This window comes from Solanum verrucosum, unplaced genomic scaffold (genome assembly GCF_900185275.1).
Source record: "Solanum verrucosum unplaced genomic scaffold, falcon-dt-bn FXZP01000307.1, whole genome shotgun sequence".
Classification (NCBI taxonomy): Eukaryota; Viridiplantae; Streptophyta; class Magnoliopsida; order Solanales; family Solanaceae; genus Solanum; species Solanum verrucosum.
The window spans coordinates 2,117,016-2,177,963 of record NW_026020264.1 but is presented as its reverse complement, the minus strand read 5'-3'; the positions used below and the strand labels follow the sequence as shown (position 1 = coordinate 2,177,963).

Below are 60,948 nucleotides of genomic sequence, written 5' to 3'. Positions count from 1 at the left end.
AAGTCAAGATTCTAAATAATATGTGAAAATAACCTTATATGACTTTTTATTCTTTAATAACAATAAAAACGTTCATTTTATTCAAACCAATGGGAAAATGATTGTTGATTTGGAACCTTGGAGGGTTGTAGTTTTGGGAAGTGGGATAAACATGACACAAAAATGTGAATACATATCCACTGCATGCAATCCTCAACGTGTCAACAGAATATAGATTTACCAAAACATCATCATATACTCATCAAACATATAAAATGTTGTAACGTGTCAAGTGCCAGTTGCTCTTCTTATATCCTGCCATGTATTAGTTTACCACCTAAAATCCATTATAAATATCCCTCTGCCTCTGACCCCGGCAATTATATTATTATTATTATTATTATCATCAACACAACACACTGAAGAAAGAAAGAAAAAGGATATAATTAAGGAAAAGAAGAAAATGGCAGCAGTAGAAGAACCAATACTCTCTAGGCTTGATAGACTTGACAATATTGTGAGTACTTCTCTAATTACTCTTTATTTATTTATTTATTTATTTATTTTCTTGATATAATGATTCTAGATAGTATGTTTGACGTTTTTCTTTTTTTTGCATCAGTTGTTTTCTTCATTTTCTACCTTTAATAACGTGGTTCTTCTTATTATTTGATTCAAGCAAAAAATAAGTGCCAAGTACTAAGTCATAGCAATAAGCATACGCTTCAAATATATATAAACAATCAGTGAATTTTAATTTCTTAATAATAATAGTAAGATTATCAGTGTATCTTAATTTATTAATAGTAAAATTGGTAACATGTTTATCAATTAATGTTGGAAATAGAGGTTAGTCATGACAAGATGATATAAAATTACCTTTTTTTTATTGAACTCTACGAGTTATCGAACTCAGAATTAAATCAAATCAAATCAACGTACGACCAATTGTAAACTTGGTACTTGGTGGCCTCACCCTTGGAGTTTAGATGTCTTAATTCATGATTTTCCATTTTCGAAGGATAGGCAAGCACGCGGATTGTATCGGTCAATTGGCCAAGATGATTTTCATCATGTAGATGGGGTACAAATAAGTCAGTTAAAGACGAGTAGGCGGGGCATTAGGCTAGTGCCAATGGGATACGTAAATGAGGATAGATCACATGATTTTGTACTAGTCAGTTTTGAGTAATTGAGTGAAGATTGTTTTATCTCTCAAGAAATAAGAAAGGATGTGGGGCCTGTCTTATTTTATAATAATAAAGGGGGCAATCTCCATAAGAAAGGACGTGTTACATGGGAATATATACATCAAATAGGAAGTTTTTTGACGTTTGATATAAATTCATATTTGTGTGTTTAGATAAAAAAATTGGAGGAAGTTAGAGGAGGTGATCATTCCCCGAAGACATCAACAGCATCAAGCGAGACATTAACGAGCGACGGGCAAGTTTCGTCGCTCGATTTCTCTCCAAGAAGCATGGAGAAGCATTGCCGCCCTATAGAAGACGTGATTTCGGAGACTGAGCATAAGGGGACACTCATTGAGAGGCTGGTAAATGTTGAGAACAGAGTGTTGAATGTGTGTTTGCAATTGGAGGCAGAGTTGGAGATGATGAAGAAGAAAAAAGAGGAGGAGAATTTTAATTTGAAGAATAAATTAGCTCATAACAAGGCTAGTTTCAAGAGCTTTGTTAAGTCTTGTGTTAAAGGGACAGGAGTAGGGAAACATAAACAAAGAGACTGAAATTTTGTGGGATTCCAATGAATGTAAGTATGTAAAATTTCTAGTTTTTTTTTTTAGTCTTTGGAAGTTTATTTGGTTTGATGTAAGGTGTTTTTTGGCACCAATGTGACAATTTTGGCAGTTTCAAAGAGGATGTTTTTATTAATAAGTAGATGTGAATCATATTTTGGATACAATAATTATATTAAAAATAACGTGTGTATCCAAATTCGATACATCCAACAATCGGAATAGTAATTAATTATATTTTACTATACATATTACACACATCAAAATAAATAGATGGTATAATTTTGAAAGAAAACTACTACTAGTATTTTAGCTTTGTTAAGAATGTGCTCTGTGTTGTTTCTCCTTTTCATATGTCAAGCCCAGCAAGCTCGCATCCGATCTGCAGGCCCATGGGCTGTGTACTTGGGTTCTTGCTGCATGGCAATGTCAGTTGATAAAGTAATTATATACATACATATATACTTGATATACAAAACTTTTAATTATTTATTTAATTTTATAATATGAAATAATGAAGCTAATAATACGTCCACACATCAAAGAAACATTTCCTAATTTAACATGCAGTGCTACTTTTGCCTTGATTGTTCATTTGGTATAAAAAGTAGAGAAAACCAAGCATGATGTTGAGACTGATATTGATTGCTCCAATAATTAAATATTTGGTAGACAATCAATTCTTCTATATATATATATATAAAGCATAACATCAAATTTCAATCCATTTAATTAACCCTTTGGGAAGTACCATGCTACACTATATAATATTATGATGTCTTAAGGTTTTGGAACACCTTCAATGTCTTAATGATTCTTGATTTATGCTAAATTATTGTTTTTTAATAAGGCGAAATGGTCTGATGGACCCTTATACTTGTATGAGTTTATATTCTGAACCCTTTTACTTTATACTTTGTCAACTGAATCCTTAAACTTATTAAAATATAATATTTGAAACCCCTCTGACCATTGACCAAACCTATATGACATAAATATTGCTAAGTTAGAAAAATGTGTAAATGCACTCACTTCCAAACACGTCATTACACTATTTTCTATTTAAAAACATTTTTTTCGATTTTTTTTTTTTAATTAAAAAAACATATTTCTTCATTAACCCTCTCCCACCCCACCCCACCCCAATTTCTCTTCTTCTCCACCACTCTTCCCACCCATAACTCTAAACTTTCTTCTCTTCTTCTTAAACAAAATCACCCACCACATCCATTTCCTTTTTTTCTTCTTAAACAAAATCACCCACCGCATCCATTTCCTTTTTTAATTTTTTTTTATTTAAAAGTTGAAATCATTATTTGTATTGGTTTTAAAGAGAATGTATGATATGGATTAATATAAAAAGTGATGATGGGTATTGAAAAAGTTGAAAACTCCATTGATAAGTTTGAGAAAAATTGAAGAACAACAAATGGATCTTATGAATTTGTAAAAATAATTTAAATTTGTGATTGTGGCTAATAGGTTTTGTGTTTATGGACTTCTAGTTGAAATTTCAAGTCAAATAAAGTAGAATTTCATCAATTTTACATGAATTTGGTGCTCAAATTGTGAGCATACATAGAGGTTGAAGAACATGGCAATTCAAAAATTTTCAAAAGTTAAATATTTGTTTTTCTTTATTTTCTTAATATTTAATTTCTTACGTGTCATTGTAAAATGACATGAAATTACACATGTAAGAGGTTGGATTGCACACACAGTGATCTGATGAGAAAAGGATTTAAAGTATTGTGTTTTAATGAGTTTAAGAGTTAGTTGACAAACTGTTAAGTATGAGGATTTGGAATACAAACACATACAAGTATAAGGGTCAAGCAGACCATTTCGCCGTTTAATAAACTTATGTTATGAGCTTAAATATTACTAGTACCCTTTAGTATACTATTTTAGTTTTGACAAATGCTGAAGTTCGTTATATATTTGTTTTGTTACAAAGATAACATATCAACGAATATTTTAATATATGATTTTTTTGGTGTGAATCTGGATTAATAGTTGAGACTCAAAGCAAAAGTATTCAAATACCTGACGGGCTGACATCAAATGAAAACTTAATAAACGTATTTCAAATGAATTAAACATTAAAATGGTAATTACCACCAACAATTTAGGGTCGTTTAGGCTACATATTATTTTAATATTTGCAAATATTAGTTTGGTGATAAACATTTTCCCAAGTATTGAATTTCATTAAAATGAAAAATTGATGTGATTTTCTGTCACTTATCGTCCATTAAAATTTACCAACTTTTCTTATTTAAAATAAAGTTTAAAAACAGGAGCTGAGTTCAACTTTCGCATTTTTTCCTATGGGTGCGTTTGATATGATGTCAAATGTTTTTCGTGAAAAATATATTTTTTTTAAATACATCTCTTAAGATAATTAATAAGTGAGTTTTTTTTAATTTAATTTTTTGTGTTTGACAAGCAAGTAAAAATATTATTTTAAATGTATTTGAATATAATCTAGACAAATACTATGAGAGGTGACGAGACGACAGAAGACAAGAGGTGTGGAGGTGAAGTTGAGGTCATGTGGTGAAAGGTATGGAGGACAATATCAATGTGAAATATTGTTTGTATAACTTGTTTTTTCATATTTCCATAATAGAAACAAATGTTTTTTTCAGGAGAAAAGTTTTTCTCTATACCAAATAGGCAAACACACCTTAATTTCGACTTCAATTCTATTTTTTTAAAATTTCATCTCAAAAATTGTTTAAACCTTTTTCAATTTCAAAATTAAATACTCTATTTTCCAACCTCCACTCAAATATTGTACAAATGCATGCCTACTCCATTTTCACTTTAGTTAGGTAGGTAAAAACGTAACAAAGAAATATATTTGTCAAATATATTTATGATGAGAATTCTTGAGATAATTCATACTCCACCCAAAAAATATACTCTTTTAATTTGGTCCCCAAGAAGTAGATACTGGCATTTAATTTAATTTTCTTTGAATATTCTCATAAAATTCTTACCCAAAAAAAGGTGTCTAAAGATTGAAAATGACAAACTGTTTTGATTGACTTTAAAGATAGGTACAAAAATCCTTTCATCTTCTTTTTTTAGCATCACTTTGTGCCATTTTCAAAGAACAACATTATTTTCAGGTGTGGAATTTAATGTGTGGTGGAGGTTAATTTTGTTTAAAGCAATCTTATATCAAAATCACCAAATCTTTTAATTAGACTTTTGTATTAATTGAATTATTATTATATATAGTCTTGCATGATTAAAAAGATTATGTTACAAAATTAAGCATGACAAAATTCATTTTTGAGTCCTTACCAAATTAAATTACTAATCTGTTTTCTTAAAATTGGGCACTATAGTTTTCTGATTATAAGAAGTTTTGGGGAAAAAAAGTAGTAGTAATTTCTCCCACAAGTTATGGATCATGACAATTTTTAAAAATTATGTTTTGCCTGGTATGTGGGTAGCATTATTAAATTAGAAGAAAAAGAAGAAGTTGTGGATGTAGTTGACAATTAAGAATCTCTATAAAATAATTTCTTTAAGAAAATTTTTATTCCATGTTTAGTATTTGTATCAGAGTTGAACTAATTAAATTGACTTTCCATAAAAGAAAGTACCATATTGGAGGTAATTCCTAGCAAGAACAACTACGTAGTCAAAATCACTCGAATTTCAAACTTCTGATTAAGAATGAAAAAAAAATACTTATTGCTCGATTATAACTCTTATTTCTTTTTTTATTTTAAAAAGTCCTTTTGCTGCAATTCAAGGACCCATTTTTTTTTATATTCCTTGAAGTGCTTTTTGAAATTCAAGGACCCATTTTGAGATACTTTATTTTTTCTATTTTAGTTAAATTCAAAGAAATAGTCATCTCGTTTTAAATTTAAAATGAAAACTAAATATATTCCAGTTGTTAATATAAGAACCAACATCGTAAAGAATAAAGATACTAAGGAGTAAGGAATATATTTTTCGTTTACTCTATAATATGAACAAAATAAAATCCAACATGTTACATCATTGGTTACTTTTTTAGTTAATAACCAAAAAAGTTTCTCAATTATAATATGGATCAAAAACGTAATTAAATTTGCTATAAAGACTTCTATTTAACCAGCCAATATTTGATATTTAGTGTCATATCTTATAGTTCTTCCTTCCTAAAATTTGATCTCAAAACGAAATTTCAATCATCTCAACCATCTATTAATTAGTGATTATTTTATTTTTATTATGCCATGAATATCACCAAGTACACGTCACCTCTTTTTTTAATTAATAAATAAAAGATCCTTAATTTCCTTTTTCTTTTGTATAATAATAATATAAAGTCGCACTAGCTCCACAGCATCACGTCAATATTGGCCGGCTTAAAAAGCAGGAATAATGCTCTTATCTTTTCATAATTCATCACCGTCCATAAAATAATATTTGTCCTCTTTTCATCTTCTTCTTTTTTATGTTAAACTACTTTTTTTCTATATTAATAGATTAGTGTTTAGTTAGTGGGTTAAGAATAATACAAAAACATATTTAATGAAATTTCAAGTGAAGTTTGAGGAGAATAAAGTGTATGCAGACTTTCACTATCTAGAGAAGGTAGAATAGATTAAGAATAATAATTACATAATATCTTACCATATGATTATTTTCATTTTATATTTGATAATAATATGTTTTACTCTCAAAACTATTATATATATATATATTGTTTTCTGCTTTTTTTTCTTTCCAATTTGCCCCTTATTGGCCGTGCTAATGCGTAGGGGTGTGAATAAATGAACCGATCAATCAATCGAATAAAAAAAAATGTTATTGGGTTATTGAGTTAATGGGTTTTATAAAAAAAGTATTATTGTGTTATCGATTTTTAGTATTGAGTTATTGGGTAAATCGATAACTCATTAAGACAATAGTAAGTTACTACTATACCCTTCATAAATATTAAATATTGATAATTTAACATAACTTTACACTATATCAGTTCTCTACCATCTACACTACGGTCTACACACTTCACACATTATAGTACGCATCAGAAATTCCATATTATGTTTTGGTTGTAACATGTTATTGTAGCCTTCGTACGACATCTACTCTTATTGATGCAATTTCTCATTATATTTCTTGTTTCACTATATCAAAGCATTTACAATTGATTTGTTTGTCTCATCGTATCGTGTCAAATTGTTAGAGAAGTGAGAAATCATATATTTATTTTATGAGCATTTTTCTTATTGGATAAACCTAAAACCAAACCGTTAATTACCAAAAATCGATAAAGAATATCTTATTGATTTGTCATTGATTTAGCGTATTTGAAAACATATAAACCGAACTGAACCAACCGATGCACACCCGTACTAATGTGAGCATAGACTTCATTGTAAAAATATACTACAAATATTAATAAATAATTATAATAAGTTTGAATCCATAATTTTGAAAATATATCAATGATAAGAATGTTAAAGATAAAACGCTCAAAGTTTTAAATTTTAAATTTGCCTTTAATTTTGACCTAATTTGTAGTTGTATCGATAAAAAAATGATAAAGTACTTTCTCTAATCGAATTTAAGTGTCTTAGTTTGATTGAACATGAAATTTAAGAAATAAAAAGAGACTTATAAATTTTGTGATTTTAAATTAAAAATATATATAATCTCTTAAATCTTGTGATCTTAAACTCATCATATCAATGTTAAAATTAAAAAAATTACTGAACACACAAAAAAAAAATCTTTTTTAAAACAAATAGAAAAAACAAAAAAAAACAATTAAATTAAAACGGGGAGAACAATAGAAATATATTATTTTCTATATTTCCATGCCTAGACACAATCACTATCACGATAGTAAAGAAAAACGGTGTATTTTAGCAACCCAAACATGAGTCAAACATTCAACAAGACAAATCACAGCAGTAATTAGTTAACAAATTAAATTTTAAATATTTTTGAATAATGATTTATTTTAATTGAGTATCCAAGCACAATACATCTTTCTATTGAACACTTCCGGTTCAAATATAAAAAATTATATTTATTTTTAAGCATTATTTATATAGATAAATTAACCATATAAAATATATAATATGTCCTCTATTATAATAACGAAGAAACTTAAACTGCTTTCAATTTGATATTAATTATACATATTAAAATACAAGCGTCCCCTTTAAGCGCTAATTGATTGATTGGATGTCTATGATTAAGGATAATTTAATTATTAGCTATTGAATAACCAATGACTAAATCATCATTTGACATTTTGGCTTAATATTGTAATAACAAATAAATCACTCATTCATTGAAAGAAAAAAAAAACACAGACAAGGACATTTATAAAAGTGAATGGTAGCCATTAGACAAGGTCCTTGAGTAATTTCTATCGATACAATATAATAATTATTAATTAAATAACAAATGATCATATAGATTGTATTAAGTCCTTTCAAATTAAGTTCAATGCTTGAAACTCACATTCATTTTTATCAATTATTTGGTGGACTAATTCCTAAAAAGTTGTTTCTATTTCAACTTATAATAAAAGTAATTATAGAATCGTTGGATATAAGTTAAATTCATAGTAAAATACTCTATTTAAAAAAAAAAAAAATCTATAATCTCAAATAGGGGTATATGATCAGCTTTAATTATCGAACGGAAATTGCATTTGTTTAATAGAGCTTGATAAATGATAGTATGTCGATTATATTTATTGAAGTTAGAAGAGTTTAATTTAACCATAATAATACTTTAATTAGCCTATCAAATGAGTGAAAGATTAATTAAATTGTGAAATGTTACTTATGACATGCTTATTAAGCTCTATTCTTTTTGTCAAATTCATTAATATCTGGAGGAAAGAATATCTCAAATGGTCAGAGCTACTACAATCAACAGGGTATGATATCTTTTAATCACCTAGAATAACGATGCATATTTATTTAAATATAATTGCGCAATAAATAATACATCAGACCACCTAACTACTTCCTCTGTCCCTAATTACTTGTTCATATTTCCTTTTTTGGTTGTCCCTAATTACTTGTCAATTTTGACAAAACAAGAAAGGACAATTTTTTTACCTATTATACCCTCAATTAATTATTTTGAAAAAGGTAGAACTTTTTGAAAATATTAAATTTTTAATTCATCCATTTTTTAATTAATAGAGGTAAAAATTTAGAGCTGTCAATTTGGGCTAGCCCACCCCTTTCAGGCTAACCCATACAAGCTTTGAAATTTTACGGGTGAGGACGGGCTAGCCCATTTTTGGTGTGGGACAAAAAATGGTCAACCCAGCCCACAAGTACGGGCTTTGCCATGTCAACCCTCTTTTCTTAAAAGTATATTTTATATAATTTTTTAAATTAAATTATAATTTAAAAATATTATCATAAATATTGACAAGACAATATTACATGGTATTAGTGTTACTACTTGTTAATCAAATCCACAAATAAAATTATCTTTATAATATTTATTAAGTTTGATTTCAAGTAAAAACATAAATAGATAAACATAAATATTAACCTAATTGTTTTCCAATGATCATAATAAAACACAATATTCCATAGGCTACGACCTATGTAGTGATTCCCTATAAATTTTAGGGAATTTTTATTTTATGTAGTGCATATTTTATAAACATAATTTGTATTTAAATTGTAATATTTCAAACTTTAGACAGATTTTGAGTTTAAACTCTTATTATTTTTAATACTCTATTTTATTTTTATTTGGCCCACATGCCGGGCTAAAAAACCCTTTTTTTAAATGGGTTCCAAAAATCGTAACCCAGCCCTATCAAATCATGGGTTAGGCCAGGCCGGCCCAACGGGCCTAGCGCATATTGACGACTCTAGATAAAATGATAAACTCACTATGTCAATTATTAATTTCTTAATAGGTGTGTCAATTCAAAAGTGAACAAGTAATTAGAAATAAATAGAGTAGTTTTTGTAGTTGACTGAAGGTATTTAATTAGAAAATGGACGTGAATATTTCACTGGTCATGACCATTAACTGATATGGCATGATGGATGAATTACCTTCACTTTTAATCAAATTTAGAATTTGATTCTTGAAAATAAATTAAAAAATCTTTCATACAGATCATCTGCTCCTTTATAGCCCCCCAGTACAAATAGTGAATTTCAAGTTTCAGATGATTATTAAAAATAAAAATAATTTTTTATTGGAATAACATCTTTAGAACCTTTTTTTCTTTGTGTTCTCTAATTACATATAATTACATACATCTGACTCCTAAATTATATTCCAAAAAATATTATTCATCTTGGAATTATATTTTTTTAATATCCATTATTTACCATTGTTTGTATATTCGGATAAGCATCCCTAGAATAATAATTAACATTATTTCAGGTGGTATTTGGTTATAAAGGACACCTTAATATGCATATATTGAAAGAGACCATTCCCAATTTTGACATAGCTACATAAGGAACTTGGTCTTTAATTTGGCTACGAAAAGGTCTTAGATTTCAAGTGATATTTCATTGGATATTTTAATAACTATAGACCATTAAGATATTTTAAAATGAAATTAGACATGAAGAATGGATTAGGGTTAGTAGACTCACATGATAAAACAAATAGGAGGAGCATGAATTGAGTGTTTTTTGTATTTTAAAAAACAAAACAAAACGAATAATGGGTCAATTTAGAGGCGTATCCAAGATTTTGAGATGATGGGTGCATTGTTATAAAAAAGTTGATCTATGATATAAATTTGATCGGTTCGACATTTAGGTTTTTACTATTGAAAACCGTTAAAATTTTAAAATTATAGGTCTAAACTTAATTCTTATATATATATATATATATACACACACATACCAATTACCACTTAGAGAAGTGTTATCTAATTTTAGAAAGAAAAATAAAACAAGATAAATATAAAATTTAAATTTCTAGCCTTACAGAGAGAAGTGCACCCAATCATAATCACATTATGTAATACTTCAAGTGTGAGTTCACACATCTATAATTCAATATTTAAAAAAAAATATAATACTACTATATATGATCTCGGGAGGGGACCATGAGTTCACGTGAACCCGGTGACCCCCCTTAGATATACCTCTCAATTAGTGTAGTGGTTATAGTTTAATTTTTTTGCTTTTACATAATAATAATAATAATAATAATAATAATAATAATAATTTAACATATAAAAATACTAATACGGACTTTTTATTTGATTAATTATTAAAATAAAAATTAATGTGACATGTCAATTTTCAATTAGAAGAACATGAGACTTTATGGTGTTAACTATCTTAAGAAAAAAATGATAAATGATAGTTAATTGATTTTCTAATCCTAAAATAAAAATAAAATATTTCTTATTTTAATAATAAAAAATTATTATAATTATTTTTTATCGTTATATAAATATAAATTAATGATAAATATACTATGATCTTATATATATGACATATATTATCTGTTGAAAGGGTATATGAAGTTATTTTATTTTAATTGATAAAATGAGATTAAGAAGAAAAATAAAATTTCTTACATTTTTTATTTGTTGAAGTGATTTTAAATGAAAGAAAACAAGAGCATGGTTTTTTAATAATATTTTAATTAAAAAGAAGATGTGTTTAAAAAGGAAAAAAAAAATATATATTCGGAAAATGACATTTTTAACCCATTTAATAACTATAGGGTATTTATGAACCAAAATATTGATTATAAAAATATTTTAAAATTAAAATATTGACAAAAAAGATATTTTTGAGCCAAATTATAAACAAATGACATTTTCATTACTTTCACACAGTTTAAGAGCATTTTTATCATTTTCCCTTGCAATAATTTAAACCAAACAACCTGGTAGAATTTAAAGTTGTGGCTATTTCGTCTTGTAGCATGGCAATAAGTGTAAATTATGAGAAATATAAGGGTATTTAGCTTTTAAAAAAAACACAAGTTTTCTCTTTCTGCCGCGTGCCCCCTTATTTTATATATATATATATTCGATATTATAATTGACATTTTGAAATTTCGAAATCTTTTCACCCTACAAAATAAATAAATTATTTAGAGTTCAAAATAAATATCTGAATTTTTAAATATTTATTCTATCATTTATTGAAGTTTTATATTTTGTTGAATATCAATTAAACTACTTACAAAATATATACATTGTATTACAAATTCTTCTTTTGATTTGATCCCAAAAATTAACCATAATTGACCATTGGCCCTCACGTCCGCTCCCTTCTCTCTCCTTTTATCATAGGCGGACTCCAAATCCCCTATTTAAATCGACATTAATCTACGATTTGAAATCCGGGACACCTCAACTATTACCCACCCAACCGGTAACATTCAACCGGCCAAACCCGTCCCCACACCTTCACTTTCAAATATAACTTCAATTTAGCGTTTATTTCAATATCATTTCATCTTAATTTCAATTTCATTTACATTTGCATTTGCATTTGCATTTTTAATTTCTATTTCCCCCTCTTCTTCTTCTCCTTCTTCTTCTCTCCCTGTTATTACACAACTTCATGTTTCTCACTCTCCTTACTTCTACATCTTTCTCTCTCTACATTTTTCCAATGGTGTGTTTATAAATATAGAGATTCACTTCTATGTATACATGTATCTATAGATTACAAAAACCTGATTTTGAAGTTTCAACGAAGATGGTTATGGTTATCGAAGTGATTAGTGTATGTAGCTTCTGCGATTTCTCCTCTTCTTCTGCTGCTGCTGGTGTGTTCTCAACTTCGAAGGAGTCTTGAAGAAGAAATCTGTTTCGAGGCTTTGTTGTTGTGGATCTGCTAAAGCAACTATATCTGTTGGATTTTTGCTTGATTTCTGGTAAGATTTCAGTTGAATGATCGAGATCGAATTTGTGAATAGTAGTTTAATTTTATTTATACTCACTGTTATGTTTGCTGACTGTGGTTAACTATCAATACAATCTGCAGTGATTTTATATTAGTAGATTCTAGTTTTATAGCTTAAGTTTTCTTGTTGCAATCGGCTGATATGTTGATCTATGTGTTTCCATATATGTATTGTGTTGATTTGTTCTGTAAAGATGCGATTTTTTTCATGTTATGGGGGAGTTTTTTTTTTTTTTTAAAGGGATGACTCTGCTTTTGAATATATTTGGGTATGAGATACGATTCTCTTGGATATAGTTATCATTTTATTTTTGTCTCTATCACTAGTATTTGGTGTGTGAAGGTTAATTTTTGTGAATTGAGTCAATGAAAAACAATAGATCAGATCATATATATTTTAATTTCAGGTTAAACAGAGTTGACATGATCATTCTTCCTTAGCTTACATTGATCATTATCAAACTGATAGGCTATGAAATATTTGCAGAATAATTTTTGCTACTCTATGACAAAAGAGAACACAGTTTGAAATTTTATTTTTTATTTTCATGGTTGAATTCACAGTTTTTAATGTTTTACAACATATGTGCCTATTCAAGTGAAGAAGATGGAGATATTACCAGAAAAGAAACTGAATCAGGGATTATAATTAGTTGTTGATCAAGGTATGTGCAAAAGCAAAGACTAGAATGAAAGTTAACCCTTGTGAGTTGATATTTTATAAAAATAATAATAACTTACTGTGTTATGAATTAATAGAGACTTCTTATTTTATAGAATTAAAGCAAATAGAGTTGAATAAATTTATTATTAAAAGTATGAAGTTTAATGTGACATGGAATGCCAACTAGAAAATTACCTCTGTGTATGTCTGTGCAAAATAAACTTCTTCATTCTACCTTTCTATCATGATTGTCTATCTATTTGCAAGGTTGGTGTATTTTTATTAGTTTTTGAGAAGGTTAGGTGAGTTTAGTTGAACCTAATATGACTATTTTCTTGTTTTTAGAGATATATTTTCTCCCCCCCATAGGATTTCCCCACTGATTCCAGACCCTTTAATTTATGGGCAGTTTGATAAATTTTCTGTTGTGTTTTGGGTGGATTCTGAGTTTTTGATATTGTCTGTCAGGTGTATTCTTGAATTAGATTTTTTCTATTCAATTTTATTATTCTGTATATGACAAACATCTATCTAATTCTAGAAAGATGGTGCTTGGAATTTTTTACTAGATTTGGTGCTGTAATCTTCTTGTAATTTCTTGATTTTTGACTTGCAGTTGACTGAAGCATGTGCACTGGCCCAGAAAGATTCAACCAATCTGTTACTGATTCTACATCTAGTATGAAGGGTATTACTAAACTCACAGTTGAGACTGAAGATTCTTTTTCTAGTTTGCTTGAACTTGCTGCAAACAACGATCTTGGTGGTTTTAAAAGATCTGTTGAGCTTGATGCTTCTGCTATTGATGAGGTGGGGCTATGGTTGGTTCGGAAAAAAGGTGCAAAACAGATTGTTAACGAGGAAAGGACTCCTTTAATGGTAGCTGCCACTTATGGAAGTTTAGATGTTTTGAAGTTGATTATCTCTAACCCTGTGGTTGATGTTAACCGTGTTTGTGGTCCAAACAAATGCACTGCTCTTCACTGTGCAACCTCTAGTGGTTCTGTCAATGCTGCTGATGCTGTTAAGTTGCTACTATCAGCTGGTGCCGATCCTAATGTTGAGGATGCTAATGGCCAGCGGCCAGCTGATGTGATCGTTGTTCCACCAAAGCTTCCTGGTGCTAGAGCTTCTCTAGAAGAACTGCTTCTGAACAATTCATCTGATGGCTCAGTTGGTGACTGCAAATTGAGAGTGTCTGTGGCTACTTCAGATGCATCCTCTCCCATTCTCTCCCCATCACCAGAAAATGGATCTCCTTCATCATTGGAGTCCTCATCTTCCCCTATGGCATTGAAGTTCAGTGATATCCCTGCAAATTCTGCACGAGAGAAAAAAGAATATCCAATAGATCCATCTCTCCCTGATATCCAGAACAGTATATATTCAACAGATGAGTTCCGCATGTTCTCTTTTAAGGTCCGTCCATGTTCTAGGGCCTATTCACATGACTGGACGGAGTGCCCATTTGTCCACCCGGGAGAGAATGCTCGTAGAAGAGATCCAAGGAAGTACCACTATAGCTGTGTACCTTGTCCTGAATTTCGCAAGGGGGCCTGCCGGCGTGGTGATATGTGTGAATATGCTCATGGGGTGTTTGAGTGCTGGCTACACCCCGCTCAGTATCGTACCCGTCTGTGCAAGGATGGTACAAGCTGTGCTAGGCGAATTTGTTTTTTTGCCCATACTACTGAGGAGCTTAGGCCCTTGTATGTCTCCACTGGATCTGCAGTTCCATCTCCTAGATCAGCTGCTTCTGCAGCTAGTGTGATGGACATGGCTGCAGCACTGAACCTTTTTCCTGGTTCGCCCTCAGCACACTCTGTGATGTCTCCTTCTGCATTTAACCAACCTATGTCCCCCAGTGCCAATGGAATGTCTCATTCACCTGCACCATGGCCTCAACCAAATGTCCCAACTCTTCATCTACCTGGAAGCAATCTGCAGTCTAGCCGTCTGAGGTCTTCCCTTAGTGCACGAGACATTCCGCCTGAGGATTTTAACATGTTGCAGGATTTTGATGCCCAACAACTAGTTTTCAATGACATGGCTTGCTATTCACAGCAGCGTCCTAATTCTGCCTCTTTGAACCGATCTGGTCGGTCCAAGACACTAACTCCTTCAAATCTTGAAGAGCTATTTTCTGCTGAGATGAACTCTTCTCCACGATTTTCTGATCAGGCAGCGGCTTGTGGTGTTTTTTCCCCATCACACAAGTCTGCTTACTTTAATCAGTTCCAACAGCAACAGAACATGCTTTCACCAATTAATACTAACGTTTTTTCGCCAAAAAACATTGAGCACCCTCTTTTGCAGGCTTCTTTTGGTGTTTCCTCACCTGGAAGGATGTCCCCAAGAAGCATGGAGCCCATTTCTCCCATGAGTGCTCGCCTTTCAGCATTTGCTCAGCGTGAGAAGCAACAGCAACAGCAACAGCTGCGAAGCCTCAGCTCCCGTGATCTTGGATCCAATAATGCATCAATTGTTGGATCCCCAGTGGGTAATTCTTGGTCTAACTGGGGGTCTCCCAATGAGAAGGTTGACTGGTCTGTCAATGGAAATGGACTTGGACACCTGCCCAGATCATCTTCTTTTGAGCAGCTCAATAATGGAGAAGAGCCTGACCTATCATGGGTGCAATCTCTTGTGAAGGAATCTCCAACCGAGATGAAAGAGAAGCAGGCCGCTCCTAATTCAGTTGCTGCACCATCCGGTGAGAGTTTGAAAAACAGTTCCCAAATTGATTCAGTTGATCATTCAGTTTTAGGAGCTTGGCTCGAGCAGATGCAACTTGATCAGCTTGTCGCCTAGCGAGATAAGACACTATTAACTCATTTTCGTGTTTAGCCAAACAAATCAAATTCATAGGGGGGGTAGTATATATTGCTTTATGGTACAACATTTTGTTTATGGAGGGGAGGAAATTTGAGAAAAACAGGGAGAACTTTGCATAATGTTTCTATTCAATTCTAATTGTTTATTTGTTTACAAGCAAACAGTTTTTAAGTTTCCTGGGCTGTATTAATGAAAACCCAGTCCAGGTTTATTGAGATCATCCTTGTATTTTTCCATAATCCTAAGGACTTCTTTTTGTTAGACTCTCAAATGAAACTATATTTTGTAATGTTTACCATTAGCATTTCATTTTAATAAGGTGTTGCATGATTATGTGCTTATATATATTAATAATCTCTCCATATTTGCTACCCACTCAATAAAGAAGGGTCATTTAGATTGTGGCGTAAATGAAGTGGGCAGGTTTCGATGGTGATTGGTATTTGAGGATAAAAAAATGTGGAGTGTTGTCCAAACATAGGTTTTAACTTGAGATAGTGATGGATGGTGACAAAAGGGTAGATTTCTTTTAAAGTTTGAAAATTTGGGCAAAGACTTTGAATGTGTAGGTTAAAATAGTAAATGATGAGAGGCCCCTCAAATGACATTGCAGATAAATAGTGGGTGAAGTTGGGCAGATTTCTTTAATGGAAAAATATATGTTGGATTTGTCGAGTCCCCTATTTTTGATAATGAAATGTGGGGTCAAAAATAATTTAAAAGAAGCAATGAATGACATTATATTATAGTAGTCCTAAATAAAGGACAAAAACAGGTGAAATGGGTTCGCCACGTCTTAAAATCATCTTGGATGCCACATGGCACGAATTTCTCCTAGTGTAGTTGGTTTCTATTTTTTCTTTCTTAAATTAATTATGATCTTATTTTATTATAACATACTACGTTTTATCTTGTCTGATATGAATTTGCAAGATAATATTTTGGAAGGATTTTTATCTTGTTCGGTTCAAGTTTGTAGAAATAAGTTAGAGCATAACTTTGTTCATTCTGAAACTACTACTATATTTTTGAGTTATAAACTTCTAAAGCCGTAACATTCGGAATTTCTTATTTTTATGCAATTCTCTAATAAACTTAAATAACTTATGTTCATTCAAAAGGGATAATTTAAGAGTCCTCCAATTTGACTTCGTAATATAATTTTCTCCTTTAATTTATGATATTAAGTCTATTTTTTATTGTTAATTTTTAAAAATTGATGAGCCTAATCTATTAATTCTTAATTAAACCAAATGGTATGCACGTCAGGTTGTCGATTAATATTGAGTTTTCTCTCGGTGAGGGCTAACCTCAACAAAATGGTATCCTTAAAAAATTAGTTAAAAACTATCTATAAATTAAGTGAATTTATAGTAAAACGTTTTCTTAGTGATTTTTATAGAAAAATTTAAAAGTCGATAACTATTTGATGAATTAACTTTGACACGTGAAATGCTAGTGGAACAGAAATTCAACGTGCTATTTGTTTGAGTAGTATATTTTCAGTAACATAATCAAAATAAATAAGGTAATAGGTGCACCAACTTTCAAAAAAATATATAAAAGAATTTATCAAAATTATAATTAATAATAAATTTAAATTCATAATTTTAATAATACCATAAGTATAATACTATAACTCTGGGAGAAATAATGAATATACAAAATTATTAATACAATGAATGTAGTAATTATTAACATAAAAAATGAATGTAATAATTACTAATATACAAAACTATTACTACATAAATTTAGTAGTAATAGTTTGCTAAATGATTAGAAAAATATTAAGGAAACTTTTCCACGGGTTTAGTTGAGGAAAGAGTTTCCCAATTCTAATAAGTTTGGGTAAAATACGTATGCCTTATAAGTGTTATGTAACCCTAATTAGTCTCATACTAGATTTTACCTCCGACTAATTTTTGTTAGGGTGAGAACAAGGATCAATCATGGTTAAAATTATTATTCGCATGGATTTAGAACGAACGTTTCTGAATCAATTTTTCAATCAAGATAATATTAAAACAATAGACAAACTTAGAATAAATTTGAGTTTATTCCCCTGCATAATGAGGTACTATATAAACACAAATAAACAGAGATGCATCCAGTTAATTAGTAGCGGAGCCAAAAAATTCACGAGAAATGTCCAGAATTTCAATTTCAATGTTCCTTATGTTTTTGTCATAGCGCCATGAAATTCCTATTAATGCAGCATAGGTTTCACTGAAGTCTATAAATAAAGAGTAAATATCTCACAAGGTCACTGAACTACGAAGAATTGTATAACAAAGTCAACTTTAATTTATTTCAATAAAATCACTTGAATTAAAGTTTTTCTTTTATAAAATCACCCCTTCAAAGTTATCATAAAAAAATATGACATAACATTTTTTTTTATATAAGTTAGACATGAATTCTACTAATAAAATAAAATTTAAAGCTTACAGGAGATGAAACACAATAACTACGTAGATGTAATATATTGTATTGAACTATATATTTTGTAAAAATCCCATAAAGAAATGAATGATTAATTACAAGGAAAAAGACATGGAGTTTACAGACTTATTTTGACTAGAGATGATCGATAACATGAATTATCTCGGATATTAAATAGTGTAATTCAGTGTGCCACCAAACGTATTTTTCTGAGTTCAACTCTAAAAAAACAATAATATATTTTCGTGGCCAATTTCAATTTAATTTGGAGATTCATTTTCACGGCTGAACTAATTAAGGAGGAAATTATGTTTTCAGCAACAACACATAAAGAAAATTTAAGGACATAATGTCATGAATATATGACACCAAAAACATTTAAAAGTTTCATATGTATCTAGCTATTAGGCATATTCCATTACAAAATGTCAAAATCATATAAAAATGACATCACAATATTCACATAAAAAAAATCTGTAGAATACGCAAGAAAAATAATAGTAACTCTCTAGGAAAATAATAGATTGAATATATATAGTGACATAAGTGCTCTAGCAACTCTATGACTTGGCTTCTGCCGGAACCCGCAGAAAACGCCATGGTCCTGTTCCTGTCCCCATCCTGTAATCAATTATCGAGTCAATTGAGTTCGTTTGTATCTTATTATAATTTTATTTTAAGATGTTAGAGATGAGAAATTACCTCCATAAACCGGCAAATGTACGCAGGACCATGAATATGGTTAAAGCAATCCATATTCCAGTGTAACCATTGGATTTGTAAAGGAAAAACTCAGAGGTTATGGTTAATGCACCAACTAAAACCTACATAAGAATCACTTTACATTAATTAAAGCGGTAATTAAATTCAAAAGGTAAATTAGTTGTCTAAACTAACTAACTAACCATCGAATATGCAGAGTATGCAAAATCATTTGCTCCAAAGTTGACACCATCTAACACAAATGCCACTGAATTGATTGGTTGTGTACCAGCAACAAACTGATCGATTGAAAAATAAGTTAATAATACTGAAAGAAAATTAAAAGAATCGGAAAAAATGTTTATTGAATTGTACCGGGATGGCAATGATTATAAGACGGATAACATTCTTGTCCTTTGAAAAGACTCCTGATCCGAAATATAACCCAATTGCAACGAACATAGCTAGTCCGAATCCCAACACTAATCCCATCTGCATAATGAAAAACTTTATCCTCTTTAGGCGCGTTGTATAAAATTAGTAGCCTAAAGCCAAATTCTATTGTAGTGCAACTTGTTATATAGTAGTACCTGTAGGACTCGAACTCCTGCAGCCTTTGCCTTTTGGAAGTCATTCTCAGCAAATGAAGTAGCAAGTATTGCCTGGAAAAGATGAAATCGCAGTAATCAGAAAGCAAGTTTCATTTCTAAATGTGTAGTTGGTGTGTTTTTTTACCTGTCCTGCTACAGCTAATCCATCAGCAAGCAGAGATGATGTTAGCCAGATTTGTAAGCAAACTTGAAATGCAGCCATCTGCGTTGTGCCTAATCGTGCAGCCAACGATGCAGCCAATGTCACACAAAATGTAACAGCTATCACCCTTGCTAGTAACCAAAATCCTACAGCAATCAACGTACTTATGAATCGTTGTTGATTTGGTACCAGTAATGATAGTCGTTTCAGTATCTTAAGTATGCATGTATGTATATTATAATTATATGCCCTTTTTCGCCTTCTATCATTTACTTACCATTCTTGAGAAATTTGCTGAACTGCAGATCTTTCGCGCTAGGAGGTAATAGATCAACTTCTGTCATCAATTTAAATAGGAGAATAATCGATATCAAGTACCTAAAGAAAACATAACAGAGTGATATTAGAAATTGTGTGACTATATAACTTGAAATTAGTTTTGATTCAGAAAAAGGACTTACTGAGAAAGAACATGAGCAATGGCAGCACCACTAACACCCCAACGGAAAACAAAAATAAATATTGGGTCCAAAATTATGTTTGTCAAATCTCCAGCAACTGATACAATTGAAGAAAATTAACGATAAGAGTTGGATCAATTATCTTAATTGTACTTTAAGTAGCAGAGTAAATACTAGTTACCAGTTGCGAATAACGGAGTTCTAGTATCCTTGAAACCGCGAAAAACGCCTTGCATAGCCAAAGAAAGAAGGACTGCAGGGGCACCAATTGCCCTCAAGGTCAAATACTTCTTTGCTGGAGAAAGCATAGGAGAATCCTGTATGATTTCGTTAAATAAAACCATGTTACTCTTTCTGATGAGATGATCACATAATTTAACACGTAAAGTCACATTTAATATGTACTAATGATGTTGTACTTACAGATTTCACACCCATTAAGCTTAAAATTGGTTTCGCGAGAAATATGAGGAAAATCGTCTGGAGAATGCCAAGAATGCATCCCATGAGAATTGCAGTTGAAGCTGATGGAATATGTCGCTTCACACGTTTGAGTTTTCCTTTACTTTTATTATCTAAGGACACACATTTAGATTCTGTAAACGTAACATTATTTTGTTTATTTATCATGAAAAATTGAATGTCAGTCTATAAAAGTTAAACTCGTAAGATATATATAACCTGGTGCTAATGCGATCTCTTTGGTTTCCTTCTTGGCATTGTCAGTATCATCAGTTAGTACTAGCTGTACTTTTGTATCATTCTTCTCCTCCTTACCCTTCTCTAAATCAGCTATTGCTTCTTTTTCACTAATTCTTCTAACAGTCTCTTCTTCAGCAACAAATGAAGTTGTTATGTTTACTAAAGGGAAAATTGTGACTTTAGAGGCTTGATTGAATATGGCAATTGAAACTCCTACTGCTGCAATTTCATTTGCCCCTGCAGTCATGAAGAGCCAACGTTTGAGAATTTTTTTTTGTAAGGGCAAAATAGTCAAGTAATTATGAAATTCGCTAAACAAATGAGAATATTAGCTAGCGTTTGATCATAGATTTCCAAATTTTTTTGGCAAATATTATTTAGGTGAGAATTTCACCATTGTGTTTGGCCATAATATTTGGGAAATATATTTCACTTTTTTAATAAATATGATTTATAACCATAAGTTTTAAAAACTATCAAAATTAACCATATGTTTGTATTACATAGCAAAATTCATGACTTCCGCAACAAGCAATTGGATCTCCGTTGCATCAAATAACAAGTAGTGTCCATGACATTGGATCAATGTGGTAGTTCAGAGTGAGTGCAACAAGCATCATTACATACATCGTGAAGTAGATGAAACACATGATTTTATTACCCTAAGTTGATTATTTGTCATTTTCATCAACAACCATATCATCACTTTCATATTTCATCACTGCTTTGGTTTTCACATAAAAAAAATATGTAATACAACACAAACAATTACTATAGAGGGTGTCTTTTGTAAAAGATATAAGTTTGGTGTAGAATTTGAATTTTTAAAAGTTTTCAAATAATGAGATTTGGCCCAAATACTAGTTTTTTCTAGTATTTGGGAATTTTGGCTATTTGCCAAATAATAACAAAGTTATATGGATAAACACTATTTACCAAATTTCCCTCCAAATTTTACTTGAAAAATCTATGGCCTAACAAACAAAAAAAAGTAACTGTCCTGTCCTTACTGATAACTAGTTTTGAGACACGTGCCTTGCACGAGATTATTAAATCATGTACTATATTATTTTTAAAAAATAATGTCAACATCATTAAAACAAAACTTGAAGCAAACAATTATAAATTGAATAATAAAATATAAGTTCCTATTTATAGTGGATGTGAACTTTGTTATGATTACTATTGAAATTGTCAAATCAAAATCCGAAAACACCTATAACTATTTATAATATTAAGCTAGATATATATAAGGTAATGTGACACTTCTCTATATGGCCTCCAATTAGATTTATCTTTTTTTTTTTGACCTATTTCTCATTTTAAAATTAATTGTGATATATAAAAATAAAGATGTCACTCTTAATATCTCTTAGTTGCACCTCTTAAATATAGTTTCTCCTCCCTCTCCTTTGGTGCATTACTTAGTTATTATTGTATTGTTGGAGTTTCTGCATTTATTATAATATAAATAGAAAAATATTGATATATAATATAGAAGATATACTACATTGGATGTTTTTAGTTGGAGTATTATATTAATTTAACATTTAAGTTATAGAGTGTTAAAATTCCACTGAACTTTGAGATTCTCAAAATCTGTAAATCACACTTGAGTTTTTTTTAGAAGAGAAGAATAGAAAACTAAAAAAACTCGTAGTTTAGAAATGTGAGGAAACCCCTCCATTTATAATTAACAAAGGGTAGTATGAACATGTGCTTATTGTGTTTAATCATAAAAGTCACGACCTTTTAGAAAAGTCACAATTTTTCAAAAAGGTCACATTTCACTTTAGGAAAGTCGTAACCATTCAATGCGAAAGAGTGTGTGCTTTTAAAATAAAATATTATAAATAAATATAATATAATATAAAATATAGAAGATATACTAAATTAGGTGTTTTAAGAAGAAGAACAATAGAAAACTTAAAAAACTTGTAGTTTAAAAGTGCGAGGAGACCCCTCTTTTTATAGCCAACAAAGGCTAGTACGAAAAAATGTTTATCAGAAAAGTCACAATTCTTTAGAAAAGTCATAACCCTTTGAAAATGTCATAACTCATTGGAAAAGTCATAACTCTTTGGAAAAGTAAAAGTGACAGCCCTTCGGAAAAAAATTGGGTGTTTTAAGTTGAGGGTATTATAGTAATTTAACATTTAAGTTAGAGAATTCATGCTTTTAAGGTACACCCTCCGTCAACTTTTATTTGTAATGTTGCGCTTTTTTCAAAGTCAATTTTATTAATTTTCAAAGTTAAATTAGGTTACATTAATTCGATATTTTTAACAAAAAATTAGATATTCAAAAACTATACAAAAAGTATGATAAATTGTAATTTTTTTGCATATCAACATGAAAAAATACATTGTAAAATGTTAGGCAAAGTTTTTATAATTTGACTCTAAAAAAGAAAATTATGACAACTAAAATGCACGAAGATAGCAGTATAGATAAATATATGAAAATTGTATCCGTCCTATTTTCATGACTAAATTATCACGTCTTTTGTCAAGTAAAGCTTTTGAATACAAAAGTCCCTTGTTCACATTTAGGTGAATTTTGATTAAGAAACCGTTAAGTACAATTGAATCTTATTTGATTGACTATCTGAACTTTACCCCCTACCTAAATGACCGATGAATGCTGTATCAATGAGAGAAGCAATAGGATCAGCAGCTAATGCAAGAGCTGCAGGGAACGCGATACGTAGGATTTCCATTCCAAGATCATCGAATTTGAAGACATTCCTGAACACAATAAGAAAAACAAATTACATAAGTGATTAAACCGAGCAAAATTGACAACAATATAAATTTGAAAAAATGTACCTAATGTCTTCAAAGAAAACAAAGATTGGTATGTTCCATCTTCTTTTAGTGCAAGCTACATTTCCAACCTCAGCCATGAGTCCTTGATTTTGATAACTTATCGCGCAAAATGTTTTTTTAGTAGTGTTTTAAAACAAAAATTAAAAACTACCTCTCTCAAAATAAAAGAGCATTCATGCAAATAAAGCTTAAAGAACTTGTGTTAATTTATATTGTATCTATGTTACTATTGTTTTATGTAATTCTCCAATAAACTTAAACAACTTGTATTAATTTATGTTGTATCTATTTTAATATTGTTTTATGTAATTCTCTAATAAACTTAAACAACTTGTGCTTATTAATTTAAAAGGGGATCATCTAAGAGTCTTCCAATTTGATTTCGTAATATAAGTTTCTCCTATAATTTAAGATATTCAGTTTATTTTTTATAGTGAATTCTTAATTCTTAAAAAATGATAAGCTTCACATGTTAAATTTTAATTAAACTAAATGGTATGCACGTAAGGTTGTCCATTAATATTGACTACAGTTTTCTCTCGATAAGGCTAACCTCAACATAAGTAACAAATTTTTGTTAGTGTTTTTTATAGAAAAATTAATTTATTATTGATCAGAATTTGTTTATCATCTTTGTTTAGTCCTGTGCGTACACTGATAGTCGGCCTCACTATCTGATAACCTACCTAGGTTTACATATTTAACAATCTAACCGTCTCAGTTTTAATAAAAATAAATGAGACCTAGCTTAATGTTGACCATATATATCAGATATGATTCTAAAAGATTCAGGATAATAGTCTACTTTAACTATGCAGAATATATCACACCATTGATATGTGCAAGATATTATGATATTGTGCTAGAACATGTTTGTATTTATGTATCTTTATATATAAATCGTGGATAGTTTATAAAGTATAGAAATACAAAATATTTTTCAACTCTTTTTGATTCTATTTGTACACCCCTGAGATTCTTATTCTCATTCCTCTACTGGGTGGGTATATTTATGCCCTTTTTGAATCCGTCTCCGATTACACACAAATATGATTAACAATTTGTTATGCTTATATATTATAATCCTGGAGTGGAATGAGCCTACCTAAGTTTCAAATTACAATGATATAATATGTATGTGACATATCTGCAGAATTATCAAACACAATAATTCACTTATTTACCAAATTTTTCAAAATTGTTCTGCCACAGCTAAAGCTTGTTAATCACAAATAGTGACTGCTTAATTATCTAAATCCTTAGCCTGTAATTTTTTTTTCAAACACCTGTAGTTTTAGTCTAGTATTACAAAGAATTTCACCCTAAACTGAAATTATTCAACATTATTATATAATCTTCATATCTATATCTACTTTCATCAATACTTATAGTTTGGGAGAAAAAGAGAGAAGAGAACCTTGTTTCTCAATAAATATATACATAGTCGAATTACGACGTATATCGATTGCGCACCCAAGTGAACATACAATAAAGTATTTTTATATTCTCATAATCCCATCGATTACCCAGTAGATACATGACTCTAGCTCAATGCCTTAATCAACCGCTATGAAACTTTAAGTTGTCTAATTTATGCAGAAAGAGAGATCGAAACTAGGTGTACAAGTATGTCATTAGACAACTCAAGCTTAAAGTGCCCTGAGTTTTGTCACAAGATTAGACATCTCCATAAGGTACTCCCTTATGTTTTCATTACCATCCTGCACAATTTAGCCAATTTAAAGTTTCATATAATACTCAAAAGGAGAAATGAATTTATAGCTCAATGTGTGCAAGAGGTGGATAGACTCAAACAAGAGAGGATTGAAAGTGCTCATTTGACATCTACCTCTGGAACTAAAGCCGTTTCATATAAGCAGAAAAGGAGCAACACTAAAAAAAAAACACTTAAATTGGAGGGGTTTAATAGTAATCATCAAGTCGTTTCAATAGATTAATCAACTGAGTTGTGAGTTCTCTTTTTCTCATTTTCATGATATTAACTAGCTTGGAGTTAGTTGACTGATTGATGGACATACAAACTACATAAGCTATCTTTGTTTCCACATTGCAGGTGAGTCACATTTGAAGAATTTTATGCTTGTGGGTGATGGCATGGATGCTACTATTATTACTGGCAACTTGAATGTTGTGGATGGTGCAACAACTTTCAACTGTTTGTAAAAAATCTTCTATCTCACTATCATTTATGCACTCTTTAAATGTCATTGGGATTTTTTGCCGAAGCTATTAGCCCAAAATTACATATTCAACTAGAACATATTAGTGGTAACAATATTGGAAAAATTGATCGATGAACTTGTTTACTTTGGTTGCCCAATTTTATTTTTAATGCAGCTGCTGTTGGGGATGGATTCATAGCTCAAGATCTACAATTTCAAAACACAGCAGGGCCACAAAGCACCAAGCAGTGGCCCTTCGTGTTGGAGAAGATCAGTCCGTTATTAACGGTTGCAAAATAGATGCATTCCAGGACACTCTCTACACCCACACACTCCATCAATTCTACAGAGATTGTTACATCACTGGCACTGTCGATGTCATTATCAGTGTATGTAAGTTAGATCCGCATGTTAATTATCTCATATTTTTTTTGTGTTACTTGAATTTCGAAAAGTTATGTCTTTGGATTATTCACCAATTTGAAATTACAGGGCTGGTAGATTAACAGATGGACCATACACATCATATGATTTGAACTCACTGTTAGAAGCTACAGTTGGCGAACAGCGTGCAGTTTTGATAGGTCAAGGTATCTAATCTTTTAGTTTTCATGTAAGTAACATGTAATGAGCTGAGGGAATTATCCTACTTCAGATTTTTGTGGTGACATATAGCCTACCATATTCCTATTGAAAAGGATTAAGAAAATGAACATAACATAAACGAAGCTTCTTTTAGGAAACACATGGTCTATGAAAAGTTGATACTGCAAGGACAAAAAGAAACAAAGAGGAAAAGAAGTGAAAAATACAGGAACTGGATTTTCACATCATTACTTAACAAACTACTCTTCTTGACAGATTAAACAAGGAGATCAGGTAACACTATTGGATCCCATTTGCAAATTTGTTGATTTTGAATGGGAAGGAAAGGTAAACTCGTTATATATCTTTGGTATTTCAGATGCAATGCTATTCAAAATATGTCATTTTGCTTTCTATATCACTTTTTTTTTTTCCTGTAAGCACCACATATTAGATGTGTTCTATTAGTTTGTATCCCTTTATTTTGTGTATCGAATTCAGAATTCATTTTCTTTTTTAGGATGTGCTCTTTAGTCCGCCTTTCACTTTTAGAATGTTATGCTCACGTTAACTACCTTTGCCTTCCACTTTTAGAATGTTACTGCTCAAGTTAATTACCTTTATTCAAAAGTTAAAATATTACATTGAAAAACACCAAGTTTGTTATGCTTAAGTTCTGTATATGACTCAATCTTCATCCTCAGACATCTATCAAGTTTGTTCAGCTACCTACATAACAAATATTCCCTGTTAAGCTTTTGAAACCATGTTGGCAACTCTAAGAATATGGTTTCAGTAGTTTGATTGTGAATATATCTAAATATAGTAGCAATTGATACTATTAAGTTGAATGGAATGGAGTTACACGTTTTTGGTTAATTCCTTGAGTGTCATCTTACTCTATCTCAATCGATCCGTTGTTTTCTCTCTCAGGTTTTTGACTTATCTTTCAGCTATATGTGAGGATGAACTGCCGACAAAGGAACATTGGAGCCTAAGAATTTGTCAGAGCCTACACCCTGGGTGGAACTGACACTCGAGAACCATTACTGGCCCCAAGCGAACCCTTGGCTTGACTTACTTACTCAGCGGAAGACTTAACTCAATCATAACTGCACTTTAAAAGTAAACTGAAAGCTAAAAGATAACTGAGAATGTATTAAAATAACATTCACCGGCCAAAGTGGCAACTGATCAAGTCTCAACATAATAGAATGAAAATGAAAAGACTAAATAACTAACATCTGGTTGTCTATGAGGCCTCTAAAAATTGAGATGGACGTCGGGACAAAACCCACGATATCCTAATGAACTAAACATACTGAAAGCAATAAAAGGGATCCTCCGAAAAGTAAGGAGGCTCACCACAAGATCTGAATGCTCAATTGGATCAACGAAGCGCTGGATGATGATCCTGATTACCTGTATCTATACCATAAGAAGATGTAGGACAAATGACATCAATACATTGAATGTACGAGCATGCGATGAGAATGCTAAAATAAGACATAAGCTTGAAAGGAACTGAAGAACAAACCTGGTCTCAACTGAACTGAACTGAACTAATTTCAATATAAAGCAATACAAACAAGTGCAACATAAAGAAAAGCTTTTAAAAACATGGATAACAACTCTAAGTATTTAGAAATACAATATTAACTCTGGATATATACAAAGATACAATATAAACTCTGGAATGTATATAAAAATACAAAATAGTAAAGTTGTGGAAGTTTCTCTAACCGACAACCATCACTTAAGAGCCATTGTGATGCTACAACGTTTTGCCTCACGCTGCCAGGGTCGTCCTATACTTTGCCGAGGGTATAGAACCTGACTTCTAAGTGGATCCACTAGTCTATGCTAAAAAGCACTAAGGAATCATCTAAAAAGTATGACCCTTTTCTACTCATAATGGCTACATGGTTTATGGGGCTGAGAGTTGTTTGAACTGTCACGCCCTGAGCCTACACCCTGGACGTGACGACACTCGAGAACCATTGCTGGCCCCAAGCGAACCCTTGGCCTGACTTAGTTACTCTGCAGAAGACTTAGACATAAGAAAGAGAATCCAAATACTAGATAATTCAACATGTCTCAAACTGAACAAATAATATTTTAAAAATAAACATTTAACTTAGCAAAAATAGCAACTCAAATATGAACATAAGCCAATAACAAAATGATGACGAATGAACTAACATCTGATTGATTATCTATGAAGCCTTTAAAACAATTGAGATGGATGTCAAGACAGGCCCACGACATCCTAATGAACTAAAATGATAAAGTAATGAAAAAGAGGGATCCTCCGAAATGCAAGGAGGCTCACCAACAACTCTGAAGTTCAACTGGATCAACGATGCGCTAGATGCTGATCCTAGTTACATGCGTCTGCATCATAACAAGATGCAGACCAACTGGCATTAGTACATTGAATGTACGAGTATGCGAGTTGGAATGATAAACATAACTAAAGCTTGAAAAGGATCTGAAAGAAACACTTACCTTGACTTTACTCAACTCCTGAATAACTTAACTCAACTTACTAAACTCATTTCAATATAAATCAGTTTAAAAACAAGTGCAATATAAGAAAAAACTGTTTAAAACATGATATCAACTCTGTGAATTTAGAAATACAATAATAACTCTGTATGTATGCAAATATACAATATGAACTCTGTTTGTATATGAAAATACAAATATTTCTGATGTATATAAAAGTACAAAATACTGCTGTGGGAGTTTCTCTAACCGACAACCATCACTTAAGAGCTATAGTGATGATACAACGTTTCTTGGCCCCACACTGCCAGGGCCATCCTATACCTTGCCGGGGGTATAGAACCTGAACTACTAAGTGGATGCACTAGTTTATGCTAAAAAGCACTAAGAGTTTATCTAAAAAGTATGACCATTTTCTACCAATGATGGCTACATGGTTTATTGGGGCTGTGGGTTATCTGAATGTTGCCCATATCGGTGTTCAATATTATTCCCAAAATATGATACTAGCTCTTTATGTTTAGAAACATACTTTTTCTGTGATTTGAGATTAGTGCTCAAAAACTTAGCTCAAAGGCTATCTTGGAATTCAAAGTTTCCCCTCTTGCTTCATTTAGAAAGCGATTACTGTTTTCTGAAAACTAGCCCGAAGGCCCTTTGAAAATCGAGGTTTTCTTTCTTGTTTAAATGTGAAAACATTTACTCTTTGGGATTACATAGTCCCGATATACTCTTTTGAAGAAATGCACTTCAAACTTTACTCTTTACTCAACTCAAAACTCAAGTCTTAAAACAAAGTTAAAACATTTGTAAGAGACTTTTGGAAAACTTTATGAACTTCTCTTAACTTGACTCTTGACTTCTTTTCTTGACTTGACTCTTAACTTTCCTTGAATTGAATTATGGATTCAAGGATCGTGTTTTGTGATAGAAAAGATCTCATGATGTTTAGGAATGAATTTAGATAGCTATAAACATGAGAAAATACCAAAATATCAATATTTAAGGGTGGGTCTGTGACGCGGAGAGACATTTAAAATTTAGTTTCGAAAATGATTTTTGAGGCAGAACACTCCGTGACAGCTATGCGACGCGCCACCACTACCCAAATTCGACCGACAAAATTTCTTCTTTGTTTTCCAGCCCCAACTCACCCAAATTCGGTTCTTCTTCCCAAATTCTTTTTAGATAGAAATACCCAGAAAATGTACCTAGGAACCTAACTCGAACTCACTCAATAACTTGACGTACTGATCTTAGAAACTTCTCAATTTCAGCCCAACTCAAAAACAATATCAATTTCAAGAATACACATCAAAACATCAACTTTCCAAGCTCTTTTAGGACGAATTCACGCTGAACTAACATGTTTGGCGCGTGGGTGAACGAACCCAACACTATGAGAGACTCACATACCTTGTAGGGATCACCCTCGACGAAATCCACAAGCTAAACTCGACGAACTTGACGATTTCCTTGCTATTCCTTCTCTTTTCTCCTCTTCTTTCCTCTTCTCTAAAACCCTAACTCTTTTCCAAAAGCGTAAAACTAACCAAGTTCAGTTTAGACCCTTAATTAATTCACTAAAACGAATTTGATTAATTGGATAAGGAAAAGACTGAAATACCCTTAAAAAATCTGGATTGGACATTTCCTTATTTGAACAACCCAACTTCTAAAGAGTATAACTCACTCATACGAACTCAGAATCGCGCAAACTTAGCGGCGTTGGAAAGATTATCCCAAGATATTTCCTACCATATCTGAAAGTGCTCCTAGCTCATCCTGAGACAAAAGTTATGGCCATTTGAAGTTGACGAAAAACTCACTTTTTCCTAACTTAAGTAAATTTCCAGATTTTCCTTCTTTCCAAAAATGACTATTTCTAATTATTGGCCTCTTCTTATTTATTTCAATTTACAAGATGTTACATGAACTCTCCCCCATATCAGTGCTCAATACTACTTCCAAAATATAATACTAGCTCTTATGTTTAAAAATATATTTCTTTCTGTGGTTTGAGATAATTGCTCAAAACTTTGCTCAAAGGCTCCTCTTGGAAATCTAAGTTCCTCTATTGCTTAATTGTGAAAACATTTACTCTTTATTGAAAACTAGCTCAAAGGCTCTTTTGGAAATCAAGGTTTCCTTTCTTGTTTAAACGTGAAAACATTTACTTTTGGGAATACATAGTCCCCATATACTCTTTTGAAGAAATGAACTTCAATCCTTACTCTTTACTCAAGTCAGATCTCAAGCCTTAAAACAAAGTTAAAACGTTTGTAAAAGACTTTTGGAAAACTCTATGAACTGCTATGGACTTGACTATTAACTTTCCTTTAATTTGAATGTATGGATTCAAGGATTGAGATTTGTGATAGGAAAGATCTCATGATGTTTAAGAATGTTTTTAGATAGTTAAATATGAGAAACGATGAAGAAATCACTGCCTGGAAGCAAGTTCGCGATGCGGACATGCATTTAATTATTTGGTCGCGAAATATATTTTGAGACAGAATGGTGCGTGACTGCTCCGCGACGCGGGAGAGATTTCTGTGAAATATTGAGGCAAGTCTGCAACGCGAACTGGGGCACCAAATTTGCCCGACGTTTTCCTTCTTCATTTTCTAACCCCAATTCACCTAAGTTCGATTTATTTTCTCCAATTCTCTTTAGATTCATATACCCAATATATGTACACAAGAATCTAACTCAAACAACTCTAATAATCGACTCTATAATCTCAAGAAACTCCTCAATCTCATCCCAATTCAAGAACGAAAGTAAATTCAAGAAACATACATCAAGAACATTCAAACTTTCAACTTTTTAGGACGAATTCACGCTGAATTAAACATGTTTGGCGCATGGGTGAACGAACCCAACGGTGTGTGAACTCACATACCTCGTAGGGATCACCCCTTGACAAAATCCACGATCTTAGCTTCAAGAACTTGACGATTCCTTGCTTCTTCCCCTCTTATTTTCTCTTCTCTCAAAACCCGAACTTAGTTTTCAAAAGTGTAAAATGAATCCAATTAGTTTAGACCCTAACTTAATTACCAAAAACGAAATTAGTTAATTGGGTGGTGAAAAGACCATAATCCCCTTAAAATCTGGTTTAGACTTTCCTTATCCTGACAACCCAACTTCAAATCACTCATACGAACTCGAAACTGAGCAAACTCGGGGGCGTTGGAAAGATAATTCAAAGATATTTCCTACAGAATTTTGTAGAATACCTAAATCATCCTGATCTAGGAGTTATTGTCATTTGAAGTTGACCAAAAATTCATACTTGACTTAATTTTTGTCAATTTTCCAGATTTTCATTCTTTCCAAAAATGATTCTTTCTAATTCCAGCTCTTTCTAGTTGCGGGATGTTGCAATATCTCCCCCTTGGGAACATTCATCCTCGAATGAAATTAATCTTAGTAGGCTAAGGCGTAACATCTAACACCTAGCTCAAACACCCAACAAGCAAAATGCAAGTACAACATGCCAACTTAAAATAAAAGCCAAGAAAAGGATTAGTACCTTAATTTGGAACTTCTCCGAATTCGAATAGATGTGGGTATCTCTTCTCCATATCCTCCTTAGTTTCCCAAGTAACTTCCTCAACAAATTGATTTCTCCATAGAACTTTGACTAATGCTACTGCTTTAATTCTCAACTTGCGAACTAGACGATCTAGGATCTGAACATGAATCTCCTCATATAATAAGCTATCTTTGATACCAATATCTTCAGTAGGTATAATAAGTGAAGGATCTCCCATGCACTTTTACAACATGGAGATGTGAAATACTGGGTAGCTCCAACATATAAGGTACATTGTCAATCCTCTTGGGTATTCTGTAAGGACCAATATATCGAGGATTAAAGTTCCCCTTCTTACCAAACCTCATAACACCCTTCATGGGTGAAACTTTCAAGTAAACCCAATCATCTACTTCGAACTTTAAGTCTCTTCTGCTAACATCTGTACATAATTTCTGACGACTCTGCGTTATTTTCAACCTCTCTTGAATAACTTTCACATTCTCCATAGCTTGATGGACAAGTCTGGTCTTATCAACCCAGCTTCACCAACTTCAAATCATCCAATATGAGATCTGTATTTTCTCCCATAAAGAGCTTCATAAGGAGCCATCTTAATGCTAGAATGGTAATTATTGTTGTAGGCGAACTCAATGAGAGGTAAGTGATCATCCCAATTACCCTTGAAATCAATCACACATGCCCTCAAAATATCTTCTAAAGTCTGAATAGTGCGCTCTGCTTGACCATCTGTCGGGGGATGAAAAGAAGTACTCAAGTTCATCTTTGAACCCAAGCCTTTCTGAAAAGATTTCCAGAACTATGCAGTTAATTGTGCTCCTCTGTCTGAAATAATCGATACCGGAACCCCATGGAGTCTAACTACCTCTTGAAGATACAACTTGGCATAATTTTCTGCTGAATGGGTAGTCTTTACCGGTAAAAAATAGGCTGATTTGGTCATTCGATCCACAATCACTCAAACAAAATCATGTTGCATGCGAGATATTGGTCATATTGATCATCTCCCACTTCAATTTCAGAATTTCTATATTCTGAGCCATACCAGCAGGCCTTTGGTGCTCTACTTTAACTTGTTTGCAATTCGGGCACTTAGCAACAAACTCTGCAATGCCCTTATACATACTACTCCACCAATAAACTTCTCTTAAATCACGATACATCTTTGTGGAACTCGAATGGATAGAATATCTGGAGCTATGAGCTTTCTCCATAATCCTTTCTTGAAGTTCATCCACCCTTGGTACACATAATCTACCTTGATGCCTCAAAACACCATCTCCCCCTTGTTCAAAAGCCATTACTTTTTGGTTATGAACATTTGCCTTCAATTCAAGCAAATTAGGATCTTGGTCTTGCTTCTCTTTTACTTCTGACACTAATGATAAATCATCCCCATTCATCACCACTACTCATCCTACTGTGGAATCCATTAGTCGAACTCCTAGTCGTGTAAGTCTATGCACCTCTTTTGCTAATTCTTTCTTATCTTCCTCAAAATAGGCGGTACTTGATTAATATCGTTTGAAAGACACTTCATCCAATTCTAAGCGTCAACGATTATTAATTAGTATATAACCTAACTAAATGAGTTGGGGTCGAATCCCACAGGAAGCGGTACATGTTTAAGATTCAATTGGGAAGTATGAACATGCTCAAATCAGTCAAAGGAATAAAAGTTATCGAATAAAGACATCATTCAAATTTAAGGGTGACACGAATGTCAAATGGGGGGGGGGTAGTTTTGATTATCCACTACAAACTAAACAATACGAAATAACAATAATGAGATGGGTTCTTGGGATGTGATCGATTATAGACTAATATAGACAAATGTGTAATTGCAACTATTAGTAAATAACTAGATATTAGTGAGTAAGCTAGGCTATAAAAGAGATAAACTTTCTCTCGAACAATTTTCCCCGAATCAAGTTGATTTCTCTCGAACATCAACAAACATGCAAAAATAAGAACAAGCCACAACTTAGTCCATTCACTCTCTCGAGCTGAATATGTGGGATTGGGTTTAGGATTCACTCTCTTGAGCTGATTTTAAGTCAACCCAATATCTACTGACCATTAATCAAAAACCTTAGTTCTAAAACCTCTCTCTCGAGCAAGCCAAGAACACAAAGTTAGAAGTGCATTGCAACTACAATCTATATATATATAATAAAGGAGAAACATAGACAAGGTGATGTGACACCTCTCTATGGCCTCCATTTGCATTTATCTTTTTTCTCCTTTTTTTTTGGCCTTTTTCTAAAATTTAAATTAATTATTATATTGTGAATTATTGTATTGTAAAAGTAATTACTTAATTTATTACAAATAAATATTTCATTAATGGGTGAACATTTACAACAAAAACTCTTCACATTCTTTTTTTATTTGTTTGTTTCACTTCTAATCCTAATATTTTCTTATTATTGTATTGTGAATGATTGTGTTGTAAAAGTAATTACTTAATTTATTACAAATAAATATTTTATTAATGGATGAACATTTACGACAAAAACTCTTCAAATTCTTTTTTTATTTGTTTGTTTCACTTATAATCATAAAATCATATTATTTTCTTATATTTTAAGTATTTTTTAATTTATTCACAAAGAGTTATTATCCATGGCTTACCTCTCTTTAATTTTAATTCTTAATAATATTCATAACTCCCATAATTTTTATGTTCATAACCTCCAAACTTAAATTTGTAAGTTAATGATGTCTTATGGTATTTCTCTATTTTGCCTATAAATACATATTTAGTTTCATGAATATTCACATTCAAGATTACCCTTTCTCTTCTTCATCATATTGGTTTGTGAATGAACTAACATGTAAGAAAAAAGAAGTACATGAAGGTAAGAAATAATTCATTCTCAAGTCTTTATTTTTTCATTTCCTCTATTTTGTTTGTATAAATTCATATTTGATTTGTGAATGAACTAACATGTAACAAAAAAAGTACATAAAGGTAAGACATATTTCATTCTCAAGTGTTTGTTCTTCCATTTGTTTTATTTTGTCTTTATAAATTCATATTTAATTTCATGAAGATTCACATTTAAAATTATTATCATTTTTCTTCTTCATCATATTTGTTTGGGAATTATCTAACATGTAACAAAAAAAGTACATGAAGGTAAGATATATTTCATTGTCAAGTCTTTATTTTTATTTTTATGTACCTGGACATGATTTCTTAACATTTTTATTTATATATGTATTATATATCATTCACCAAGCAAGTATAATAAAAAAAATACCTTTGTAATTCTTGACAATGTGTTGTCAGTATGTAATTGTTCTTTCTAATAGTCAATTTTCGAGATATAATGTAGTTTAATTATAATATTTGTTAGATTTCAATAAATGATAATTATTTAGTATTGTTAGTTGAAAAATTATATACAAATATATTATATATAGTTTAAATTTCTTTTTTTTTTCTTTTGGTATAATTATTTTTTAATTGGTTCATGATATTTTATTTATTCATATAATATTTTTTTATTCAATTAGTTGCATATAATGAAGAGTTTGACATATGGAGCAAAAGATGGTGGCGGATCTACTTGCAAAGAAAGGTGATAGAAAGAAAAAAAATGAAGCATAATTAGAAATTATTTTTGCTAGATCTTTTTTTTTTACTTTGACTTGTATTAGTAACTTAAGCTAAATTTTCTATTTTTTTTAAATTTTGATTTGTATAAATAATTTAGCTACATGTATTGTCAATGTTAATCATTTAGTCTTTTATTATTCTATTTTTTTTTGTGATGAAGCACAATTAATATAATTCTCCCATTTCAATAACAAAAAAATTTATGATGATTAGGAGTTTCATTTTTATTATACTTGTAAAAAAGTAATTGAAGATAAAATATTAATTTCATGATGCCATTTTTTTGCCTGTGTAACAATCTATTTTTGTCACCGTTATTTTTTGTTTGAAATGAATTTATTATTTTTATGCAGTCATGATTATTATATGTTTTTGTTAATTTTTTGTATTTTCTCCCCTTATTTTCATTTATTTCTTTTACAAATAAAATCAATACATAATTATTAATACATTTAATGTCATAAAATTGTACATTTGAATTATGTATAACTCATGTCTCTTCTTCTACTTGTAACTTCTAATCTAAATATATTATTCATAATTTTTGTATGTTTAATAATTCTTTTAAATATTTAATTAGCGTTAAAATAATTATAATAAACAAATATAATAATAAAGACATGATAAAAAATTTAATTTTTTTTTACGATATCAAAATTTGTATAGAAAATTAGTACTTCTACAAGAGATAGAGGAAATTCAAATATATAAAATATTTTCAACATAATACATTATATTGTTATTTCAACATATTACCGCTTATATATTCAATTTACTTTGCTACAGTGAATATTTTATTCTACTACTACATATTAATAGTTTGCACTTAAAAAGATGCAAAAAAATATTCTATTTTATATGTTTTAAAAATAAAAAAATGTATCATGTCGCAGAGGAAAAAAATACTAATATTATCTTATATATCTGATAATAACCTAAATATAAATATTATATATTATTATCTAATAAATATTTCATATAACTGCGCGAAGCACGAATAATTTCACTAGTTCTTAATTTAAACCACAATTAATGATTAAACTCACTTCTAAATAGCATTTAAACTAACAAGTAGCAATACCCATAAACTAAATCAGCCCATAATCACATAATCACAACCCAAGAATTAGAGTTTTAGCTAGACATCATAAAAAGGTAAAAATCGTTACCAAATTGATTATCCATCAATTGAGTAAGAGTAGATTCGTCGTTACAATGCTCCAATTCGAAGAATCTCAAAGACTCACTTCCAATTTATCAAAAGTGAAAAGCTTTAATTCTTCAAAGCTTAGGAAAAACTAGAGAAAACTTGTCTCACAGTTCAAAACTCAAAAATAGATTAAAATATATGAGCTAAGATACTAAACTAAATGTTCAAAAATGTATTTATAGTCGCCAAAAATGTGTTGCGAAGAGTCACTCGGCGAAGTAAGTCGGGCTCGCCGAACCACTCTGCGAGCCTCCCTTTGGCCACTTTCATCGCCCTTCTGTTTTGGCATTCAACATCCTCAAGGTCCTGTAACTTTGGGCGATCTAATACTGTATCGCGGAACAACTCGGCGATCCACCGACTGCTCTTTTCTCTCGCCGACTGGATTTCCTCACTCAGTGCTTGGCACACTGGAACTTTAGGTGGTCTGATGAGCCACTCGACGACATGCCGAGTGCTCTTGGCGATCGTCAGGCTCGCCCTTCTTCATTTATTCAGCTTGTTTTTTTCTTTTTGCCTGTTAGTGTTCTTGCTTTGTTCCTCAATCCATATACGTGAAAATCAAGGGTTTTACATCAATTATTGGCACAAATAAGTATTTGAGGACACTATTTCTATATAAACAAACCCCTAAATGAGTCTAAATCTCGGACTCATCAGTACTACCCATAGATAATCTACTCAAGGAATCAACAACAACATTAGCCTTACCTGGGTGATAAAGAATACTCATGTTATAATTTTTTAGTAACTCTAACCACCTTCTCTGTCTGAGATTAAGCTCTTTCTCACTAAACACATACTGAAGACTCTTGTGATCAGTGAATACATCAACATGAACAACATACAAATAATGACACCATATCTTCAAAGCAAATACAACGACAACTATCTCTAAGTCATGGGTTAGGTAATTCTTCTCATTAACTTTCAACTGTCTGGAGGCATAAACTATATCTTTGTCATTCTACATTAACACATAACCCAAACCAACTCTGGACGCATCACAATATATGAGAAAACCTTGAGTACCTTCTGGTAAGGTCAATATTGGGGCAGTAGAAACTTCATTGTTTTCTAAGACAACTTGTTCAAAGGGGATGAAATAGATTAGAACCCCTCTACAAACCTTCTATAATATCCACCCAACCCTAAGAAACTCCTAATATTAGTTGGAGATGTGGGTCTAGGCCAATTCTACACTGCCTCTATTTTCTGAGTGTCAACTGGAATCCCATCACCAGAAAAAATATGACCTAAGAATGCCACAGACTCAACCCAAAATTCACACTTAGAGAAATTGGCATACAACTCCCTATCCTTTAGAGTTTATAGAACTATTCTCAGAAGGCTAGCGTGATCTTCCTCATTCCTCGAATAGATTAGAATGTCATCAATAAACACGATAATAAACATATCCCAATAAGGCTTGAATACAATATTCATAAGATCCATGAATGTTGCAGGTGCATTAGTTAAACTAAACGACTCGACCAGAAACTCATAATAACCATAACGGGTCCTGAATGTTGTCTTTGAAATATCACATTTCCTTACTCTTAACTGATGGTAGCCAGATCTTAGGTATATCTTAGAAAAAACAAGTGACACCCTGAAGTTGATTGAAGAGATCATCAATTCTCGAAATGGGATACTTATTCTTAATGGTAACCTTGTTCAATTGACGGTAATCTATACACATTCTAAGGGAACCATCCTTCTTCCTCACAAACAAGATCGGAGCGCCCCAATGTGAGACACTTTGTCTAATGAAACCTTTCTCGAGGAGATATTTCTACTGCTCTTTTAACTCTTTTAACTCCGCTGGTGCCATCCTATATGGCGGAATAGATATAGGACGAGTATCTGGAAGAAAGTCTATACCAAAGTCTATTTCTCTCTCATGAGGGACTCCAGAAATATCATCTGGAAAGACTTCTAGAAACTCTTTTACTACTGAAACTGACTGAATAAGTGGTATCTCAACACTGGAGTCATTAACTCGGAATAAGTGATAGACACACCCCTTGGAAACTAACTTTCTTGCCCTAAGGTACAAAATAAAACCACTCTTAGACACTATTGAACTACTTTTCCACTCTAAGACTGACTCATTTGAAAACTGGAACTTGAGAACTCGATTTCTATAATCAACTGAGGCATAACAGGCATGAAGCCAGTCCATACTAAGAATAACATCAAAATCTACCATGTCTAACTCAACTAAATCAACCATGATGCTCTTGTGATTAACGAAAATGGTACAATCACTCTCACGACCCAAGGCTACCCCCCTAGATGTGACACGACGTACAAGACTCTGAAAAGCCTCATAGCATATCATAACATAAGAGCATAGGAAAAAATGCGGAAAATTAAAACTTTTTTTTACAATCAAAGTCTTTTATAAAAATAAGAGTGTACATAACACTATGTCTCAAACCATCTATAACACTTGAATACAATCTTAGGGACACGACCCTTACAAAAGTCTAAAAACATAAAGAAAGACTTAAAGGACATAATGGCCAAGCCCTCGAATACTATGATGACTCACCAATCTTCTTCTTCTTGATCTACTATGGTCCTAGCCATGAGGGTAGAATCTGATATCTCAAAACCCTACACTTATAAAAAAATGTAGAAAATATGGGTTAGCACAAAAATGTACCAAGTATGGAAGCCGTGCATAAAAATCCTTAAAACATGCAAAAAGGGACATTTTAGTTGAAACCATGCTATATGCCACTTTTGAACATCATCTTTGAAATAGTTGGAGAATGTAACTCATAAGACAAATCATGTACAATTCATCATAGCATAAATGATATCATCATAATCACAACCATAATCACCAATATAAACATAATGCATACTCCAATCTTCATAAGACATAGTTCACATACATGATTAAATACCAAGATCATCTCATCATAATAGAACTATCACATAAGCAACCCCAAGTTATACTTATGCAATGCATAGATAGGATCCCATAATCCTATCTACACTAAGTGTCACTTTTAGGCCACCATAATTATGCATAACATACCTTGACGTTATCCATAGCCAACACTCATAGACAAGGAGACATTCATGTTCATAACTTTTAATAAGTAAAGTCACTCATAACAACAATCTATATCATGCATACATAAATTCATATATCTTCATAGCATAAGAAAACCACACCATAACCCCTTTATAAGTTTACTTGTGCAATGTATAAGTGATGTCCCATATCCCCACTCACACTAAGTAAAGCTCATTAAGAAGTTATAAGTATAGTTGATGTTCATGTTCATAATTCATTTAAATCATACAATAACTCATAATCATCATGTCGTAATAGAAACATACCATGCCCACTCTAAAAGCCTACTTGTGCAATGCATGAATGAAGTCACATACCCCCATTCAAAGCTAAGTAAAATCCCTTGAGGAACCATAGTACATAACTCATGTTCTTGTCATAATTCATATTCTTATCATATAGGGAAATATAGCCTTAACTGACATAGACCATGTTAATCTACATGGAATCCGGTGTCTTACCCCCACACCGAAAAGGTGTCCTACTTGCCTAAGCTAGAACTAACATATTTAGCTTTTAGGTGGATCCACTAGCTAAAGACCTATGTGGGCACATAGTTATGGGATAAGGAGATTGCTACCAGAAACCCGGACTTTCTAACGTAAAAGGTTTCCATCTCATGAGATAACTTACTTTGGGAAGCCAGACTTTATAGCGTAAAAGCTTCCATCTCATTTTCATATCCACTCGGTGCTAAGCATAATTCCCTTTAAATTCATATTAAATCTTTACTGAAGTTCATGTTTATTAAAGAGTGCACTAGGCACTCAAACCAACATAAATAATAGCTCATCCATCCATTAAGTGAAAATGCCCTTTCAACCTTATAATCATCAATATGTGAGTAAACCTTTCACATCATATTCATAGTGTTAATGAGAATATCCTTTCAATTAACACAACAACATTATCATAGTTTTAGACATTTCATGCATAGTTATGTGTAAGGGTAAGGGGAGAATGATCTTTCAACAATACCATAATTACACAATAGTCATAGGATCTTCACTTTCTAAGTGAATCATGAGTTCATACACAATTCTTATCAACATGTACAAACCCTCCAAGGGCTATGAATCAACTCAACCCAAACATCTAGAATTACTACATTAGATAAGGGGAACATCATGATTCAATAACTTAATCAATACCTTAAGTCACATCATAGTCATGTTCATGCATGGGGTGTGTGTGTGAGATTGTCCCTTTCAATGACACAACAACAATATTATCATCATAGACACTTCACTCTCAAAGTGTTCATAAAAATGCACATAGTATCACAATCATGCATACCCCTCATATCTTGCATTCAAGGATCATAGATCATGTTAAGTGAACACATCTAGCATTTACTAATTTAGACATGTATAGAATCATGACTCAAGTAAGGCATTCATTTCATGCATAAACTCATGCGATCATATTATAGGTCATGTGGGTGAAGTCTTTTCACATTCATGCCATATACAATTCAACATACATAATACCTTCTTTCTTAGAGCATTAACATTCTTAGCTTATTCACATTAGCTTTTACCCTTAAAGCCCTAGGAGTCATCTTTATGTTCAAGCCTTACTCTCAAGCAATCCTCACATGATCATCATGTATACCTAACTCTCAAGGTAATCTATCCACATGCCTCTTTATTGATCAATTATAGTCATATAGTATCATATAAACTTAATCTCAATACTACTCAACCGTGATCCATCATATAAGCCCTAATTCAATCAATTCATGTCTACAAGCTTTACTTTTAAGCAATTCATATTTAGGTGATCTAGTCTAAGGAAATTCATAAAGAAGTTCATCATCCTTATAAGGTCACATCTAACCCTCAATTTGCCTCTTTTATGACATGACAATAGACTATATCAATTTCATCCTAGACTTTTAGGTTAACCAAGGATACATGTTTGATCATACTAAAGTCATGTAATTACACCATGAACAACCACTATTCACTTAATTGGGATAATATACAACAATACCTACATCATGAAGCCAATTTAGTAAAGTGGGGAATTCATGGGTTCTTGGGTGGATTTCATCATAAATCAACTATTAAACATCAATTAAATCATAAATAAATCAATGAAAACATTTTGAAAGAGAACTCATGACTTAGATTGAAACCCTAGCTTTTTGGGGGAATTTGGAAACTTTGAAATCATATTTTGAAAGGGCTCCTTGGATGGAAACTAACCAAGGATGAAGACTACCATACCTTATGAAGATTTCCACATAAAATTGAAGAGAAAAGGCTGCTCCTTGAACCCTAATCTTGACCTTGTTCTTGTTCTTCATTGTAGTCTTAGAGAGAGAAATATTTGGGAGGGAAGTTGGTTAAGATTTGGGGTCCTGAGATATAATGAGTTAATAGGGTGTTTAATGACATAAAATAGTTATATATATATATATATATATATATATATATATATATAAGTACAAAGATTATATTAAATGACCCCTACTTAAAACTAATTAAAAATGAATCACTTAAAAAGTCCTAGTCTAGACCATGAAGGAGGCAAATTGCAAATGCAATCCACGCCCTCTGACCTACGAATCGTGAGTGCATTGACGCCCCGTCCTGCAGGTCCGTATGTGGGGTCTGCAACTTCACACTTGAGGTCTTGACTCACGAAGCCTCCCCACGAGGCATGGTAGGACCTACGTCCCGTAGGTCCCATCCGTGGGTCATGAAATTTGGTAGTTTTTGGTTTCTTTGGGGCAGCCTTGGGGTTAGACTTTAGGGTCCTTCTCAAGGACCCTTGGTTGGTCCTTGAGGAGCTTTACCTTGATGTTTAACCGCTATAACCCTCATTCTAAGAACGGGAAGCCACTTTACACTTCTAAACCCCACATCAAACTCAACAACACACTTGTAAGGCTCTAGTTCCACCTACTAGTTTTTCGGGTTGTCACATTATCTCCCCCTTGGGAACATTCTTCCTCGAATGACATTTCTAAAACACCTTTTGAAATTAAAGACTCAAGACTAGCAGCCCATCAGGCAAGAAACATTTGAGTGCACATAAACAAGGAGGAAACATCACTCCATCGCAATACACTCAATGCAACACAGAGAAGTATGAACTACGTCTAACAACCCATTTATGCATGACATTCTCATAACTAGTCATGTTCAAGGAAGAATTACCATTTCCTAGTTATAATATGCTCAACATACTCTCATAGAGCTCATATGCAATTTACTCTAAAAAAAACACTTCATTCGAGGAGGAATTTCTCAACTCCAAACTAAAGCATGCTCATATATTCTTCTCATGAAGTACAATAGGCACCTCTTACTCAAAGCACTACAACATGAGGAGAACAATTCACATAAACTCATTTTCTTTCAAAAAATAAGTTTTTCATGAATATGGATTATATAAAGCAGTCATGGTAATACATAAGCACATAACCATAATGTTAGCTCGACACACCATCTCCCCCTTGGGAGTGAGCCCATACAAACACTTCTTAACATCATTAATCATATAATCATATGAGGAACTACCTTTTCCAACCAAAAGCAAGCTCAACACAACATTATAGAGCCAATATGCCAACTCATCAAAAACATAACAAAGTATGTTCATCAAATTATCTCATGAATTCAAATATGCCATCATCATACTAAAATGCACAACAACATGATGAACATGTAAATCATGGAAACTCATTTTATGCTAAACATGAATGACTGATTGACATTACCCTTCTGCGAATCCTTTTGCTCTTGGTGACTATTGATAGCATAAAGACGGTTTCCTCCTTCGCCTGCCTGTGAAGTTACTCCTCGAGATGCAGCTCTGTGTGGTGGAGAAACTGAAGAAGACTGGGCTCTATTTCTCCCATTACCATTTCCCTGCTTGTTCTTTGGACACTCTCAAATAAAATGACTATTCTGGCCACACTTGAAGCAACCGGTGGAACCATCACGACATATCATCTTGTGTCATACTACCCTGAGAATAAGCAGGTTTAGCTCTGAAATTCTGACTATTGTATTCACTTCTGTTCTTTGGTGCAAGTGCACTAATAAATGATGAAGCATGTCTCTTTGTTTCTATTAGAAGGAACACCGGTTGACATTACTCTTCTGCTGCCCGGACTCATTCCTTGATGTCTTAGCCCTCTTATTCTTAAACTCTTCTCTATCCATCAACTTGTCCTCCTCAACTTGTTGCACATGTATCATTAGCCTTGCTATGTCCATATCCCCTATCAGCATAACTGTGTTGCCTTCCTTGCTTGATAGGCGAGACAACACAACAACGAATAAACTCATCCTACTCTTCATGTCAGTAACCATCTTTGGAGCATAGCGGAAAAGCTGTGTAAATTTCAGACTGTACTCATGAACGCTCAAAGAATCCTATTTGAGAGTGAGGAACTCTCGTACCTTATCTTTTTTCAGTTCTCGGGAAAATAAACGCCCCAAAAAGGCCTCCTCAAAATAATCCTAACTCACAGGTGGTGCTCCTTCAACTCAGTTCTTCTTCTATTGGTCAAACCAAATCCTAGCGACACCGTTCATTTGGTATGCAGCTAGTTCCACCCTCTCAGTATCAGCAACATGCATGATTTCAAAAACATTATGAAGCTCTTCAACAAAATTCTATGGATCCTCAGTAACACTTGAACCTATGAAACTTGGTGGGTTCATCCTCAAGAACTCACGGATGCTTGAAGTATCAACCACTTCCTATAAATTCCCTCTCTATTGCCCAGCTTGATTGGTCACAACTTGGCTCAATATCCGGATAGCCTCACGGAACTCAGCATTGGTGACATCTTCTTGGGGTTGCACTTCTGGTGCATTAGGTACCCCTTGTTCCTGTGGTTTAACATTTCTTCTAGCCGGACGACCTCTAACAGCTCTTCGTAGAGGCATGATCTTAAAGACACGTGCAAATACGAGTTAGAAGAAACTTTTAGAGAAAACTTTATCACAAGAAATGAATATGAAAGAAGTAAGATAGTTCCTAAATGTTTCAACCTCTTAATTATAGATGTGGCGCACTTCACACCGATAACTAGGACTCTACAGACACGGCTTCATAGAATCCCTAGGACATCCAGAACTCTATGCTCTGATACCAAGTTTATCATGCTCGAGCCTATACCCTGGGCGGTATTGGCACTCGATAACCATTACTGGCCCCAAGCGAATCCTTGGCCAGACTTACTTACTCAGCGGAAGACATAACTCAATCATAATTGTACTTTAAAATTAAACTTAAAGCTAAAAGATAATTGAGAATGTATTAAAATAACATTCACTGGCCAAAGTGGCAACTCAAGTCTCAACATAATAGAAGAAAAATGAAAAGACCAAAGAACTAACATCTGATTGTGTATAAAGCCTCTAATAACTGAGATGGACGTCGAAACAATACCCACGACATCCTAATGAATTAAACATACTGAAAGCAATAAAAATGATCCTCTGAAAAGTAAGGAGGCTCACCACAAAACTCTGAATGCTCAATTATATCAATGAAACGCTAGATGTTGATCATGATTACCTGTATCTGCATCATAAGAAGATGCAGACCAAATGACATCAATACATTGAATGTACGAGCATGCGAAGGGAATGCTAAAACAAGACATAAGCTTGAAAGGAACTGAAGAACAAACCTAGTCTCAACTGAACTTAACTCATTTCAATATAAAGCAGTACAAACAAGTGCAATATAAAGAAAAACTTTTAAAAATATTTCTAACAACTCTGAGTATTTAGAAATACAATAGTAACTCTGGATGCATACAAAAATACAATATAAACTCTGGAATGTATATAAAAATACAAAATAATACTGCTGTGGGAGTTTCTCTAACCGATAACTATCACTTAAGAGCTATTGTGATGATATAATATTTTGCCTCACGCTGTCAGGGGCGTCATATACCTATCGAGGGTATAGAACCTGACTACTAAGTGGATCCACTAGTCTATGCTAAAAAGCACTAAGGAATCATCTAAAAAGTATGACCTTTTTCTACCCATGATGGCTACATAGTTTATAGGGGCCGAGAGTTGTCTGAACACTCCTTCACATCGGTGCTCAATACTACTCCCAAAATATAATACTTGCTCTTATGTTTAAAAACATACTTTTTTCTGTGGTTTGAGATAATTGCTCAAAACTTAGCTCAAAGACTCCTATTGGAAATCAAAGTTTCCTCTCTTGCTTAATTGTGAAAGCATTTACTCTTTATTGAAAACTAGCTCAAAGGCTCTTTTGGAAATCAAGGTTTTCTTTCTTGTTTAAATGTGAAAATACTTTACTCTTTGGGAATACATAGTCCTCATATACTCTTTTGAAGAAATGAACTTCAATCCTTACTCTTTACTCAACTCAAAACTCAAGTCTTAAAACAAAGTTAAAACGTTTGTAAAAGACTTTTGGAAAACTCTATAAACTTCTCTGGACTTGACTCTTAACTTTTCTTGAATTTGAATTTATGGATTCAAGGATTGAGATTTGTGATAGGAAAGATCTCATGAGGTTTAAGAGTGTTTTTAGATAGTTAAACATGAGAAACGATCAAGAAATCATTGCCTGGAAGCAAGTTCGCGACGCGGAGATGCATTAATTATTTAGTTGCAAAATAAATTTTGAGACAAAACAGTCTGTGACCACTTCGCGACGTGGGAGAGATTTCTCTGAAATACTAGGGCAAGTTCGCGACGCGGACTGGGGAACCAGATTTGCCCGACTTTTTCCTTTTTCGTTTTCTAACCCCAATTCACCTAAATTCGATTCCGTTTCTCCAATTCTCTTTAGATTCATATACCCAATATATGTACACAAGAATCTAACTCAAACAACTCTAATAATCCACTCTATAATCTCAAGAAACTCCTCAATCTCATCCCAATTCAAGAACGAAGGTAAATTCAAGAAACATACATCAAGAACATTCAAACTTTCAACTTTTTAGGACGAATTCAAGCTGAATTAAACATGTTTGGCTCATGGGTGAACGAAACCAATGTTGTGTGAACTCACATACCTCGTAGGGATCACCCCTTGACGAAATCCACAATCTTAGCTTCAAGAACTTGACAATTCCTTGCTTCTTCTCCTCTTTTCTCCTCTTCTTTTCTCTCCTCTCAAAACCCTAACTTAGTTTTCAAAAATGTAAACTGAATCCATTCAGTTTAGACCCCAACTTAATTACCAAAAATGAAATTAATTAATTGAGTGGTGAAAAGACAATAATGCCCTTCAAAAATCCAGTTTTGACTATCCTTATATATCCTGGTAGCCCAACTTCAAATGAGAATATCTCACTTATACGAACTCGAAACTGAGAAAACTCGATGGAGTTGGAAAGATAATTCAAAGATATTTTCTACAACATCTTGTAGCACACCTAACTCATCCTGAGCTAGAAGTTATGGTTGTTTGAAGTTGACCCAAAACTCATACTTAATTTAATTTTTGTCAATTTTCCAGATTTTCATTCTTTCCAAAAATGAGTCTTTCTAATTCTAACTCTTTCTAGTTGCGGGATGTTACAGAATTAAAAGCCCTACTTCTTCTATAAGAAACTTTGTCACATGTAGAAAGAGTGTTCCAAGTATGCTGCTTAGCATGAAAAGAAATGATTGCCTAAGGAATCGAATGTCAATTGATGTTGAAAGATATATCTATGTGGGCAATGGAAATAAGGCAGCTGTGGAGGCTATTAGTGTCTTTAGAATTTTATTAGATACTGATTTTTATTTGCAATCAGAGAAAATATTTGTTGTATTGTCATTTAGACGAAACTTAAATTCTATTTCATGTTTGAAAAATCTGAATATACTTGTTCTATTGAAAATGGAAGTTGTAGTATTTCTCTAAATTGACATCAAATTTCTTGTTGTGAGTCGTCTTATGTCAATTGATATCATATTAGTACAAACTTAATGATTGTGGATCCGCTCACGAAAGATTTGTCACCTAAAGTGTTTCATGGGCATGTGGCTCATATGGGTGTTGTCAGATTTGATGATGAGTCACTTTAGAGAGAGTTTGACATTTTATTAATGATTTTGACATGTTAAAGTTATTTTCTATACAAATTGAAATTTTATGAGATTTATGAATTTCATGTGTTTATTGATAACTCTGAAAAATAAAGAACTTAAACTTTCTATTGTTGTTTTGCATAAGGTATAAGAAAGTGATTTTGGACTTTAAAGTCATAATGTAGGACTAGTTAGAAATAGAGTTCATTTAGATCGTTTTACATGTAATTTCTGTATTTGATCTATGTCATTGATATTGTAGATACTTGTGACCACTAGTAGAAATTTGTAAATTACCTAGAGATTTTAATTGTGGGTTATTTTCGCAGAAATTTAATACAAGTTTTTATGCGAAATTAAGAAATTTCTAAATTCTGAACTTTTTACCTGCGAAAAATATTTCCCCAGAAAAATTGGTAGGTAAATTTGGCGCCATTTTCGCAAAATTATTACCTAGGGAATTATTTGGGGGAAATAATTTGCCAGTACAATTTTCATAGGTAAATTCTCAAGTAATGAAAAAAAAACTATTTTTTAATTTGTTTGAAAGAAAATTCCCAAATAAACTTATTTGCCGATCCAGTTAGAAATAATTACTTAAAAAAATATTTAGAAATAATTTTATATGTGTATTACCTGGGGATTTATGTTCTACGAATTTTGTTGGGAATTTATTTCTTGAGGATTTACTTGGAAATTTTTTTACTTGTAGAATCACTTGGGGATTTTATTATTGTGAATTTGAAATGAGATTTTTTGAGGAATGCATACTTGAACTTTTTTAAATATAATTTAACTGGAAGTTTTTTTTTTTTTTTTGAATCTAAGAACTTGTTTTATTTGAAAACTTCGTAGAATATTTTCTTTAAAATATATTTAACCAAATAAAAAATTACAATAATATAAAAAATATCAATGACATTAGAATGAATTTTATTGTTAAATATTTGCTCTACTTCTAGATTAAATAAATTATTATACAATAATATCAATCTAATACGGTGTTGGAACATTATTACAAATGTCATTTTCAATATTTTTAACTTATCACAAAAAAATTAATGATGCGGTTTTTTTTCTTATTTTTTTTTTCAATTTAAAAGATAGAAAGAATTAAAATTATATGACTAGTTATTTACCCAATAGAAAAATAACTATCATAAATGTAATTAAAATTGATTTAATATTATTTATATTAAATTTTGTATTATTGAATAAGTCAAGCATTAGATTAAAGTATAGAAAAATTCGATGATATACACTATTAATATGAAGTTTAATTACCCTTCATTGATAAAATTATATTAAATGAAAAATAAATAAACTTTACTTGTATATCCAATTGATATTTTTTATAAGCATTAAAAATGACATAATTTCTCTATATATAGTAAGTTATTAAATGATATTATTTGCAAATATATAATTAAGTATGTTAAAATATAGTTATTAAAATATAAACTAAAATTAAAAATACTACAAATACCTAATAAGATATACTATCAATTATTGATTATAACTTTCTTGCACTTTAAACTTATAAATTTATTTATATTTTCAATTATTTATTTATAAAAACTTTGTAAGTATAGTTTAAACTTTGTCTATGTTTAGTATGCTTAGTTATAGACATTATCTCATAGGAAGTGTAAATATAAAATTTTCATTAATGTTGGGTGGTAGTGATTTATTTTAAATATATAAATAATTGTCATGTTTCACTTTTTAAGAGTCAAATTACATGAACTTTAGCCAATGTTTAAGATATATTTTATTACCATATTGATATGAGATGAATTAAGAGTACTTTTGTAGAATTTATGAATATCTAAATGATATTTTAAATACTCAATTGAATTAATTAAATTTTGCTTTAAAAATTAATCAAATTGGAGAAAGACACAAAAAAATTAGTGTAGTAGTGTCATGGTATCTTTTGTACCACATCGAAAAAAGACACCAAAATTTTTGCATTTATAATGCTATAACTTGAATTTTGGTAGAATGAAATTTCAAGGAGCAATTATAATTGAGTGGGAATGGAATCTCATGGGGAGGTTGCATTAGAAGGGCAATTAAATTGAATTTCATGGGGGATTGGGCACTTATGAAATTGTTCAATGGGTGGGTGGTTGTGTGAGAAATATGAATGGGTAGGTATATATGTGTCTAGGGGGTTCAATGAATAATAAAATAAATAAATAAATAGGAGATAATAATAATATTATTTAAAGAAATTTATTTGAATATCTTCCTGCGGCTTTACTTGCGAATAAATTGGTAAGAAAATTCATTTTTATCTTTTGTATATTTTGTAAGAAAATTCGCAAGTAATTTACCTGCGGAATTTAAATCCCTATGTAAATTAGTTGGGGATTTTGAAATTCACAGGAAATAATTACCTACGAAGGTTTTACCTCCAGATTCTTTTTTATAGGAAAATCCGCAGGAAGCTTATTTTCCTGCGAATTTTCATACATAATCCCCAGAAAAATTTCCATGTAATTCCCATTTTTCTTGTAGCGACCATTAATGGGATTAGTTACGAATATATGTTAGGAAAACTGCTTTGATCCAATATTGGTATTATCGATGGATCAAATTGTTTTGAGATATTTAAATTAAGATAACAAAAGTTTGTGCACAACAAAGTTCATCTATGAATGATTCTTTAGAAATATATGTAGTCTAAGTGGAGATTGTTAGTAATTTCTATTTTGTGGACTCATATATTAATATTTTATACGTAGACCATATTGTTGAAGGAAGTTTGAAGACTGATGGAACATGTTGAAGGAATAGGTCCATTGAAGCAGGCTGACAAGTTAGAGTTAGAGTCATACTAGGACTAGATTACTAAATTCTAAGTTATGTACGACTAAGCTACTGTATATTATAGGAGTCGACTAGGATATGGTATTTGAGTTATAATACAATACTTCTCATGTAAATAATTGTGTTTGTAGTAGGATTCCTAGTATAACTAGAATATGACTCTTCTCCTATATAAGGAGCTTTGTAACTCAACATTATAATCATTAATACAATCCTTGATTTCTCTAGTCCTAGACGTGAGATTTCTACAAATATGCTATCCTTAAAGTAGCCCTTTGTATGATCTTATAGTGTATTAAAGTTTGGGACTTTAAAAATAAATATCTATCAGTATAGGGTTTATTATTTAGATATGTTGAAACACATAGACCTTTTCTTAAGTTTGATGGAGACTTATTGAAAAGATACCATTTAAATGTGAAAAGGTACTTTTTCAAGATGAAAATACACCTTTCCTAAACCTTTCTTGAAACGGCACTTTAGAATACTTTAAAAGGTTTATTCAGAAGATATATTTTTTCTTTTTCTCTCCAGCTCAGAAAAGAACATTAAACAAGAGCAGTATCCATACTTAGAAGATCAAGCCTTCTTCAATCAAGTTGTTGTATTTACTGCAATGGAACAATGTTAGTGTTTCTATCATTCTTCTATATTAATATCTCTCTAATGTTTACTTGTGATCTTAGGTGAATTCTTTAAAGTTTTCTAATAAAATTAACTCTCGAAAAACATACATGACAACTAAAAAACGAATGGAGGGAAAAAGTTTTAACTAAACTACAAGAAGTAGAAATGCCTGGCCGGTCCATAACCCAAAAAAAAGTTATATAAGTGATTAGAGTAATGTACGATCATACTTATATAGCCGATAAGTCTAAGCAAATTAAATTGACGATGAACGTCATAGTTCTGCGAAAATTTACCTAATAAGCTTGTCCTGTGAACCACATATGTATTTAAAACTCTATTTATTATTTAGCCCTAAACTGTCGTTATATTACGTCAAACAACTTATATATGACCGTAACTTTCACTAATTCCTTTGTTATCGTACATTTTCAAATAATAATTAATATAAATAAATTGGCATGGTCCAAATTTGCATGCATATATGTTACGAGAATGAGCCTGCCTCAGTTCCAAATTACCCTAGTATATATATGACTATATATATACATGTGACAAACACAATATATATACATATATTGACCCCATGTCAAAAACTACCTCATCAGTCAACTATATACTATACATGTGAGTAGTTTTTTTTTTAATGGAAAAGGGTCAAAAAATACCGTTAAACTATCCGAAATAGATCATATTTACCCTTAAACTATATTTCGGTTCAAAACTATCTTTCCCGTCAAACCATTGGGTCAAAAGTGCCCTTCTTATTAACGAAAATTGTTAAATGCCATGTGGATGCCACATTGCACGCCAATAGGGTTCCACTGCCACATATAAACGGAAAAAGGTCAAAAATACCCTTAAACTATCCGAAATAGCTCATATTTACCCTTAAATTATATTTCGGCTCAAAACTATCCTTCCCGTCAAACTATTGGGTCAAAAGTACCCTTCTTATTAACGGAAGTTGTTAAATGCCATGTGGATGCCACATTGCATGCCAATAGGGTTCCACTGCCACATAGACTAAATCCCTAAATCCTAATTACTCTTTTCCCCCCTCATTTCATTATTTTCCAGAAACAATTTCACCCTTTCTCCCTCATTTCGCGGCTAGGGTTTCATAGTTTTCTTCGTGGCTGGGTTTCAAAGTGGATATCCGTGGTTGTAGGTTAGTAAATCTTTTTTCTTATTTTATTATGTTTTCGATTTCAAAGCATGATAGTTAGGATTTCACAACTTTCCCCTCGTTTTGCGGCTAGGGTTTCATAGCTTTCTTCGGGGCAGGAGTTCAAAGTGGATATTCGTGGTTGTAGGTTAGTAAATATTTTTTCTTATTTTATTATGTTTACGATTTCAAAGCATGATAGTTAGAATTTCACAACTTTCCCCTCATTTCGCAGCTAGGGTTTTATAACTTTCTTCGGGGTTGGGTGTCAAAGTGGATATTCGTGGTTGTAAACATAATAAAATAAGAAAAAAGATTTACTAACCTACAACCACGAATATCCACTTTGAAACCCAGCGACGAAGAAAACTGTGAAACCCTAGCCGCGAAATGAGGGAGAAGGGGTGTAATCGTTTCTGGAAAATAATGAAATGAGGGGGAAAAAAGAGTAATTAAGATTTAGGGATTTAGTCTATGTGGCAGTGGAACCCTATTGGCGTGCAATGTGGCATCCACATGGTAGAATTTTGGCATTTAACAACTTCCGTTAATAAGTAGGGCATTTTTGATCCAGTAGTTTGACGGAAAGGGTAGTTTTGAGCCAAAATATAGTTTAAGGGTAAATATGAACTATTTCGAATAGTTTAAGGGTATTTTTGACCCTTTTCCATTATTTTTATTAATTCTTTCAGCTTCTATATCATGAATCAACATCAATAATCATAGAAAAATAATATTACTGTTTCACCTTAACCAGAGGTCTTGGATTCAAGCTCTGCGTATGGAGCAAATCTTATTGGGAGCGTTATCCCCAAATGAATTCTACAGTCCGCGATTCAAATTTAGTCAAGACTCCAATGTAGGCTCCCGATCAACAATGGAAATAAAAATAAATAAAATAATATTACTATATATCTTTTCATATGAATGTGGACTTGATATAGCTGGCATCCTGTATTATCGACGACATTAGTAACGACTCTAGTCAGAAATTATTGATTAGCCAGCTTTAAACTATACTCCATTTATTATAATGATCAATCCTCTCAAAGTATACAATAAATAAAGGGAAAATTACCTGTGTGAACCTTCGGAGAAAATAATGTAGGCATTGTGAACATGTTCTTGATGAACTTTATTTGTGATTTGAATTTTAAGATTTTTAAAAATAAATTTGTGTTGTGGTTCGTTCGCGCGACATGTGTAGTTAAATTTGAAGATATTTGAAAAAGATTTGATCCATTTATTGGAGGTTCGTAGTTAAAGTTTATTGGAGACGAAACACAATTTTTTAAAATAAAGTACTATTATAATGTGAAAGTGTAAAAACATATCTTGTACATGATTTATACGTGGTGTATATTAAATACATAATATTGTACAAGTATTTGTTGAAAAGAAAAAAAAGAGAGGCTATATAGGTGTTATGTGAAAATATTAAGTACGTAAATGTGATATATTGCATCAAACTATAATTTTTTGTAAAAATTCCATAAATAAATGCATGACTAATTACAAGGAAAAAGACATGGAGTTTACAGACTTATTTTGACTAGAGATGTTCGATAACGTGAATTATCTAGGATATTGGTGAAATCTGAAAAAAATAAATCAGTGAAAAATTATATTTGAAAGTTGAAGTTGTATTTGACCATTATAAATTAAAGTTGTTCTTGATAATTCTTTCAAAATTTTAGGACCAAACGTATTTTTTTGAGTTCAACTTCAGAGAAAAAGTCAATTTCCAATTTTATTTGGAGATTCATTTTCACGGATGAACTAAGGAGGAAATTTTGTTTTCAGCAACAACAAAAAAAAGAAAATTCAAGGACATTATGTCATGACTCATGAATATATCACACCAAAAACATTTCAAAGTTTATATGCCAAGATATATTCTACATATATATATCTAGCTGCTAGCCATATTCCATTACAAAAATGTCAAAATCATATGAAAATGACATCACTATATATTATTATTAAATTATAGTAACATATATATGAGTAAAAAATTCTGTAGAATTTTTACCCTATACGCAAGGAAAATAATTATAACTCCCAAGGAAAATAATAGATGGAATAATATATATAGTCACATAAGTGCTCTAGCAACTCTATGACTTGACTTCTGCTGACATCGGTGGAACCCGCAGAAAACGCCATGGTCCTGTTCCTGTCCCCATCCTGTAATCAATATCGAGTCAATTAAGTTTGTATCTTATTATGATTTTATTTTTTCAGGTAACGAATGACAGATTACCTCCATAAACCGGCAAATGTACGCAGGACCATGAATATGGCTAAAGCAATCCATATACCAATGTAGCCATTGGTTTTTGAAAGGACAAACTCACAGGTTATAGTTAGTGCACCAACCAAAACCTACATAAAAATTACTTACATTAATTAAAGCGGTAATTAAATTCAAAAGGTAAATTAGTTGTCTAAACTAACTAACTAACCATGGAATATGCAGAGTATGCAAAATCATTTGCTCCAAAGTTGACACCATCTAACACAAATGCCACTGAATTGATTGGTTGTGTACCAGCAACAAACTGATCGATTGAAAAATAAGTTAATAATACTGAAAGAAAATTAAAAGAATCGGAAAAAATGTTTATTGAATTGTACCGGGATGGCAATGATTATGAAACGGATAACATTTTTGTCCTTTGAAAAGACTCCTGATCCGAAGTATAACCCAATTGCAACGACTATAGCAAGTCCGAATCCCAACACTAATCCCATCTGCATAATGAGAAAATTTATCAGTATCACTATATAAGGCGCGTTTTATAAAATTAGTAGCCTAAAGCCAAACTTATTGAACAGTACCTGTAGGACTCGAACTCCTGCAGCCTTTGCCTTTTGGAAGTCGTTCCCAGCAAATGAAGAAGCAAGTATTGCCTGGAAAAGAAGAAAACCGCGATAATTAGAAGTCTCATTTCTACTTAATAGTGACATTATTATTGCCTAAATGTGTAGTTGGTGTGTTTTTTTACCTGTCCTGCTACAGCTAATCCATCAGCAAGCAGAGATGATGTTAGCCAGATTTGTAAGCAAACTTGAAATGCAGCCATCTGTGTTGTGCCTAATCGTGCAGCCAACGATGCAGCCAATGTCACACAAAATGTAACAGCTATCACCCTTGCTAGTAACCAAAATCCTACAGCAATCAACGTTTATCAACTTAATTAACGTACTTATGAATCGTTGTTGATTTGGTACCAGTAATGATAGTCGTTTCAGTATCTTAAGAATACATGTATGTATATTATAATTATATGCCCTTTTTCGCCTTCTATCATTTACTTACCATTCTTGAGAAATTTGCTGAACTGCAGATCTTTCGCGCTAGGAGGTAATAGATCAACTTCTGTCATCAATTTAAATAGGAGAATAATCGATATCAAGTACCTAAAGGAAACACAACAGAGTGATATTAGAAATTGTGTGACTATATAACTTGAAATTAGTTTTGATTCAAAAAACGGACTTACTGAGAAAGAACATGAGCAATGGCAGCACCACTAACACCCCAACGGAAAACAAAAATAAAGATTGGGTCCAAAATTATGTTTGTCAAATCTCCAGCAACTGATACAATTGAAGAAAAATAACGATAAGAGTTGGAGCAATTATCTTAATTTAATTTTATTTGATGTATTTTAAGTAGTTGTTGGTTCAATAGCAGAGTAAATACTACTTACCAGTAGCAAATAACGGAGTTCTAGTATCCTTGAAACCGCGAAAAACGCCTTGCATTGCCAAAGAAAGAAGGACTGCAGGGGCACCAATTGCCCTCAAGGTCAAATACTTCTTTGCTGGAGAAAGCATAGGAGAATCCTGTATGATTTCGTTAAATAAAACCATGTTACTCTTTCTTTCTGATGAGATGGTCACATAATTTAATATGTACTAATGATGTTGTACTTACAGATTTCACACCCATTAAGCTTAAAATTGGTTTCGCCAGAAATATAAGGAAAATCGTCTGGAGAATGCCAAGAATGCATCCCATGAGAATTGCAGTTGAAGCTGATGGAATATGTCGCTTCACATGTTTGAGTTTGCCTTTACTTTTATTATCCAAAGACTCACATTTTGTGGTCTTAAATTCTGTAAACGTAACATTATTTTGTTTAGTTATCATGAAAAATTGACTGTCAAGTGTATAAAAGTTAAACTCGTAAGATATACCTGGTGCTAACACAGTCTCTTTGGTTTCCGTCTTGTCATTGTTATTATCACCAGTTAGTATTAGCTGTTTTGTTGAATCATTCTTCTCCATTTTACCCTTCTCCAAATCAGCTTTTGCTTCTTTTTCACTAATTCTTCTAACAGTATCTTCCTCAGCAACAAATGAAGTAGTTATGTTCACTAAAGGGAAAATTGTGACTTTAGAGGCTTGATTAAAAATGGCAATTGAAACTCCTACTGCTGCAATTTCAACTGCCCCTGCAATGATAAAAAATAATTGTAAGGGCAAAATAGTCAAGTTATTAATGCTTACATTTAATGATTTAAACTTCTAACAAACAAAAAAACGTGACTGTGCGTGCTGTCCTTACTAATACTGATGAAGATTGTATCTGTCCTATTTTCATGACTAAATTAACACGTCCTTTGTGAATACAAAAGTCCTATGTTCACATTGAGGTGAATTTTGATACCACTCGATTGACTACCTGAACTTTAATCCTAAACGTACATACCTAAATGACCGATGAATGCTGTATCAATGAGAGAAGCAATAGGATCAGCAGCTAATGCAAGAGCTGCAGGGAACGCGATACGTAGGATTTCCATGCCAAGATCGTCGAATTTAAAGACATTCCTAAACACCACAAGAAAAACAAATTACATGAAGTGATTAAACCGAGCAAAATTCAATGTTTGGAGAAAAAAAATCAACAAATATTTGACAAAATGTACCTAATGTCTTCAAAGAAAACAAAGATTGGTATGTTCCATCTTCTTTCAGTGCAAGCTACATTGCCAACTTCAGCCATGAGTCCTTGATTTTGATAACTTATCGTGCAAAACGCGTTGGCTAGTGCACCTAAAAATCATCAAAAATTCAAAATTTGGTCACAAATTGTTTGGAAAATAATAGAAAGAATGAGTAATTTGAAAAGAACCTGATGGAAGGAAGGAATGGAGGAGAGTAAAATTAACAAGTGAATGAATTTAGAGTATGACTAAATTCTCTATTAAGTTTTCAATAAAAGTTGAGGACAAAGAATTAAATGAAACTGGTAGTAAAATGGTTGTATAGATATAGGTTAAGTTTAATGAAGATAATAAGTGAGTTTAACGCATCTAGGCATGCACTTATTGTACTTTTCCGTAATATCTTGATGACACGTATTTTCCTCTAATTCATTTATTTATAACAAAAAAAAAAGGAGGACTAGGTAGGAAATATAAGCATCTTTTCCTGTATAAAAATACAAAATAGTAATGACCAAAATAATACCCCTCCCGTTACTAAAAGAATAACCTAATTTGTCTAGCACAAAATTTAAGAAAATAAAAAAGATTTTTTTTTATAATTTTGTAGTTCTAAATTAAAGTTATATCAAATGTATCAAAATGTCCTCTAATTTTATGATTTTAAACATAGTGGAAAACTGAAAGTAAAATATTGTCAAAAAGAGAAAGGGGTTATTCATTTTGAAACATAGTAAAAAGAAAAGTATGTATAAAAAATATATAGCATATATTTTCAAAATTACACTTCTTTTTAATGGAGTTTTCAGTTATTTTTAAATCTCAAAGAATGACTATATATATATATACATGTGTCACACCTTGATAATCTATTTTGACACACACCCTTATAATTTATTTATATTGGACTAGAGGAAATACTAATCATAATTAAAGAATCAAGCAAAAATGTGTAGCTTTTGTAACTGAAAGCACAACTATTTTTTGTGTCTTAATTCATATGATCGTGTTATACTGTAGACTATAATTTTATTTCTTTTTTGTTTAAAAGAATTAAAAGGAACAAATAGGAATGGACAGACAAAGTAGGCAGGAATGAACCTGCCTCAGTTCTATTTCCCCAAGTTGTTTACAAAGCAAAATTTGCACAAAAAAATAGACCTTTCCATATCAGTAAATTAAAAACTATATTTTTTCTGTTCTTTCAGAATTTTTATATTAATGAAGAGAATTAGATGATGAATCAACAAAACCAACATAGAAAGGTATATCTGTTCATGTGTGCCGTCTCCAAATAAGCCTTCTCGATTCAAGAGACCGGTCTTTAAATAGAGTTTAAGTTATATATATTGACTATATAATTAAAATATTATAACTAAGTTATTTAAAAGATAATTACAAATGACTTTATTAATGTGTTATTAACAACATAGGACAAATGATATGTAGCCTGCTATAACATATTAAATTATATTTGATAATATAAAATATTCTTACAGTACGTAGGAGTCTCGATCCTCGTTGGCATTAAAATACTATGAACGAGATCGACTACCCCATGTACAGAATAGGTACTCCACTAGATAAGTGCAGTATCATTTTTAGGCCAAAAGAAAAAAAAGGAGGAAAGATCATGGAAATAATCAACAAGGAAAATTAAACCTTAAGAAAAGAATGCCTTGTTTTTCACGATAAAAAAATAATAATAGGAAAATGGTCTATGAAGACTAATGTGGTCAATATTTCTTTAAAAATTACGGGCAGGGGATAGGGAAACAGCGGAGGAAATTACAAGTTGAAAATCGAGTTCTCAATAGTAAGATGAAAGTTCAGATAATTAACGAATCAAGCTATTAAAATTTTTGATATTCCGATCTCGATTCGAAAAGCTAGAGTATTTGTTTTAAGTTCTAAATAATATGATTTAATTTCTAGTTTTAGGCTCTTCATATGCACCGACACGGAATGCTAGCTTCTTGTCTAGTTAAAGGCTCACTTAGATAACCTTCGTTATTTATCCTACGATTTATTTTAATGGTGTCCAAATTAATTTATGCGCATGCACTTCAATTATTTCTCTGTGTTATCTCTTAACAAACATAAGTATCGAGCAATTTTATCCAGCGAAGCTCATGAAGATGAGAATAAATTTTTTAATCTTTTTTTACTTCTATTGAAAAAACATGAATCTGAAACCTCATGATTCTTCTCTAAATACTTCATTTTTCACTAGACCATGCCCTAATGCACTAAAATGCGTACATTTGTGTGGTTTAGTGAGATCCACACTACAGATGGATTCAAAAAAATTAAATTTATGAATTCTGAATCACAACTTTTTTGCCTAATAGATTCTAAATAGATGGTTTAAGTGAATTTCCTAAGAAAAAAAATCATAAACTAAACATCATATATCCTCTCTAGACTAAATGGTGACTATTTTGGGACAAAAGGTGCTTATTATTATTAGGGCCAAAAATCAAGTACAAGGTTCCAATCTCTGGCCGGGGACAGAGATTGGAAT

General features: G+C 31.8%; 4 protein-coding genes across 5 annotated transcripts in view; 2 read left to right on the top strand and 2 right to left on the bottom strand.

The window, feature by feature from the left end:
- Nucleotides 1–398: 398 nt before the first annotated feature.
- LOC125833666 (uncharacterized) lies at nt 399–1,612 on the top strand (the record flags this gene model as incomplete). Its single annotated transcript, XM_049512835.1, has 2 exons — nt 399–496; nt 1,343–1,612. Coding segments are annotated over exons 1-2 (324 nt in total), but the record flags the coding sequence as incomplete, so codon positions are not given.
- Nucleotides 1,613–12,228: 10,616 nt separating this feature from the next.
- Nucleotides 12,229–16,433, top strand: LOC125833632 (zinc finger CCCH domain-containing protein 30-like). The gene is made up of 2 exons (XM_049512794.1): nt 12,229–12,610; nt 13,920–16,433. Exon 2 carries the CDS (start codon nt 13,931–13,933, stop codon nt 16,112–16,114), a length of 2,184 nt encoding a protein of 727 aa, XP_049368751.1. The 5' UTR covers nt 12,229–12,610; nt 13,920–13,930; the 3' UTR covers nt 16,115–16,433.
- Nucleotides 16,434–19,140: 2,707 nt separating this feature from the next.
- On the bottom strand, nt 19,141–24,103 carry LOC125833671 (protein DETOXIFICATION 43-like). Its single transcript, XM_049512840.1, has 13 exons — nt 24,027–24,103; nt 23,824–23,945; nt 21,178–21,435; nt 20,920–21,092; nt 20,678–20,813; nt 20,497–20,593; nt 20,313–20,413; nt 20,018–20,181; nt 19,873–19,944; nt 19,658–19,774; nt 19,486–19,581; nt 19,283–19,404; nt 19,141–19,201 (listed from the first exon to the last, which is right to left on the bottom strand). The coding sequence occupies exons 1-13, from the start codon at nt 24,101–24,103 to the stop codon at nt 19,141–19,143; spliced, it is 1,596 nt and encodes a 531-aa protein (XP_049368797.1).
- Nucleotides 24,104–55,555: 31,452 nt separating this feature from the next.
- LOC125833635 (protein DETOXIFICATION 43-like) overlaps nt 55,556–60,948 on the bottom strand; it is a 9,146-nt gene continuing 3,753 nt past the window's right edge. Inside the window, exons 2-14 of one of the 2 annotated variants that reach the window (XM_049512799.1) lie at nt 58,407–58,533; nt 58,187–58,308; nt 57,672–57,929; nt 57,409–57,590; nt 57,182–57,317; nt 56,972–57,068; nt 56,788–56,888; nt 56,474–56,637; nt 56,307–56,378; nt 56,103–56,219; nt 55,931–56,026; nt 55,729–55,850; nt 55,556–55,652 (exon numbers count right to left, since the gene is read on the bottom strand). In XM_049512799.1, the coding sequence (XP_049368756.1) occupies nt 55,583–55,652; nt 55,729–55,850; nt 55,931–56,026; nt 56,103–56,219; nt 56,307–56,378; nt 56,474–56,637; nt 56,788–56,888; nt 56,972–57,068; nt 57,182–57,317; nt 57,409–57,590; nt 57,672–57,929; nt 58,187–58,308; nt 58,407–58,483 (1,614 nt within the window). In that variant the 5' untranslated portion in view covers nt 58,484–58,533 and the 3' untranslated portion in view covers nt 55,556–55,582. Of the gene's footprint in view, nt 55,653–55,728; nt 55,851–55,930; nt 56,027–56,102; nt 56,220–56,306; nt 56,379–56,473; nt 56,638–56,787; nt 56,889–56,971; nt 57,069–57,181; nt 57,318–57,408; nt 57,930–58,186; nt 58,309–58,406; nt 58,534–60,948 lie in introns of both variants that reach the window. The other variant, XM_049512798.1, reaches the window with a different exon arrangement.

What these genes read in the sequence shown, in the direction of transcription:
- LOC125833632 (XM_049512794.1), top strand. Translation starts at nt 13,931, where the DNA reads ATGTGCACTGGCCCAGAAAGATTCAACCAATCTGTTACTGATTCTACA.
- LOC125833671 (XM_049512840.1), bottom strand. Translation starts at nt 24,103, where the DNA reads ATGGCTGAGGTTGGAAATGTAGCTTGCACTAAAAGAAGATGGAACATA. An exon ending in GTTTTCTTTGAAGACATTAG is followed by an intron (nt 23,946 to 24,026) that starts GTACATTTTTTC and finishes TATTGTGTTCAG; the next exon opens with GAATGTCTTCAAATTCGATG. An exon ending in CAGGAGTTCGAGTCCTACAG is followed by an intron (nt 19,775 to 19,872) that starts GTACTACTATAT and finishes TTCATTATGCAG; the next exon opens with ATGGGATTAGTGTTGGGATT.